Below are 72089 nucleotides of genomic sequence, written 5' to 3'. Positions count from 1 at the left end.
TGCTACAAGGTCATACAACAGGTACACAACAACATAGTAACCAATTTGCCAAATTAGCTTAAATAGTTAGTTGCAAAAGAGATAATAATTAGGCCAATGCAGACATCCACACAGAGGTCACTGGAGAAATCAGGGAAAGTGCTGTCATTTACCATCCATGATCTTAGGCTAGAGCATTGGCGGCACAGAAACCCAAAAACAATGAATGCACAGTTCCAAAAAGAGTGAGCAGGTAATGTTTTCACCTTGGTCTAGGGGAAACAAGTTACGGTTCTTGTGTCTTGTACCTGAGTGAGGAACAAGTGCCCTCACTCACCAATAGGTGACATGCTTCATCATCAGACTTTGCTCCTTATCAGACCAGCACTGCAATGTCTTACGGGCCCCCCTTTTGTAGAAAGATGCCGTGAAAGAATGCAGGAATGTGTGACTGGTGTGAGAACTGTTAAAATTGATTAGAATGACCATGAAGTGAAATGTTTAATGGGGATATGGCCCTCTGTCAAGGTTAAAAACTAAAAAAAGGGGGAAGAAAGAATAACGTAAGTCATACTCTATTCAGAAAATGGAGTCAAATATCAGAGAGCCCTAAATTTTGGGAATTAATTATGTGTAAGGCAGGGTTGGAGATCCCTACACTGCCTAAAGGGAAAAAGGTCAACAGGTTTCTCGCTTGAACAGTGTAAAGAGATCTAGGTGCAATTCATCAGGACCTAAGTTTAATCATATCTAATCCTCACAGCTGTAATCAGTACATGTTTGTGAAACAGGAACCTGAAAATAAAAGCAACAGTACAGCATGAATATCAAATTCCAGTATCATACAATGTTGAAAACAACAAGCCAGTGTGAACACTAGTGAAAATCCTTAGTGGTGCTCAGGTGAACCGGTGAATTATCACTTCAAAATCACAACAAGGCTGAGATCCTTACCCCACTACAATTACAGTAGGGACCCCTCCCCAGGCCGCCCTATTGTCTCAGGGATAGGATCTATATTGGAACCCTTATCCAAATTTTGAGATTTCTTTCTCCAACCTATTGTCCAACAAACTCCTACCTTTCTAAAAGACACTAAAGATACCTTGATACTGTTGGATCATATCAATAGCAGTGGAAGTACAGATATGTTGATGTGCCTTGATGTTGAGGCATTATACACTAACATACCACAATATGCCACTTTAGAAGTGGTTGAGAAAATTCTCACCACAAATACCTGGCCTTACAATACCCCCATTAGTCTTGTCTCAGAATGTGCCACATTAGCTCTGAAAGAGAACTTTTTCCAATTTGAGAATGATTTGTTCCATCGGATTCAAGGCAGTATATTGCTCCTAGCAACCCTTCTTTTCTTATATCTGTTTATGGTGTAGATACATTGATGATATCTTGATTGAATGGAAGGGGGACACAGATAAGGCTAGCAGATTTGTGAATTGAATCAGTAAATGAGACCAACACTTATGCTTTAGTGCCACCACTTCCGGCAAGGAGGTGGCTTTTCTGGACTTACGGATCATATTGAAAGATGGAATTCTACACTCCTCCGTCTTTCATAAACAGACTGATAAAAATAGCGCATTACTTTTTGACAGTCATCACCCACGATCCTTGAGGACCAGTTTACCTTTTGGTTAGTTTCTTAGAAGACGTAATGGTAGTGACACTAATGATTTCCATTCACACTCTGCCTTGCTCAGACAGAAATTGAAGGACTGACACTACCCTTCACAGGTTATCGTACAAACCAGGAAAAGAGCTTGGAATATTCAGAGAGATCTTTATTGACTGATTCCAAAAAAGTCAAACAGACAAGATTAAATTGTGTGACCACATTCACTTCCCTGAGCAATCAGGTGAAGAAGATTAGCAATCGTAAGTGGTCGATTTTGACTAGAAATGAGGAATCCTTGGATAACCCCATATTTGCCTTTAAGAGGACACAGAATATCACAGATTTCATCATTCATACTAGACCAAAATCCAAAAAGGCCTTGGATGTCAAGTTACCACAATCTTGGCTTACGGTTAAAGGGCACCATCCATGCGTGCATTGTAATGTCTAACCCTTGTCAATGAGAACCACTGATTTAGATCTAGGGAGACACATAAGTGGCAGTTGACTAGGAATTGTCATACCAAAATATGTGTTTATATGATTCTATGATCTTGTAATGTCCGATGTATAGTAATGACTACTAGAATGGCAAAAACACGAATAAATGAACCCCGGAGTACTATAAGATGCCAGCGTGCCTCCACAAAGCTGACTATACATTTCATTGAATCCAAACACACACTGGATGATATGAAATGGGTCATCCTAGAGAGTGTTGTAGACAATAGACAATGCATTAAGAAACTCTTTGAGAAGCAGCAACTTTAAGTACACAGACTGAGGACCCACATTAGGGGCTTCAATGATGATGCGCCCTGGTGCAAACTAATATAAATCAACCTTTTAAGTCGGTACTTGTTTGGTGAGGGTATGGGCAGCGGTCATTACTCTAATTATGAGTTGTAACTATAGACTTTCCTAGGCATATATACTCTTTACATCTGTCCTTCTCTGTTTAGGGTTGATAGATACATCACTTCATTATACCCTCCTGCCCCAGGGATAATCATCCACACTTCTTAATGTGGGCCATGTATTTACTTTTCTAGCAGCCACTCCACCGCAATTTGTGTTGATTATTAATACTGCCCTAAGTTCAACTTGGTTCCCCTTCTCTGGATAGGAATATCAAGTAGCATTTTATACCTACATAAGACACTTGTATTTTGATGGCTGCCTTTTTGTAGTGTTTTTTAAGCGTCTGCCTCCTTGGATCAGGGCTGCAACACTTGATTCCAAAAATGTTTTTTGTCTCACACCAATCTGTTCTTTATAATATATGTTTCTATCTCTTTATACACATTCAAAGATGGTGACTGCCGACTATCTCTGCCGGTTCCTTTCTTTATGTTAATGTTCATTGAGTAATGCTCACAAAGACCTTCCAAGATGGCAACCATGGTTTTTATTACCAGTTAATTTATTCTACCAGCCTTTAAATATCGGGCTCTCCGCACCGGATCTATTTCCGAATATGTGAAGCGGGGTAGGCACGGACGGCAGCCGCGATCTACACTCAAGTAAGTGCCCCCTTCTTGAATTTGTAGTATACATAATGGAGTCCTTATGTTATCTCTCATACTTTGAACTACACGTGGGGACCCCAAGGCGCTACTGTGATATCAGTGATTTGCATTTGCAACCCTCGAACTGTATGCATATAACCATGTGGGGCACTCATTTTTATGAGTGCATTGTTGATGTAAGTGTGCCTTCCAGGTACCGCATGTGATTACTGGATCCAACGGACCCCTTGTTATTATGATTGCCATTTGAGGGACTGTCAGTGTATAGAGTCATCAACTCAGATTATCATATCACTGTCAACTAGATGCATTACTTCTTGGTGGAAGCTGTTACTCACCCGCCATATAATGATGAAAGTGAATATCCATACAGACTAACGTCCCATTTTTACCAGATATACCCTCCCTGTCTTGTCATATACACAATTATGCAGATGAGGGCTAATCACCTACATCTTATATGATTACTTATGACCCATTTATTATTAATATGTTTTTTGGTTTGTTTCATGCATAGATTAATCTTTCTGAGGGTCCCTTTGATGCATAATGTTGATATGAATTAACGTTTGCTCTTCTTTGCACTCCAGATTTGCTTATGATTGTATTGGCGAGCTCAAGTAGGCTCTCAGCTGTTTCCATTGGGGCCCATCTTGTAATTTTAGGAGGGTAAGGACCTCAGCCTTGTTGTGATTTAGAAGTGATAATTCACTGGTCACCTGAGCACCACTAGGGATTTTCACTGGTGTTCACACTGGCTTGGTATTTTCAACACTGTATGATACTGGAATTTGGTATTCATGCTGTATTGTTGCTTTAATTTTCAGGTTCCTGTTTCACAAACATTTACTGATTACAGCTGTGAGGATTAAGTATGATTAAACTTAGGTCCTGATGAATATCTCTTAGATCTCGTTAGACTGTTTAAATGAGAAAGATGTTGACCTTTTGCCCTTTAGGCAGTGTAGGGATCTGCAACCCTGCCTTACACATAGTTAATCCCCAGAATTTAGGGCTCTCTGATATTTGACTGCATTTTCTGAATAGGGTAAGACTGACATTATTCATTATTCATTCTTCCTCCTTTTTGCTTTTAATCTTGACAGAGGCCCATATCCCCATTAAACATTTCACCACATGGTCCTTCTAGTCAATTTTTACAGTTCTCACACCAGTCCCACATTCCTGCATTCACTCACGGCATCTTTCTACAAAAGATCTGCGGTAAAGAGCCACCACAAGGGGCCCGTCAGACATTACAGTGCCGGTCTGATGAGGAGCAAAGACCGATGATGAAGCATGTCACCTATTGGTGAGTGAGGGCACTTGTTCCTGACTCAGGTCATTTACAGGAACCGTAACTTGTTTTCCCCTGGAGCAAGGTGAAAACATTACCTGCTCGCTCTTTTTGGAACTGTGCATTCATTCTTTTTTGGTGGATATGGGAGTACACGCACAGGACCAATTTTTCCTAAATCCCCTTCTATTCTGAGTCCTTCTATTTTGTTTTTGATGGCACAGAAACCCAAACAGGGATTATAGGCAAGCACTGGGAGACAGAGAAACCCACACAAACATCTGAAGGGGTCGTAAAGGAATGGGCATGCAGACAATTACAGTAAGTTCTCACTCTTTGGCTACATAGTACATGTGCAATATGCAACTAATCCTTCTGCCATTGAGCCCTGGAATGTGCTGTGCTGTGAAAACACACTCTTGGGGTGCATGTGCCCACTCCCACACACACACCAAACACCTTTGCCCCTGCACATTTTCTTTCGAAAAGCCTTGTACATATGTATTTGCCACTCGTGTGCCATAAAAACACATGATTTACACGCACCTATCCATCAAACACATAATTTTGACGTATGAATCCCCTGCACTCTTGCTTACTAGGGGCCAGACAAATGCATGTCTGCACCCCAGAGCCATGAAATAACTCTGTTGCCATGCATGTGTAACACTCACACTTCTGATACCTTACACACTACAATTATTTTCTTATGAGCCATGTGTATACACTTCTGCTGCTTTCCCGCCTTCTGTGGCTGTGATGTAAAGCAGGCAGATTAGTAGTGTGTGAAACTGTTGATTGAGATAGCGGTTCAGCACCTGAGAATGGGAAAAAAGAAAGAACTCTGATTTAACACATGCTTTATTCGATTGATCGATCATCAAAGCGAATGTACAGTAGTGATAGGAATAAAGATAAAACCAATAATAATAATAATAATAATAATAATAGTACATAGATATAAAATATAAAACGTAGATGCCTAAGAGCATGATTCAATTAAGATTCTCAGTACACATAATACACATAGTACGGCTGCGACCCCCCCTCCTGCAATTCTTATAAGAGTACAAATTTAGGGCTCTAAATTAAAACACAGTCCTAACAATAGAATTGCGTATTCGCCATGCTACTAATAAATATTTACTAACAGCATGTATTAAAACCGTAGAATGGTGACTTTTTAAAATCCTCAAAGCAGAGGCACAGTCTCTTATCCCCATTTCACGACAGATGTGACGATCCACTTAGACCTTGGAAGGGAATAAGCAGGGCAAAAAAACATAAAATGTTCAACTGTTTCAGATTTTGCACCACAAACTGGACATGTACTTGTATCTGTTTTTGTACCCCATCTACACACCAATGACTTCAGCGGCAATGACCCAAAACAGAATCTGGCATATAAGCTTTTACCGAGGATGTCAGGAATATTGTCTAGATATGGTTCAAATTGTGGATACCACTTAAAATCTGTAAAGTGATTTGTTAAGGTACCATAGGTTCTGTGGGTGATATAATCGTTGCGTACATAGGACCAGTATATGCGTTTCAGTACATTGGAGTGAGCCTTTTCTAGTTTATGGGGTTCCTCCCAAAAGTGGCTGAGGCCTAATTTGTTGAACCATCTGGATACATGTTTAACCCAGAGAATAGAGGTTGAGTTGGAACACTTTAGCAGGTCGTGGAGTGAGGTCTTATAAACGTCTAATTCAGGGACGGTCCATAGTCTTATCCAATATAATAGTGGTCTTAAGATAATTAGATTGGCTATGCGTCTCAGGCCCAGATCTAAGAACAGTGGTATCAATGGAGTACTAGGAGGACAGGCACACAAAGACCTCGCAAAACTGTTCTCACTGATAGTAAGCCTGTTACAGTCAGAAAAACCCCAGACCTCATCTCCGTATGCGGCGGCACCCTGTGCTCCGGCAATGTAGAACTTAATTGCCGGGGAGACAGTTTTTGCTGTCGTACCACTATAGAAACGCAGGATTGATGCTGCACCATGCTGCAGGCGACCCACACTTTTATTGACCTGTTCTACCCAGTTCAGATTATCAGTAAACCTTACACCCAAATAATCAATGGAAGAAACCTTATCCAGGAGGTTCCCTTCTAAATGGATAGTACATTTCTTCCGCACTCCTGTACGGAATGCCATTAACTTGTTTTTTTTTATGGTTCAGCTGTAGGCCGTAATCTCGACAAAAGGAGTTGAATCTATTGATAAGAGTTTGGAGGCCCATGGGAGATTTATAAATAAGAAGAGAGTTGTCAGCAAAAAGAAGGATTGGAATTTTTTGGGCGCATAGGGTGGGGCATCATTCTGGCACGTCATTAAAACCTGTACAACCTCATTGATAAAAATAGAGAATAAAAGTGGTACCAACACACAACCCTGGCGAACACCCCTATTTATGGGGATTTTGTCTGTTAGTTCGCCTAGGTTACCCCATCTCACCTGCGCATATGTGTCCTCATGCAACCGCTTCAAAAGTTGGATTAAGTTGGCCGGAGTCCCTATTTTTTGTAGCACCTCCCACAACTTTTCCCTCGGGACTAGATCAAATGCTGATCTCAAATCAACAAAAGCGATATATAATGGTTGTTTTGCCAGGGCTGTGTATTTCCAGTACAGAATGGCCAGTCTAAAGACCTGGTCTACTGTACTGATCTACTGAAGAACTCTGTATTTACTCCAAGATTAGGAACAATTGCAAAGAAGTAGCACGCTGCACTGTACAGAGAAGGATCATTTGAGGGGCACATGCTCCCTCACACTATGCTCCTTTTTGTGCGGTCTTTCTTAGAGCTGGCTAAGTGTATTTTCCCCTATCCATGAGGATGGCAGTGATGAATGCAAACACATATTTTAGTAACAAATACATCACCTGTTACAGGAGCATTAGTTTAAACTTAACCTTGATCTGTGTTCACTACTTGGGAAAAAGAGTGTCAGGCATTTTCTACAAGGAAAGCCTATAAATGTTAGTTTTCACCATTAACCAGGATTCAGGGAGAATAAGTTTGAAATTTAAATGTTAGCCTCATTAGGTTTCTGAGTAGATGTGAGTGATCTGTCACAACCTAGCTCAAAGGAGCTCATGTTGATTGAGTAACAAATCAGGATCACACACACCAGATTAGAGTATGCTCATAAATAAAACAGGGCCATGACAACAAGAATCCAAACAGTAGAACTGGAGATATGCAATTTTAAAACTTAAGTAACAATAGCTCAAAAAAGCACAAAGCGTTATCTGTGTCTACCTGGCCATGCCGGACCGAGAAAAAGTCACAATTTCAGGTCAATCATGATGGAGCGTGGGCTGGCTGAAGGGACCCAGTTAGTCTTGGTAAACAACAGTACCTTAAATCCTGGTTGCAGAGCGCTGCAAGTTCCCACATAAAGGATGCATCCCCCAGCAGTGGTGATGTTTTGGTTCCAAGGAGCTACAACGCTGCAATGCGAGGTCCTGTGTTATTATCGAGGATCCTGTCCACAAGGGCTTGCGATGTGAAGTTTAATGTAGAGATGCGTATCATAGCCAAGGCAGTGTGTTGCTTCCGAGAAGCAGCTAGGCTGTGATACGGAGTACTGTCTCATTGTCGAGAATCCTATCAATAAGGGCTTGCGATGTTAGGTCCGGTATTGAGGATGCATCATGCAGCTGAGGTGATACATTGATTCCGAGGATCTGTGAGGTTGTGATGAAAAGCCTTGGTGCTTGAAAAGTCCACACAGCCGGGGCGATGCATCGGTTCTGCAGAATCCACAAATGGGCTGACAGAGCACCTTCAGACCCACTTATAAGGACCCAGGACTGGGGTGGCACCACTTGGCACAGTAAAACTCACAGTTGCTGAGACTAGACCTTGGAGTTACTCTGGTGGTCCGAGGTACAGGTTGCAGGTCTAGTAAGTCCCACCCGGCAAGGGGGCAGCAGGCAGCAGGTCAGTAGAGGAGGCAAAAGTCCTTCATTGCATCAATCCAGCAAGTGGCAGTCTGTCAGCAGTGCAGTAGTCCTTCTTCCTGGTAGAGTCTTCCACAGGTTCAGAAGTGTGGTGAATAGTTGGTGTCTGAGGTCCTATATTTATACCTGGTGCCTCCATTGAAGTGGAAGAAGCTTCTAGATGTTTTCTTTTGAAGTGCACAGGTTCCCTGTCTGCCCTAGGTCCAGACTAACTACAGGGGGTATTAAATAATTTGTGTGAAGGCAGGACACAGCCTATTCAAGGTTAAGTAGGGCTGTACCAAGCTCTGCCCTTGCATCCTGCCAGGGATGGCCCATCTAGGCACACCTAAGCTCTCTACTGTATATGGCTGTCTGTGAGGAATACACAAATTTCAACTGCTAACTACACTGAGTCATGTGACCCACAGACAGACTGCAGGCACTAAATGGCTAAGGCAGGAAAATGGCAACTTTCTAAAAGTGGCATTTTCCAAATTGTAACCAAAATCTAACTTCACCATCAAAGAGGGTTTTTTATTACAGTTCCAAAGACACCAAACATGAACTCTTCACCTGTTCCCATTTACAAGTTACAGCTAGTTAATTGTAATAAGGTCACCCAATGTTATCCTGTGGGAGAAGTAGAATGTAAGGCTTTTTCACTACTGGGACAAGTAAAACTTAACATTACAAGTTCAACTTTTTAAATATATTGAACCATGCCCTGTGCTGTTGAAGGGACTGGACTATGAGACAGTTATATGTATTAAAAATGCAGGGCTTGAGCCTGGCAAAAGGGTTAATTTGCCAGGTCAAAATAGCAAGTTAAAACTGCACCCACAGGTTGCAATAGCAGGCCTGAAACAGGTTTTCTAAGTCTATTGCATAACACGTTCTGCAGGCCTACTTGCAGCATTTAATTTACAGGCCAATGGTACCTGTGCACCACTTTACGAGGGACGTATAAGTAAATCAAATATGTCAGTTGGGGAGAAACCAATGTTGTCATGGTTTAAGAAGGGAGCTCAAGCACTTTAGCACTGGTCAGTAGTGGTAAAGTCCCAGGGTCCTAGAGTCAACACAAATGTGATCAGAAAAATATGGGGGAGTAAGGTGAAATGTTTGGGGTAAGACCATACTATGGCTGGCAGGTCTAAAAGCCCTGCTATTGTTTATGTGGTCAATATTTGGTTAGCTTGCCAGCTAACTTGACCAAGGAGCACTTTGTGGTCTGAAATAACCCTTTACCCTTTATTTCTGTCTGTTTGCATTTATTTTAATGTGTCATACTGTGGTCTGACCCCCGCTCATTCCAACAGTTGATTTCCCATGACTGAGTAAAGAGCTGCTGCCCAGGAGTCTTCACCCCCCCTGCTGCCCCGGATAGCAATGTAGTCCCCATTACGTGACCTACAATACTAAATATAAGCTCAGAAGAAGCCTCACAATCTGCATTCAGAAAACACACATTTTAAGTTCTGAGATAAAGTCCTCTTTCTTTTTCTAGTATTGGCACACTGTATAATGACTGTTGTTAATTCTCGTTGTTTATGCATTGTTTTCTGTGTTTCAGAACGGTAAATATTACTGACTACTAACAAAGAAACTCAGTTTAGGCAGGAGGATTGCAATGTTCCATTTTCCAAAGAGTTCACTGCAGTCAGTTAATGATTGTGGTCAATTACATGCTTGCAAACACCACTTAACCTTACTAACATTTCCATAACTGCATTGCTGTTGTATTGTGTTTTTCGTTTTTGGGATTGTGCTAATATTCATGATCCCTTAGTCACTGCATATCAAGACGCACTAGTTTTACAACTACATCGTATTGCACTATCATTTTTAAAGCATGCTGTTTTCATTACATTATACTACTGGATACCAAATTGCACTGTAAATGTTTTGTATTATTTTAAGATATTTTTGAAGAGTTGTGTAGTCACACCTCTGACTGGATATTAAAACATTTAAAGGGAATGTGATCATTTTATTGAACTCTACTCAGGCTCACCCGGCACCACCTCTTCGAGCTGCGCCGGTCCCTGGCTGCTTGTCCACATGTACTCAAAGAGTCAAGGAAACGCAAAGTACTCGGTGTCTCGGTTAATAAGAAATACTAGAGTATGTCGGGTGAACCTAGTGCGTCAAGGAAACACCTAGTACCTGGTACCCTGGTTAACAGTGAACACTATGTAATGTTCACGTGAACCCAGTATGTCAAGGAAACACCAAGTGCATGGTGCCCCAGGTAACAGGGAACTCTAGCACCGCCACTTTTATTGTTATAAGGTTTGTTGGTCACTGCTACTGTACATGCTAGAGAGAAAGTCTGCTTTTGGTACGTGCAATACTTTGCTTTGTTCCCTTTTAAACAGCTCTTGCATTTTACAGTAAAAGAGGACGTCCTGCGATTTCCATTTCATAGACTGTCCTGCAGTCTACCGATCCTACCCAAGGAAGAAACAAGGCATACATTTTGTCATTCCCTCTGAAAGGCTGAAGCTTTTGAAGCCAGCCCTTAGTATATCATTTCAGACAATAAAATGTTCTTCTGGGTGATGAAGCACTCGCTCTACTTAATGATAGCAGAGTCAGAGCACACTTGAAATGGAAGCAGCGAACGTGGTTCGCACAAGATCAAATGGTGGGTCAGGTGTGCCCCGCAAACAGCACCTCACTGTTAGAGAAGGCTCTGCATTCTTTTCTTTTACTTATATTTTATTGAGATTTTAGCATAAAGGAAAAACACAATACATTTAAGCATTGAAGGCATCTCAAATTATGGTGCACATTAGATTATCTACAACACATGAAGTACGTAAACTGGAGTGGGGGGGTCCCTCCAGGGCCCCATTGTACATTTTCAGCCCATTACTTAATCACACACCCACCACAAATCTCGAGTCCAGTCAATAAACTGGAATATATCACCTGTCGTCGAGGAGCCTGTGTGGTATCTAGACTCTGCATTCTTAAACTGAAAAGGGAGGCACCCCTCACAAGGTTATATTAGAGTACGGAAGCGCCACCATCTGTGCACCACTTCACACTAGCAGACAGCTCCTGTGCCCTCAATGAACAGGGATATTAAGCATCTCTCACATACAGCATGAACTGATGGTTGCACCATCTGTGCATCACTCGGTACAATAAAGGATGGATAACACCCTCGATGAGTCCTGTTTACCAATCTGCTCACGTTGCCTCTGAAGTAGGCATTGTTCTGCCTCTATCATGCTATTCGCATGCAGGAATTACTTATATCGTTGCTGTCATAGCTAAAGGGTGCCTAATCCTTTGAGAAGTCTGCCAATAGTGATTGTTTTGAAGCTTTCCTTTTGCTATGAATGTCTGACTTGGGCGTATGCTTGGCCATTACAAATATTTCATGATCCAAACTTAGTAATAAATTGAGTGCTGGAGCTCACAACCCTGAAATCTCTACCAGTACAATTAAATGTCGGAACACAAAATACCAAGGTTGCATAGCCTCGCATCCCACACATCCCTCGTTAATCCATTTCCAACCACTCTCTGCCCCTTTATCTAACTCTTGACGTTAATGCTTTCGCCCTTACGACGGATTGTCCATCTTTCTCTTGTTCCGTCTTTCTGCTTTGTTTATGTTTTCGTCTCTTGCTCTTTCTTGGTTCATGTAAGAAGCAGAAAAGTGCTGGTTCCAAAAATAAGCGCTGGTGACCGCCACCGGAAACCCCTGGCTCAATTTAACCACTCGAAATGTCTTTAGATGTTCCGATTTTTTATTTCAAATGACAATTCCTAATCTTCCACGCCCATTTGTTTACCTTGTGATGCAAATCAGTGGGACTTCAGGAATTCTACTTGGCCAATCAGCGGTCCATTTCCTAATGCCCGTCGTCTTCTAGTCAGCTATCAGAATTCCATAGGATATGCAAGGGATTCACGATGCTAAGTATCTATTGGAATGCACTGCGATTTACTCGCAATGTAATGCTGACATTGGGAAAGCTGCTTCTGAATCATACACGTTTCATATGACAGGGTTCTGACAGACAGTGACTGAGGGCCTCCGTTGTTCGCTCGCCCCATTAATAACCTGCATCGTCGCGAATGTGCAATCTCCATACTCGTCCTTTCTTTCCTGCAACGCGTTTGAAGACATCCCAAGCAGAAATAGGCCAGAAATATAATTTACATAATATGTTCAACAAAGGATACATCTATGAAGTTTGGAGATAGAGCAGAAAACATACTTCCTCTCAATCGCAACATTTTTATGTTTTTTCCAATCCATGTAGAGTTTATATCAGGATCTGGGATATTCTAGCTACATTAGAGATAGATGGGTGATCCGTCTTTTCTCTGAACAGTCTGGAACCTGTACTTGCCTTGAGTGACTAGGACCATTCTGACAGAGAGAGAGATGAGAGATTGCAGGTGCAACTGATGAGTGGAGGAGCAGTGTGTGACTCCACCAAGATCCGGGCTTAGTAGGCATTTTGGGGGTAATTCTGACCCCGCCTGGAGGGAACCGCCGAATGACCGCACCGCGGTCAAATGACCGCGGTGGCCATTCTGGCTTTCCCGCTGGGCCGGCGGGCGACCGCCAGAAGGCCGCCCACCGGCCCAGCGGGAAACCCCCCTCAACAATGAAGCCGGCTCCGAATGGAGACGGCGGAGTTGTAGGGGTGCGACGGGTGCAGTGGCACCCGTCGTGATTTTCAGTGTCTGCAAAGCAGACACTGAAAATCTTTATGGGGCCCTGTTAGGGGGCCCCTGCACTGCCCATGCCAGTGGCATGGGCAGTGCAGGGGCCCCCAGGGGCCCCACGACACCTGTTCCCGCCATCCTGTTCCTGGCGGTAAAAACTGCCAGGAACAGGATGGCGGGAAGGGGGTCGGAATCCCCATGGCTGGAGGATTCCCTGGGCCAGGGGTAAACCGGCGGGAAACCGCCGGTTGCCCTTTTCTGACCGCGGCTTCAGAATGTCCCATGAAACACCGCCAGCCTGTTGGCGGTGCTTCCGCGGTCCCCGGCCCTGGCGGTCATGGACCGCCAGGGTCGGAATGACCCCCTTTATATCAGGGATGACCAACAGAGGTTCAGGATTGGAGGTAGAAAGGAAAATAGCAGCAGGAGGACAGCAGAAGGTACTGGCCCAGCCAATACGTGCCCCCATCCCAGGTCCTTGGTAGAGTACTATAATTAATATTGTTAGCTACCTTATCATGGAATAAATCTCAGCCTGAGTATGCTGGTTACAAGTTGTGGTCTTACGTTTCCCAATCCTTGTAACTAGAACACCTAATACACAGAAATTAGTTTGTAGGAAAGATGAAGGGACAAGTCCTGAGGAATTCCCCAGAACATGTTAGGCTTGATGACACCACAAAAACACGTCAATGCCTAGAAGAAATGATGAGTGCCAATAGGCCCTGCTTTTGTTTTAATCTTGTGCTGGGTAGTCATGCCAGAAGTATTTGACACTCACGTTTTGGGTTTAAACTCTTTTGGATTTCTCAGTATATAGCTCTTGTGATGTTGATTCAATTGTGCTGGCTGGTGATTACATTTCTCTGATTCCTACTACTTATGCAGGCATAGATAGAAAACCATTGCCTCGGCAAAGCTAAGTAGGGCATTGTACCTATTGTGAAAAAATTATTCTGCTTGTTGACAAGCAAATAGGAGTAGCTTTTTGTGAAAGGGAAACAATGCCTTAATATTTCCCATCTGGATTCCTATAAATGTGCATTGTTTCACAGGTAAGTGTGGACTGGTCTACCGGGATCCGCCAGCTTGCCAGGTGCCATGAAAGCAAAAGTGTTATAAAAGTAGCTGTGATGAAGCACTGGTCCCATCTGCACCCCATATATGTAAATGCACATGCAATGAGTCTGATAATACTGCACCATACTGCTAGACCTCAACCCAAGTAGAAATATGAAGAAAGACTATCACCACAGTCTCTTTGCTGACATACATAAGAGTGGCTGACAGAGCGCTGCTTGCTGCACATTAGTCAATCACAATGAAACTAACCGAATGGTGATTGGGCAATATGCTGCAGGCTGTTCCTATCTTGGTGACTAGACACCACTACAATATCAAGAGATAACCTGTTTTGGAGGCAGTGGAGTAAGTTGGCCTTCCATGACATTTTGGACCTTTTTTTACATTCCCCCTCCTTGGCATACTGTGGGCACTAGTATATGGTGGCCACTCAGCTTCTGATGAAATATCTGGCATAAGATTGGCATCTCACGCATTTAGTGACTACCACTGTATTGCGATGAGCATTTCTGATATGTGCATGTGATATATAGACCTGTGAGACAGAGTCTGACATGGTGTCTGAGCCTGCTAGCGATCTGCAACCTGAGTGGTAGCTGTAGTTTCGGAGAATGAGAGAACAGTCACACCTATGGAATAGCTCCACTATTAACCAACGGACAGGGATTATGAGAACTACATTACATGTGATTTCTCATCCTGTGCTGGAAAATAGAAGTGAAGAAAGATGCTATAAAAATCTTTAGAAAATGGTAGCAAATTGCGTACACTTATTAAATGTCAAATTGAAAACAGATATGAATTAAATTGGCTGTAACATGTATGGAGTTTTAGCCTATTTCAGACAAATTCGAATTAAAATGTATTGTCGCGTTCTCTTTTTTATCAGGTTTTGGGGATTTAACCCAATACTCTTGGAAAGGATCGAACTTCCCTGTGGAAAGGAGCACCAGAAAGTTGTTTAGTACTGTCTATTTTTGCTAGATTATTCTCCAGAACCATGTGTTGCAATAAGAATATTTACTCCACCGTTTTAAAAAGCGAATTTCCTGGGTGGGAATCTACAGAACGATCGGGAGGAGGTTGGAGATCAATGCAATTCGGGCCACATGTATGTGCCCCACCATTTTAAAACTTCACTAGCCATCACTGATGTTTTAAGGGGCAGGAGTCAACACTGCCATAATCAATAGGTTGATAGTGCACCATGACATTATTTAATCAGTGTCCCTTCAGAATAGTTTGTTAAAATATATTGCCTTGTAAACAGTAATTGGAAAACCGTACTGTAATATGCACCATTGGAACCCGCCTTCTCCAAAAACTTGTTTAGTGGACAACCTCCAGCAGTTAAATGCAGTGTCCTAGTCAGTGGGTTTCATGCTATTTTTGCTCGCTCACTGCAAGCTGGCGTTGGTATTAAACCACTTTCAAGAGCTTAGCTGTATTCTCAGTCCATTCCTGTCCATACCCAAGACGGGTGCAGCCAGTGTTATTGGTAGTAGGGGATTTCAACACAGGCTGTGCATGGAAACTAACTGACACACAGCAGGGCTGGTGATCTTTTTCCACCTGGCATTTCTCTGGTTAGCTGAAGCATTTGGGGGCTGTTTTTTAGGACTGGAGGTACACACGTCAGTATCATGCCCATTGTAGGATTGGAATCCTGGACTGAATGCAAGAGATTGATAATCAAGGGCTACATCTGGAGCCACAGCTGAGATACTGAGGTTATCACTGCATTACTACATGACAAATGTGCTTGTCTCGTTGGTCTGAGTGGTTCAATGTAGTGAGTCCTTCTGCCCTACTTGTGTTTGGGCTAGTCTTTGGTGACTTATGCTCGCCATTGTGCCTTACAGTTCTCCTGTGCATGTTTTGCTTTCTCCCTATAACTGGCCAAGCCATGTGATTCGAACCACACAAGCATCACTCCTTCTGAAGCAGAGAGGAGAGTGAGGTCATGGACGTCACTTATGGGCTGCGACTGGTAGCAGCTGTTACCCCTGGCTTAACCTTTGTGACTGTTGGAAGTGATTGTGTGAATCTTTACTTTATAGGTTTCAAAAGTAGTCCCACAAACAAAGTAAAATCTCCTGATGAGCAATGTGTACATTCTGCAGCTCTCACTGAAACTTTACACTTTCAGTTCTGTAAAATATGCTCAGATGTGCAATGCACACTCTTTATAACACATCGTAAAATTAAACATGTTTAAAAATGCACATTTTTAGTCTCTGCCTAGACAGCACTTGTGCTGTCAGGATGATCTGTTGTATGTACTTTGTGGGCTTTGACTCCTCCCATCACTTTGGATTTGTCTTGTTGGTTGTCTGTAAAAATTCTTGCTTGCTAGTGGGTAATTTGGCTTTCTGACACCTCCTTTTTCCCAAGTTGTTCACTCCCCTGGAGCATCACCGCAAGACTTGGATGCATTCACTTTTTTCTATGTTACTTTCTGTTCAGGGACTTTTTTTAAAATTTGAATGAGCATTTCACTGGCTCAGTTTGGCGCCTGCTTATCTGTTATGGTATTTGCAGGATGTGGCGGCATCCTGCTGGCAGAAGCATTAGAGTCAGATACAAAATGCCATGAGATAATTCATTCTCTAGAATGTATTTCGTAAATTACCCTTTTAGAATTTATTACGTACAAAGCAATACTTAAATTTGTAATCCTGAACGTGAAAAAATATATTGTCTGACTTGAAAATGGCACCCTCTTTCGATAAATGGCCGACCATACTGATGACAAGCTTACTGCACCTGAAAACAAGATGCTAGTCAATCCTCTTTCATGGCAATTGGTCCGGTGCCATTGTCTACCTTTTAAGTTTATGGTGTGTGGGTGGGTTTGTCTGGTCACTGGTGACGGCTCTTGTAGTGCCTCTTGTTTCAGCCCTTCAAGTGGTGTCTGAAGTGGGTTTGTCGAGCGGGGGGGGTAGACAAGTCCCTACCTGCTGGAAATCCCGGCTGGAGAGTGCAACAGGTGCTAGGCAGAGCTCCTTTTACCTGCTGCTTCATGTGACCCCTTGAGAAGAAGTTACAGAGCCAGCAGCTGCTGCTCCTGCTCAGACACCGAGCCTATGTACCACTGCCTGGTGCTCTCTGGTCACGGCTGTTATTATAAGGTGAAGCTGCAGACATGCAAATCCTTGCCATGGCCCCCTTGTGCTAGGGAGGAGCTGATCCAGGTCCGAGTCCGAGCCTGCGGTCTTAACTTCGCTGATCTGATAGGCCTCCAAGGACTGCATGACCATCTGCCAAGCCCCCCCATCACCATAGGCATGGAGGTCAGGGGCACCGTGGAGCTGCTGGGGAGGGGTGAGCGACAGACAGGTGTGTGCCCCAGGTACTCTTCTAGCACATGGCTTTCAAGGGAGTATGTCTTTAATGTATGCTTGTTTTAGACAACTTTCCTTTGGTATCTGCTGAAGGTGTTTGTTGTTTGGAAGTGTGCAGGGGGTAGGCTTTTGACTTACAGGGACCGTGTAAACTGTAATATGTTTGTCACTTGCCAAGATCCCAGAGGGAGTCATCATTAATAATCGATTTCGGTATGTGATGCTGTGGATTATTGAGTCAGGCCATGTCTGTAATGAGTGTGCAGGAATAAACAGTTACATATCTTTGTTGTGTGAGTAGATGCAGGGATACTGCTCTAATGTACATCTTGCAGGTGTTTAGAAATTGGCAGAGCATACCTGTGCTGTGTGCCTGCCAAATGAGGCATCTCTCCAGTTGAGTTCAGTACTCCATCTCTGAAGTTAGATGTTACATGTTAAATTACATGGTCATTAGAAATCACTGCATCTAATGTGCCACACTTCTTATGGCAGCTCTCTTTCTAGTATCTAAGCCTTTGTTTAGTGGATGGAGGGAGCAAGTAAATGAGTATAATGCCTGACTTAATACCAGCCACTGGTAATTAGTTTTGAACTCCTTCCAGTCCATCAGTTTTTGCTCACTGTGCTGGAACAGGCTGGGCCTAACCACATGCAAATGAGCCTTACTGCAGGGCTGCCAATATACTCGGCACCACTGTACTTTATGCCACTTAACTCTAACCCACACTAGTCCAATCTACTCCACTACACTATACAACACTACACTCCACAATGCTAAACTCTATAAAACTATACTCCAGTAAATTAAGTTCCACTAAGATTCTAATTCACTATGCACCACTACACTCTACAGCACTATACTCCACCATCTGCCATTCTACGACACTAGTCCATTCTACTCCACAATAAAATGCTATACGCATCTCCCTCTATACACTACATGCTAATTTACTCCACTAAATTCTATAACATTATACTCCACTAGACTACATAATGACGGCTATGATAAGGTGAAGCTGCAGACATGCAAATGCTTGCCCAGGTCCCTGCATGACAGGGAGGTGCTGATCCGGGTCCGAGCCTGTGGTCTTCACTTCACTAACCTGATGGCCCGCCAAAGACTGTATGACTGTGTGCCAAGCCAACCCACCACACTGGGCACCGTGGAGAAGCTGGGGAGGGGGTGACTCACAGAAAAGTGAGCGCCCCAGGTACTCTTCTAGCACATGGCTTTCAAGGGAGTATATCTTCAAAGTATGCTTGTTTTAGGCGAAGTTCCTAGAGTATGCGTTCAAGGCATTTTTTGTTTGAAAGTGTGCAGTGGGTAGACTTTTGACTCACAGGGACCATGCAAACTATAATATGCTTGCACTTGCCAAGATCCCACAGGGAGTGGTCATTAATACATGATTTCTCTATGTGATGTTGTGGATTATCGAGTCAAGTCATGTCTGTAATGAGTGTGCAGGAATAAACTGTTAAACACCTTTGTCATGTTAGTGCATGCAGGGATACTGCTTTAATGTACACCTTGAAGTGTTTTTAGAAAATGGAAGAATACATCATGTATGGTGTGTCTGCCATATCAGGCACCTCTCCAGATGAGTACAGTACTCCATCTCTTAAGTTGCATGTTACATGTTGAATTACATGGCCATTAGAAATCACTGCATCTATTGTGCCACACGTCTTATGGCGGCTCTCTTTCTTGTATCTAACCCTTGATTTAGGGGGTGGAGGGAGCAAGTAAATGAGTGCAATACTTGACTTAATACCAGCCACTGGTTATTAGTTTTGAATGCCTGACAGTTTTTTTTTCAAAGTGCTGAAACAGGCTGGGTCTAACTACATGCAAATTAGCCTTACTGCAGGGCCGCCAATATGCTCTGCACCACTGTACCTGATGCAACTTAACTCTATCCCACACTACGTCACTCTATTCCACTACACTATACAACACTCCACGCCACAATACTAAACTCTGTAATGCTATACTTCATTAAACTAAGCTTCACTGACACTCAAATTCACTATATACCATTACACTCTACAGCACTATACTCCACTCTCTGCCATTCTACAACACTAGTCCACTCTACTCCAAAATAAAATGCTCTACACAACTCCCTCTATACACTACATGCCAATTTATTCCACTAACTTCTATAGCACTATTCTCCACTACACTAAATAACAATTTACTCTGCTCTACACCAATCTACTCAACAACATGATACGCAACACCCTCTACGCTTCTCCACTGTATTCTACACCACTACACAACATGCTATTCCACTGCACTCTATGACACTATACTCAGTTCTCACACTATACTCCACTCTACAACATTCAACTCCCTTCACAACACTTTAAGCTGCTACTCTAACACTACTCCTCATTCCTATCCACGCCACTAAACTCCACTAAACGGCGAGACCTATTGGCATTGCCAATGCTTGTTAAACCTGTTGATATGTTTTGATAATGAATAGACATGAAAAATATATTTTTAAACAAAACCTTCATCTCTGCACTTTGCATGTGTGATAGCTCCTTAACACTGATGATAGAACAAAAGTTCTATGATCAATGATAAGGAGTAAACCAAGACAATGACAAAATTAATATTCAATACATTGTCCATATAAATTAGTACTGGTAGAAATTGTTCTTTTTTATTCATCTCCCTGTGATTTATCAATAGTTTTTTCCGTTAGGTGTACCCTGAACTTTGGGGGTGATGTCAGTTATTGTTATTTCTATGGGGCAGTCAAGTGGACCTCCCGTAATGCTCCGTGACTGAACCCTACCGAGAGGAGCAGATGGCCACTGCTAGTGCAGAGAGGAGATTGTTGTATAGGTGTTACTGTTGTTTTAGTTCAGCTGTCACAGCATGAGCTCTGCTCGTGCTGTGACGTCTGCTGCATGCTTACATCATTAGGTTCTCTGCAGCAGCACGTTCTGTTTATTTTCAATAGCGTGTGTTGTCTCTGATGAGAATCTCGTGTGTTTCAGTTTGTTTCCTGGTTGTTGAAGCTGATGGCTCGTGTGCAGGCAACATGTTGTATTTTGAATGGCACAACCGGTTTTGAAAATGTAAGTGTGACATCGGTTGGCCAGTTTTCTCCTTGTTACCTGTGCTCATGTCATGCTGGTTGTGAGCTCCTATTTTGAGGCAAATTAAAGAACTTTTTCACAGGAATCCTGCTTGGCCAGCCTCAATTTATTTCTATTTCAAGGCGCTTGCAACATTTGGCGACGAGTTTTCTTAATTTTTTCGGTTTGCCTTAAGTTTATTGGAGCTCACAACTGCATCGTTCCTTGTTCTAAGTAATTAATGAACGGAATCGTTTTTTTTGGGAGGACACATCTTGTTTGCTGAGTTGCAGTTGGTTTTGTTCCTGCTGTTGACTTTCAGAACAGCCTGTCGTGTGAAATCCGGGAGTTCTCTGCAACAAACTGAAGTCTGTTTACCTTTCAACCTTTCTTGGATGGTTCCTGGTGTTTCCTACTGGATTGCTCTGTTTGCTGTTTTCTCGTGGCTGTGAAGTGACACCTGAATGTAACATTTTCTTATCAGCCCTTGAACCTTTCTGAGTTGTCCATGCAGTGTTAATTCTTTCACTGACAAGCATCCTTGTAGCACAACTCATTTCTAGTCTGTTGGAACTTCTGGAAAGGACTCTTTATTCCAGTGTTAATTACAGCTTCAAGATTCAACACAGTGATGAGCACAGCATCCTGTTGGTAACTGTTTATGTGCTTGCACCACGGTGACAGGCACACCTTTAGCAACTTCAAGTTTTAAAAGACTTCTATATCAGTAGTGTTATATTCAGTGCCATGAAATTTGGTTTGTGTTTAATTTAGACATTTTAGTTTTACAATGTTTGCAATTTAAAATTATTACAGAGTGGCTATTGGTTGGGTCTTAAAGGGAACGAAAAATAGAATTTCTAGCTAGAATGTCGTATGAATCTGCTTCTAACTTGGCTACTATTGCTCCATTCCTACAATGTCCTGGTAAACCTCATGTTAAATGGCCTATTTGGTTACGTTCATTTGAGAACTATCTAGTTGCTGTAGGTGCTGATGGTTTTCCACCTAAGCGTAAAGCTGCCATTTTATTTAGTCACCTGGGGCAAGAAGGCCAACAAGTGTTTGATAATTTACCCAAAGTTATTCCATCTGAAGAAGCGGGTGGTGATTGGAATGAATTTGCAGAAGCTATTGTACGTCTCCAACGTAAATTTTGCGAAGAACCAAGTGTCTTGTTAGAAAGGTTTAATTTAAAAAAAAAAAAACAGGCAGCAGATGAGTCTGTGGAGGATTTTATTTCAGTGTTGAGATCTTTAGCTGTCACATGCAATTTTGGGTCTGCATTAGATACGTATTTGCGTGATCAATTTGTTTACAGTTGCTATTCCAAGAAGATTCAAGAGAGATTATTAAGTTGCAGGGATCCTTCATTAAGTGAGGTGCTGATGTTAGCTAAAAGTATTGAACGCTCTATTGTTTCAACTCAGGTAATAACTCAAGAATATACCAAATCATCTTCAGTGCTGGTAAATTCAGTTAATGAAGGAGAGCATGTGGATTATGTTGGTCTCAAGGGAAGGAATGTTAAGCCTTTTGTTAAAAAAACGAATCAATATTGTTTTAGGTGTGGTTCTAAATCACATTTGAGCAATTTTGCGCAATGTCCTGCTATAGGTAAACGCTGCACTAACTGCAAAAAGGTAGGACATTTTTACAGTGTTTGTAAAAGCAGTAAAAATGTAAAAGTACATAGCATTGAAGTAACAGAAGACGAGGATTTATTGAGTTTATCTAATATGGTACTGAACTTAGATACTGGCACTTGTAAAAGTGAAGTAATCAAAGACCCTGTTTGCCAAGTTCTTTTAGGCAATATGATTTCTATCAATATGACATGTGATTCAGGGGCACCCATCACAATAATTTCAGACACTTTGTTTAACTTTCATTGGAAAGGTAAAGTGATATTAAGTAAACCAGATGTACACCCTAAAGCTTATGGGGATCAAGATATTGATCTGTTGGGATATTTTGAAGAACAAATCACTTGTTTGGGAAAGAGTATTTGTACTAAAGTGTATGTGGCTATTAAAGGAAGGAATATTGTAGGTTGGCGGGATTTAGCCAAGTTAGGCCTCATGCTTGTGCCTGGAGCAGATTTGCCTGTGAGGATATGTAACATTCCTGTATCCATGGTCCAAGTTCAGGAGAAAAGTTCAGTAAAAGAGATTTGTGACGCTTACCCTGAGCTCTTTAGTCACTCTATTGGTTGTTTTAAAAATTACACACACACTATTAGGTTAAAAAAGAATGCAATTCCAGTAATTCATAAAGTTCGCCCTGTACCCTTTACCATCAGAGCAGAATTAAAAAGGTTATTGGACCAAATGGTAAATGAGGGTATCATTAAACAGGCAGAGTCTTCTGAGTGGGTCAGTCCCATTGTGATCGTTCGGAAAAAGGATGGGGACATAAGACTCTGTGCTGACCTTCGCACATTAAATAAAAACATTGTTGTTGAATGTCACCCATTGCCCAAGGTGCAAGACTTGTTAGCTAACATTGGTCATGCACGTTTTTTCTCACTATTAGATCTTAAATCAGCGTATCATCAAATTCCGCTCGATCAGGTGTCACAAAATCTCACCACTTTTATAACACCATTTGGTGCTTTCAAGTTTACAAGGCTACCTTTTGGCCTGGCTTCAGCTGCCAGTGTCTTCCAAAGGTTGATGGACACAGTATTGGAGGGTATAGAAGGAGTTCAAGCTTTTCAAGATGACGTACTCATCTTTGCAGAAACTTTGAATGAGCACAATAGAATTTTAACCAGGGTTTTTGATAAATTTAGGGAATTTGGAGTTACTCTTCGGTCTGATAAATGCAAATTAAATGTGCAAAATTTTGACTATTTGGGTCACATGGTTACCCCAAATGGTATTTCTCCCAAATATTCATTAATTAAAGCTATTCAGGATGCAAAGCCTCCCAGGGATAAGGATACCTTGAGATCTTTCATAGGCTTAAGTGAGTATTATTCACGCTTTGTGAAGGGATATGCATATATTGTGCAGCCATTAAGGAACTTGTTAAAAAAGGCGCCAAATATATTTGGTCTGATGAGGTTGAGGAAGCATTTCAGAATGTCAAGAGATTGATAATATCAGCTCCAGCATTATCATCTTTTGTTTCTGGAAAGAAATGTATAATTACTGTGGATGCCAGTCAAGTTGGTCTGGGAGCTGTACTATCGCAACGGATTGAAGGCAAGGAAAACACTATTGCTTTTGCTTCACGTGCACTGAATTTGGCAGAGTCACATTATAGTACAATTGAACGTGAAGCACTAGCATGTTCATGGGCAGTGGAAAGATTTAAAAACTACATCTGGGGCACACAATTTGACATGTTTACGGATCACAAGCCGTTAATTCATCTCTTGAATGGAAATGGAACGGGGAAAGCGTCGTCACGTTTAGTGAGATTGATTTCAAGGTTGCATGAATTTGATTTTGTTTTGAAATATATCCCTGGAGGTAAGAACGTTAGAGCAGATTGTTTGTCAAGGTTACCAGTTTCGGATGAAATTGTACTAAATTCGGAAGAAGAATGCGTGGTGGCATCTATAGAGGACATTTTACATAATACTGGGTCACTTTCGCATGAAAAATGGATAGAGGCTTCTAACAATGATCCTATTTTTTCTAAGGTCACAACTTATATGAAGGACGGATGGCCTCGTGAGAGAAATGTGGAGATGTCATTACGTCCCTATATTCAAGTGTCTGAAGAACTATCATTGGTGTCTGGTGTATTAATGCGTCCTGACTTGTGTGTCCCTCCAAGTTCTTTAAGGGAACTACTAATTGAAGAAGCACATAAAGGGCATTTGGGCATAAGTAGCACCTGTAAAGCTCTCAAACAATTTTATTGGTGGCCAGCAATGGAATCCCAAGTGGCCACTTATATTGGTGCCTGTGCTACTTGTCTGGTCTCAGATAAACATTGGAAGTTGCAGGAGACACCTCTACACAACACTCCTTATCCGGATATGGCATGGCAAAAAGTGGCAATAGACATTGCAGGCCCTTTTGAGTTGCTTCCATCTAGTCAAAGGTATATGATGGTTTTAATTGATTATTTTTCTAAATGGGTGTATATTGATTTTGCTACAAATCCAAATACGGACACTGTAATCACATTTTTGCAGAAGATATTCAATATTGAAGGTGCACCAAATGAAATAGTAACAGATAATGGTACACATTTCACTTCACACAAAATGTATGAGTTTTTATCTCAGCATCACATGAAGCATAATAAAGTGGCTCTTTATTCCCCTTCATCAAACGGTTTAGTGGAGCGTATGAACAAATTCTTAAAGGAAGGTGTTCAAACCGCTTTAGCGATGGGTAAGGATGTTAAAATGTTTTTAAAAGAGAAAATTTGGTCACATTTAACCACTCCTCACAGTACTACTGGCGTTTGTCCTTTTGTGTTATTACGCAAAAGGTTGCCCAGATTTAATATGTTACCTGATTGGATTAGAAATTTGAACAAAGACAAATTTGAGGATTTATCTAAAGTGGAAAGTTCAGTGATTAAAAAACAAAATCGAACAAAAGAACTGTTTGACAAGAAATTTAGAGTTAAATTAGTGGATGTTCAGGTTGGAGATTGGGTTTTAGTGAGAGTACCGTCTAGGGTTAAAAAGGAAAGTTCTAAATTTTCCTTACCTTCCCAGGTTGAGAACATTTCTAAAGGTTCTGTGTTTTTGTGGAACAAAGGTTGGTGGAGCAAGAGAGACATTGTTAAAATTTCTAAAGAGCAAGCAAAGAAAATATTGTTCGTCAGATCAAGAACAACAAATCAAGAATATAATTTTGTGGGTGATCAACAACTTATGAATTTCTCTCAAGTTGATGTGAGTAGGCCAACCTTAGAAACACAATTGACGGAAGGTTCAGAAGTTTTGGGTCCGTGTGATGAGGAGAGTGCCTCTTCTAGGCAATCATTACATCAACCTTCTTCAACAGTGAAAAGTAGAAATTCTCGCAATGCGTCTATGCCTGTCAAATTTCAGGACTATTATGTCTCTTAGCTTTAATGCTTTAAGTTATAAGTTCTGCACTGGCTTCTTAGTAATTGGGTAAATGTAATGACAATATGTATATATGTTTATATTTATGTAGTCATTGATTTATTTTATTTTAATGTTTTTTCTTTTGTATTAAAAGGGGGGGGGTGTTGTATAGGTGTTACTGTTGTTTTAGTTCAGCTGTCACAGCATGAGCTCTGCTCGTGCTGTGACGTCTGCTGCATGCTTACATCATTAGGTTCTCTGCAGCAGCACGTTCTGTTTATTTTCAATAGCGTGTGTTGTCTCTGATGAGAATCTCGTGAGTTTCAGTTTGTTTCCTGGTTGTTGAAGCTGATGGCTCGTGTGCAGGCAACATGTTGTATTTTGAATGGCACAACCGGTTTTGAAAATGTAAGTGTGACATCGGTTGGCCAGTTTTCTCCTTGTTACCTGTGCTCATGTCATGCTGGTTGTGAGCTCCTATTTTGAGGCAAATTAAAGAACTTTTTCACAGGAATCCTGCTTGGCCAGCCTCAATTTATTTCTATTTCAAGGCGCTTGCAACAGAGATGCTGCACCAAGTGATTTTGAGCAGAACGGCAGAGCTGTTGCAGAGATGCAGTGATGATTACGTCTCTTTACCTCTCCCTACTATATGACTGCTAAATTTTTCAAGGCACCCTGCCCAGCGAGACCAATACGTTTGGGGGAGTTCCGAGATTGAGGAGACAAGCGAGACGGAAGAGAGGGGCAGGACGTCCCCAGGACCCGAAAGACCCAAAGGAGCTGCAAATAGCCGTATTTAGTAATTATTTTGGGGGCACCTCTGGGAGTACAAAGGGGGAGCTCCCCCGTCTACGGCCTACAATACTGTGTCAGCCCAGCTCTCAAGACCACACTGTTGTGGCAGAGAGGGGAGAGCTCTACAGAAATACGGCAGTCGAGGCGGGGGACTTGCAGGAGAGGCAGCACGTCACGTATTAGGAATGGTGAGGACACTATAAGACTCTTTAAGGGCCTATAAGGAGTGCGCTGACGGGCCTGGACTCATCGCTAATACCTCGCATTAAAATCAAGTTGACTTCAGTTAGTGGGGATTATATGGCCCCTCCTTCTACACCATATTACACCTTTCCAGACACCCAGTGGAGTACATTGGAGGGGGGGTTGAGGGCTGGAGTGAGAACACCTGACTTTCTTTGACTCCATAGGTAGTTTAGGCCTGCTGTTAGACCATTATTGCCAAGGGCTATTGTTTTTTTTTCTTTGTAATTATTTTATTATCAATAATGGGGAATGATACAGAACAGAGAAGGGGAGCGGGGTCCCTGTATCATTTTGGAGATCATACAAACTGTAACTTATGGATAACGGGATGGGCTAAACACAGTCATTCATAGATCTAAGCATTATGAAAGGACAATGACGACTAATGAATAGAATAGTGGGGAAGGGATAGAAGCGGAAAAGAGGAGGACAAAGAGAGGGGGGAGAGTGAGAGCTGAGTTACGGGTTGGTGATTTGTGACATATGATGGTGAGTAGTGTGATAGAGTAGTGTTGCAACTGTACGGCAGTACTCGGGGGTGGGTACTCAAGAATTTTGCAGCTAAGTAGCAGATCGTCCCTTCATGAAGGGAGAAAGATGATAGAGAGGGATAGATATGGGAGAGGAAAGGTGGGGTTGTAGAGGGTAGGAGCAGGTGTCTAGGAAACAGAGACACGTTTGCGCTAAGTTGGAGGAAGGGGAGAGGAGAGGTAGAAGGAGGATGGGACAAGGGAAAGATGTGGGTGATATGGGGTGGTAGGAAGCAGATATGTGAAAGGTACATGGTAGCGGAGGGGTCACCAGGATATCACTATGGTGTATCTAGAATGAGAACAGTGGAGGGTCTTCAAGGAAGGGAGACCACACCTGATGAAACAGGGCAGCCTGATCCTGTAGGTAATAGATGGCTGTCTCATGTGCATCTATGCGAGTCATTATGACTATCCATTCTTCCGGGGTGGGAGGGTCCACCAAATTCCCAATGACGGAGGATACAGATTTTTGCAGTGGCCTGTGCCGTGTGCTTCAGTCTTTGGTGTGGTTGTGACAGGGTCGGGAGGACATCCATATTGTAAATTATGACAAGAGAGGGGGGCAGTGGTGTTGGAAGTAGCACTGAAGTATCCAAAGTGAGTCCCACAGCTTCCTACAAGATTTGGACCGATGGGCATCCTATGAGGATGTGGAGCAAATCGCCTTGTGTCTCTGAGCTGTGCCAGCATTGTGCGTGTGGGAGAAGCCCTGCCCTGTGTAATTTCATCAGAGTCCAGTACCAGTCATGGATGATCTTGAAGAGACAGAATTTTAAGCAAGCCTCACGGGTACCCCTATCGAGAGCATCCAGTATGTCGGTCCATTCTTCTGCATCAAAGGTCCCCCGTAATCGAGCTTGCAATTGCTGGGCGTAGTTTTTCCAGTAGAGGTAGCGAGTATTGGTGACGTGAGATGACCTCGTAGAGGCCTGCCATAACGCCCTTGCGCTTCCCCCATGTCTGGAGATAGGACACCACGGGCAAAGTCTGAAGCCCCCAACGGATGATGTCCGTGTAGACAGTGTTTGAATTGCAGGTAGCACCATTCCTGTTGGGGTGAAGATTGAAGTCCTCTCGCAGCGTGGCAAAGGGTTTGATCACTCCATCCTTTAGGATCTGGGCCAGATGGACAATGCCAACTCCACTCCAGTGCGCCCAATTAAAAACCTTTCCCCCTATTCGCAAGCTATTGTTGTTCCATAGTGGGGCTTGGGTGTGTAAGAAAGGATGAACTCCAAGTAGATGGTGAGCCCTCCGCCACGCCGCGCATGCCACCTTTAAGATTGAATTTATTGTGCTAGGGGGTGAGGAGGTAGCGCAGTAGAGCCCGCCGTGGCCTCCTCCATGGGAAATCAGCGATCTCTCCACTGATACCCACTGCGGCGACTCCGTTGGTCCATGCAGTAAATTTGGCAATTGTGACAGTTGAAGAGCCAGGGCGTATTGCTCCACTGAGGGGAGTCCCATTCCTTTGTGGGAGTGGCGTGCCATTAGTTTAGTTGGTGCAAGTCGTGGGCATGTAGAGCCACACACAAAAGTTCTGATGCTATGTCAATTGATCGTAGAATTGAAAGAGGCACTTGTAGGGGTAGGAGACCTAAAACGTAGGTGAAGTGTGGCACCGTGACCATTCTCACCGCCTGTACCTTGGCCCACATGGGTCCATTTGTCAAAGCCCAGGCTCATTTGCATAATGAGGGGGGTAAGGTTGTCCGCCACCATGCGGTCCAGGCCTCAGATGACCAGTACTCTCAGGTATTTGAGGTGTTTCGGAGTCCATCGAAAAGGGAAACCGAGGAGAGCAGCATTCATTGTCACCTGTGAAAGGGGAAGGGCTTCACTTTTGTCCCAGTTTACTCGGTAGCCAGACAGGGGTGCAAAGCTGTCAATGATCTCCAGAAGGGCTGGTAGGGAATGCTCCAGGTCAGTTACGTTGATAAGGATGTAGTCGGCGCATAAATAGATTGTGGAGGTCCCGCCCAGTAGGGGTAGACCCACTATTGAGGGAGAGTCACAGATAGCGGCTCCAAGTGGCTCCATCGCCAGTAAGAACAAAAGGGGCATATAGGGCATCCCTGTCGGGTCCCTCTATGGATGGGGAAGGGATCCGAGAGGAACCCCCCGCAATTAACTTGCGGCGTGGAGTGGTCATAGGGCAGGTGAACCTTAGAGATCAACTGGTCTCCCAGGCCGAATTTCGCCAGGGTAGCAAATAAATGTGGCCATTCTATGCGGTCAAACGCTTTCTCAGCGTCTAGGGATAGGGCCAGTGCAGCCTCCGGTATGTTTCTAGACTCCCATAGAGTGTGGCATAGGGTACGAAGGTGATTTCTGGAGGTGCGACCCAGCACAAAGCCATCTTGAGTATGGTGTATAAGGGAGGGTAGGACTTTGCGCAGTCGGTTCGCTAGGACACTGCCCAGGTAGGGGGTCTTGACCTGGCTTGGTATGACCGCTATTGTGGCAGTGTTATAGATTGCTCCCAGAAAGTCCGTCCGGCAGGCCTCATCCAGTGCTCCATGTAGGACATCAATCATTTCCTCCCCGCCCATTTATAAAATTCCACAGTGAATCCATCCTCTCCGGGCGATTTGTTGTAGGGGAGGTCAGTGATGACCTGTGCTATTTCCAGACGGTTAATGTCCCCTTCCAGACGGTTGCGGCCTTCGTCAGAGAGAGAGAGGGTAAATTTACACTGGCTAGGAAAGACTCAATCAATCTGTTCGGTGTAGATGTCGATTCAGGGGTATATATCTGTTGATAGTAAGATGCAAATTCATTGACTATTTCCTGAGGTCATGTGAGTGTTTCTCCTGTGCAGGCGTTAAGGGCCGGTATGGCTAGGGCTGCCGTTCTCTGACGGAGTTGTGCTGCCAGCCTTCTCCCCTTGCTCGTAATGTCATCCTTGTATGCGTTGTTACGCATATTCGACCTGGGAGGTATTTAGCTTGTTTAAGGCCATGCGGGCGCGTTCCAAGTGTCTGCACATGGGGAGGGATGGGTGGTCAGTGTATTGCTGCATTAATTGCCTTATATCAGTTTCCAGTGTCACTTATTGTGCTCTCCGTTCTCTGTTTGCCAAAGTTGCTTCTCTCATCATTTGCCCACGTAAGGTTGCCTTGGCCGCTGCCTACATGATCCGCTTGGAGTCTGTGGAGCCTAGGTTATTCTGGACGTAGGTGGACGTGTGGGCTCGTAATTGCGTTTTACCTTGTGGGGAGCGGTAGCGGTGAACCGCAAATCGGCATGGTTTACGACCCGGGGATACAAAGCCTACTTGGACAGCTAGTTGCGTTGGGGAATGGTCCGAAAGTCCGCTTTCCAATATATGAGCACCTGGAGCGTGTGCTACTAATCTATGGGAGATGAGAAAGTAGTTCAATCAGGACAGGGTGCCATGCACCCGTGATAGAAAGGTATATTCTCTGTCAATCAGATGTGTTAACCTCCAGTGGTCACCCAGCCGTTGTCCTGCTTAACATCAGACTGGAGGGCTCTGTCACCATTATTGGCAACATCCAGGGGGCCAGTCCTATCCAGTACCACGTCTCTAGCCAGGTTCCAGTCTCCCCCTATTACGTAGCAGGTAGCCCCTGTTTCCGACAAGAGACGGTTGAGTTGTTTTGATCCAATTGGAGCATAGATGGAGCCCACACATATTGAGAGTTACCCAGCTTTAGTTTGGTAAACACGTAGCGTCCCTCTGGATCTACCCATGGTTTAGTGACAATGTGAGGTATGCTCTTCCGCAGTATTATCGCAACCCCACACTTCCGTGGGACGTCGCCATCTGCTTCTTGTGAAGTGGGGCTGCAGCTAAGTAACGCTGTTCCCACCCAATCACGGTGCAGTTTAGCAGATTCTGCCCTGTCAAGGTATGTCTTTTGTAACAGGGCTATATCCGCCCATTGCAAGTGGAGGTATGAGAGTATCTTCTTGCGTTTTATGAAGTGAGTCAGGCCGTTGACGTTCCACGAGAAGATCCGTAACGGGGTAGTCTGGGCTGTGGGAGGGCCAACCATGGCGGGGTCGAGAAGTGGGGGTGAAAGTGGGCAGTGGTGGGGGACGGTGTGTGTGTGCAAGAGAAGGCAAGGGTCTGTGTGGGAGCACCCAATGGGGTTTGGGTAGAGTGGGTGTATAACAGGGAGGGGGAGTGGAAAGGGATAATAAGAGAGTACTAGTAACTGGTAGGAGGGGCTGAACCGGGCAGGTAGTGGGACAGAAGGGCTGGTAAAGGGAGGAGGTGGGGGGAGGAGATGGGCAGGAAGGGAAGAGGGAAGGAAGAAGCAGGGAGACACCAGGAAAAAGAAAGGTAAGAAGGTGGGGAGAGAGAGAGGAAGAAGAAGAGAAAAGAGGGGAGGAGAAGGGCAGAGACTCTAGGGGCGAACTCAGAAAACAGTAGGATGACAATACAGACCTCAAACCGAAGGGGAAAAAGAAAAAAAGGGGGGGGGCAGAGCACAAACTGTGGGCTGCTGGTCTAAACTTAAATCTGCTTAAGCCAATAACCTCAGCCAGCTGGCCCTTAGGGAGGGAACGCGGAGGATGCTCCGAATCGATCGTCACCCAGTCTGTTCGGTGGTGCAGCAGTAATGCCTGGGCGTTGGGCTTGCAGTAGAGGCCAATGCAGTGCAACACCCTGCCGTGAGGGGGTGTGGGGGTCAGCACAACAGAGAAAGCCACGTGGCTAGAGTACAGTTGCTGCATGTGTAATGGGTGACAGCTGGCCAGTGCTGCAGTGATAGAGACGAGCCATGTAAATGAAGCATGTGGATATAGCAGCAGTGGAACATCAGGGTGGGGGAGCTGATGGGAGAGGCGTGTCTGGTGACCCAACTGTTGGGGTTCTTGCTCTTGGCGGCCCAGTGGATTCCAAAGGACAGGCAGAGGTCCCAATATCCTTCAGTGGATGCTAGTCTTAAGTGGAAGATGCTGCAGCCGCACGGGGACCAGACTGGCAGCGTAGTGGATTTAAGGAGGCACAGACGGGGCCGCCGAGACGTACAGTACAGTCCATCGGGGGGGAGACTGGAGAGAACAAGGAAAATAAAGGTAGTACTCAACCATTTGAACAGTATAACATTGGTGCTTGAAAGCATCAAACAAACAACAACATTCTGAGTGTGGTCAAACTGTAAGAATTCAAAAATCAGTATGTATACGAGGCATAAGGCTCAAATATTCTGGACGGTTCCTGACAGCAGGGAGTTTCACTCGTCCTCCCCTGTAAACCTGTGGGAGTACATTGCAACCATAAAAAACATTGACAGCATGCAGGTATGGACGTTACTCATCTGTTCGCTGGTGCAGTAGAGAGCCCATTATACCAAGCGCAGGGTATCGGAGGTGCCAGCGGTACTGGCCTGGTGGTGCGCCAGATGTCTCTGTCCTCAAGTGGGGGCCGTGGTGGGTTTTAGGGGTGGAGTGAGATTTGTCTCCGTATGTTACTTGCGTGTGCATCACCACCGTATGCAGCACCTGCCCCCTGTCATCATGATTCTTTGTGAGTCTCTCTAGTTCTCTCCCCCTTGGAAGAAAGTCTGCTGCATGCCAGCCCGGCCTCCCTGGGGCAGGGCCCTGGGGCGGCGGGTCCAGAGTCACCACAGGAAAGCTCTAGGGTGGGGTCGGTGTGGCAGTGTCCATGGGGTGGGTCTGGGGGCTGTCTAGAAAAAAGTGCAGGTCCTCTGGATCAAAGAAGTCTTTGGACACACCGTTTTTAGTGATCCACATCCTCGTTGGTTCGATTAGTCCATATTTCACCTCTAACTGGTGCAGATGGGGCTGGAGGGCCAAGAATGCTTTCCTACGCTCACTGGTTTCTTTTGAGAAGTCAACAGTCATCCAGATCTCCTGATCATTCATCCGGAATGGTCCATGCATGCGAGCCATCTGCAGGAGTTGACGGGCCTGCGTGTATCGCAAGAAGCAGGCTCGGATTGGACGGGGGCAGTTGGTTTTGTCTTGGCGCTTGGGGCCAAGCCTATGCGCTCTTTGAAGCTCCAGGGGGGGGGTCGAAAGATAGGCCAGTGAGCTTGTGCATGATCTCTTTCAGGTAGGAATCGATGTCTGTTCCTTCTATGTTTTCCGGGAATCCGAGAAAACTGATACAGTGTCTGCAGCTCCTATCCTCAAAGTTGATTAGCTTGCTGCAGAGATACAGAAGTTCCTGGTCTCTTGCCTGTGAGGAGGTGGCATGGGCTTCCACCGTCATCACGCGTTGCTCTAGGCTCATCACCCATGACTGGAGGCCTGCAATGTCTAGATGCATTGACTTCGTTTCCTCCATCAGAGAGGCTATTATGCTGTCCATCCCTTCCAGACTGTGGCCCACCGCCGAGATCTCTTGGAGGATGCGGTCCATGGTTGTTTCCTGTGCCTGGTCCGCCACAGTGTGGGGCTGTACAGGCGGGTGCACTTCTGGTGTCTAGGGCTTCAGAGAAGAGTAATTGTCTTGCCGGCTTGCCTGAGTGCTTGCCCGATGATCTGCCCCCTGGCATCGCAGATTTTGAGGTGCAGATAGGGCGACTGAGGATCCAGGCAAGGTTTGGTCCCATTTCTGAAACTTGGCAGGTCTAGTGAGTCACGCTTCCCCCTCAATGGTATGTCCGGTAGGGAAGGAGGGGTAGGGAGAATGGAGGGGTCTCTACACCCTCGAGTTCCAGTGGTCGTGCTATGTCGCCACAGGCCGCTGAAATTGTGACACGGGGGTTGCCTCAGTGTGGAACTCCGCACCCCCCGGAATGCAGGTGCACAGCACCGCCATCTATCACGGTGCGCGGCCGCGCTGGTCGAACTGGGTCTCTGGCATTCTCGGCTCACTCTTTGTCCTCCAGAAGGGTGAGGGGGTGGGGGTGTGAAGGTGCGAAGGTAGACAGGGGGGCCACGAGTGCTGGAGGTGGGTTTCCGGAGCTCCTACGGTGGGGCGCGCCCCTCTTCTGGGGCCACCCGGGATGCCGCTATCCCTCTTTTTGATTTGGGACACGGCACACTACTGTAGTGAATCCTAGTTTGTTTTAATGGGATAAAAGGGGTTAACTTAGCCTTTGGCTTGCAGACCTGTGCCCCCGTCACCTTGTGACTTTTAACCTACTCAGCCGCTCTGTCTTAGACCATTTATTTAATTAATTCTGCTAAGATGGCTGCCTTATTTATAGTTAGGCCCCTTTTGTTTAGAGTTATGTTATCAGTGTCACCACGCTAGGGCGTCAACTCATGCAACAAAGACAAACAAACTGTAGGTGCTCACATTAGAAATTACTGTCCAAGCATGCGGTCTTATCTATTGTTTTGGAACAACCTACGTCAGGGGTCCAAGTAGATCTGTATAAATACATCACACTTTAGACAGATAATCAGAGGGATTCTGACCAGATACCATCACTGCTATCGATGCTGCACATCGCCTTGACGCTGACCCAGACTTCCTGTTCTTCTGAAGTCTGAGCTTGAGACCTCATTTCAAGGTAACCAGGGTTGGGGGCTCCTTCCAGGGACATGGCATTGACAGATTAGGTTTAACATATTAAGCTCTCCTTTATGTAGGTGGTAAGACCTATCACAATAGGGTATTGGGACATATTATACACTTTGGCCCTCATTACAACCCTGGCGGTAAATCCCGCTTACTGCTGTGCTGAAGGCCGGCAACATACTGTGGCCTCAGCAGAAATCTGCTACAGGTATTACAACCCACATCTCGTAATCCACCACAATACAGACACCCACACAAGTCCGCCACACCAAAGGTCAGTGATAAACTGGCAATAGCAAAACCCACAGTGTCACGCCAACAGGAATACGCCCACACTATCACGACCCACGAATCAATGCAGCGGTCTTTCAACCGCGTTAATCCATTGGCGGTACACACTGCCGCGCTCAAAATACACACACATTTACAAAACACAACTACATTGGACAATTCTAAATACACACACCTGATACACCTACACACACCACACCCATACCACTATAAAACACACACCCACATTACCCACAACCCCTTACAATAAAATTTTTGTTAATAAGCACAGAGCGAGAATAGGCAACACTACACCAGAATCCACAAGCACACCACACCATCACTCATACAACATCCATGCACCTCAAAGAACACACACCAACACAACATTTCACACAGCACAACAAACATCACCTCACACACCCAGCAAGGCCTCCTCCAAGCCAAAAGGGGACAGTGCCAAGGAACCAGCAGCGACATCCAAGGTGGGGAAGGGACACAAGGCTAAGGGGAAGTCAGGACAGGACACGGAGCCTCCGGCTGAGGGACTAGAGTCACCCCTTCTGACAACCAGAACAGCAACCTGTACGGCAGTACACTGCCACCTGCACTGCCACCTGCACGTCTGCTGCCTCAGCAACAGTCCCCAGGATCATCCCCAGTGGGCAGCCGTCCGAGGCTGCAGGAGACGTCCTGCTGACTCCCTCCACAGGTGCTAACACATTAACCACCGGCAGCATCTCCGCCACAAACAAAGCCGCAACCACCGCCACCAGCCCTGCGGTGTGCTCAGACAGTGCCACCACAGCCGACATAGCTAACATTACCAGTGGACAGTCGTCCGAGGCTGCAGGAGACATCCTGGACCCTGCACAGCGTACATGAGGCAAGACACCCAGCACTGTTTGTACCAGCAGGTGTCAGGCAAAGTCGCTGCAGGGTGGAGTGTGTCTCTGCCTCCAAGGAGTATCATGCTACCTGTTCCCAGGCAATCTCGTGGCACACACACCCAGGTGAGGGAATGGGACCTGCCACACTTCATGTGAAGCACTCTGGGCACCAAACCCCCTCCAGAACCAGTGGAGAAAAGCATCCACAACCCCTGTCCTTGGCAGGATGAAGCACTCTGGGTACCAAGCCCCCTTCAGAACGAGTGGAACATGTCAACAACTTGAGAGACTGTGGCTTTGCACTCCCCAGGATAAAGCAGTGGGCAACCCACCCACTTGAGAGACTTGAGAGACTGTGGCTTTGCATTCCCCATTATAAAGCAGTGGGCAACCCATCCACTTGAGAGACTGTGGCTTTGCACTCCCCAGGACCAAACTGTGGCATGGATCCCCCTCGTGGAGCAGTGGCGTCATCTGTTCATCTGGCTGAGGTGCCCCTCATCCCCCTCCCCTTGAGGTGCCTGTTTATTTTCGATCTGATGCCCCAGCAGTGTTCTCTCTGTTTCGAGTCAAGTATCATGTGTGGGCTTCGCCCATGCATTTTGGGACCACTGGTCCACAGAAAATTATTGGAACCCTATCCCAACTTCTGTAGTTGCTGTACGTATTTGTATATACTGATGATTTAAAGTTATCTTGGCCTTTCAGATTTTTCGATGATTACACTTGTTACAATCATTTCATTTTGTCCTTGCGTTCTTCCAGGGAGTGACGGGGTGTAAATGTCATGTTGCTGCATGTATTTGTGTGTACGTTGTTGTGGGTGAGGGTGGGGGTGGGGGTGGGGGTGTTGCGTGTTGCGTGTGTGTGTGTCACTCTCTCTTTCCTCCCCCCTCCCTTGTGTGCTAGGTGCAGTACTCACCGTGGTCATCGCTGGCGTCTTTGCTGCTCCTGGTAGAAGAGAAGGTAAATCAACATGGGCAGGACCTGTAACTTCGGCTCCATGGCGTCCTGGTTCCTCGTTGGGTGTCGAGAGGTGAGTGATTTGCGTTCCAAGTCCTGTTTCCGCTGTGCTTTTGATGGCATTGGTACCATCCCGGAAAAGGTGGCTGATAGGCCTGTTGTAATACAGTGGTCGGTACATTGTGTTCCGCATGTCTGTTGGTGGTTACCGCTGTGGTGTTTGTTTCTACCGCCGTGGCAGTCGGAGTGTTAAAGTGGCTGTCTAAGTTGGCGGTTTCCGCCATGGTCGTGATTCCATTTTTTTAACCGCCGGCCTATTTGTGGTATTACCGCCGTTTTAACACCGACCGCTAGACTGAGGTAGTGGATGCCTTTCTCCACTGGTTCTGGTGGGGGCTTTGTGACTAGAGTGCTTCATCCTGCCAAGGACTGAGGTAGTGGATGCCTTTCTGCACTGGTTCTGGAGGGGGCTTAGTGCCCAGAGTGCTTCATACTGCCAAGGACTGAGGTAATGGATGCCTTTCTCCACTGGTTCTGTAGCGGGCTTTGTGCCCAGAGTGCTTTATCCTGCCAAGGACTGAGGTAGTGGATGCCTTTCTCCACTGGTTCTGGAGGGGGCTTTGTGCCCAGAGTGCTTCATCCTGCCAAGGACTGAGGTAGTGGATGCCTTTCTCCACTGGTTCTGGAGGGGGCTTTGTGCCCAGAGTGCTTCATCCTGCCAAGGACTGAGGTAGTGGATTTGATACTCCATTGATGGTGGTGCAACATGCAAGCTGCCCAGGCTCCTGGAACTGACCACCAACCTCGTACGACTGACCATTGGGGATGGTAGCCATGTCTGCGGTGGTGCCACTGGCTCAGGATGTCGCGGGGTGGCTGGCGGTGCTGGTGGCGGTGTCAGTGGCATCGGTGCTTGCGGCGGACTCTGTGGCCACAGTGCTGGCGGCGAGCTCTGTGGCATCGGTGCAGGTGGCGGGCTCTGTGGCATCGGTGCTGGCGGCGGACTCTGTGGCGGCAGTGCTGGTGGCGGTCTTTGTGGCGGCGGTGCTGATGGCGGGCTCAGTGACTGCGGTGCTGGTGGCGGGCTCAGTGACTGTGGTGCTGGTGACGGGCTCAGTGACTGCGGTGCTGGTGGCGGTGCAGGTGGCGGTGCTGGTGGCGGTCTTGTCCACCGTGCAGGTTGACGTCAACGTGGACCTGCCCTTGATTTTCTGGTCCTTCCTCACCTTGGATGGTGGTGCAGCTGTCTTGCCACTATCCACTTTTGTTTTGCCTGAGCCCTTGGTGGCTGGTGTTTTCGCCTTCTCCCTCCAGGATGTGGGCAACTTTTTTACTTTTGGAGGTGGCGGAAAGTCCTTGCCCTCGCTCCGTGGAACACTGGCAGCCCTGTTGCTTGGCGCACTCCAAAAGCCTGCAGTTGCTGGCACCACTGTGCCTTGTGATGTGGTGACTGAGGTGCTGGGTTGGGACCTGGAAAGGCGGGCCCTAGGGGATGGACGGGGAGGGAGGTGTAGGGAAGAGGTCAATATTAGACAGGAAAAGCTTTTTAGACACACTGGGACGGGTAGATGGAGGGGGTTTGGGAGTGGAGGAAGAGGTAGTGGTTGTAGGAGGTGTACGTTTGCTGAATTTGGGTGAAGGTGCATGGGCTGGAGGCTGTTGTGAGGTGGATGGCTGTTGGGTGGGTGGGTGGCTGCGTTTGTGTAGTTTGGGAGGAAGAGGACACAGGGGATGTGTGAATGGTAGTGGGGGTGGTGAGTGCACGTGAGCGGTGTGTGGTGATGGGCGTGCTCGTGATGGAGGTAGTGGCTGAAGATGTAGTGCATGCAGGTGTGAATGGAGACGAGACAGGGAGGGAGGAGGGAGACATGGGGGAGGGGGACACAGTGGAGGCAGTGGATGTTGGTTTGTGTGCATGGGTGTGATGCTTTTGTGAGTGCCTGTGGGATGTGTGGTGCTTATGTTTGCCACAGCCACCCTTGTGTTTTGAGGTGAGTGCATGCTGGTCTGATGGTGTGCTTGGGAAAGGCTGAGGTACAGGAGATTGGGTCTGGGTGGAGGAAGTTGGAGGGGGGAGGCTGGACACAGGGACAATCGCTGCCATCAGTGCTGAGGCAAGAGCCTGAAATGCTCACTGTTGGGCTGCCTGGCCAGAATGAATGCCATCCAGGTATGCATTTGTTTGTTGCAACTGCCGCTCTACACCCTGGATGGCATTAAGAATGGTAGACTGCCCGACAGTGAGGGATCTCAAGAGGTCAATAGCCTCCTCACCGAGGGCAGCAGGGCTGACTGTGGCAGGGCCTGAGGTGCCTGGGGCGAAGGAGATGCCCACCCTCCTGGGTGAGAGGCCAAGGGACACATGCTGAGGGGATGCTGGGAGGGCGGTGCTGGTAGAGGGGGTGGTGGCTGTACCTGTTGATGCGGGGGGCACAGAGGGGCCCGCCACCGCAAGGGAGCTCCCATCAGAGGAAGAGTCGCTGTCGCTGATGTCACCTCCTGTCCCCGCCGTGGAGCTCCCCTCACCCTCCGTCCCGCTGGTGGCTTCAGACTCTGTTGTCTCGCCTTCCAGGGCCATGTGGGATGCAGCTCCCTCCTGCTCCGGTGCCACTGCTCCTCCGCCTGATGATGCTAATGCACAGAAGAACAGGGAGACCACAAAAAGGAGGGGGGAAGACAGAAGAAAGACATGTTCAGTGCATGCAATACCACTACAGTTGGCGGACACTACAGACACAGCAGCCCTCTGCACTACGCCATGCACTTAGAGTTCCCTAATTAATCACAGGGACATGGGGTACAAGGCCTATGCCCGATTGCTGCACACATGGAAGTCACAGGAGACTGAGTAGGTGTAGTTGGCTCTTGCCACTGGTGGGGTTGGGGTGCCACATAGCCTGCCTCACGAAGGAACCTTGCCTACAAAACTCGCCCTGGCCTAGGGAAACCCACTGCCCACCTCCCCACCCAGACACCTCGTAATGCACGCAGAGTCAGATGGATGTGAATGTACTCACCCCCTTGTGGCTGCTGTGATGCCCTCAAGCGCCCATCCAACTCCAGATAGGCCACAGCCAGGATCCGGAACATCAGGGGCGTCATGGTGCAATGGGCACCCCTCCCACGTTGGGAGGCCATCCCCAGCTGTGCCTCCGCCATCTTCTTGCTCCAGCGGCGAATGTCCTCCCATCTTTCACAGCAGTGGGTGCTCCGTCTGTGGTGGACCCCCCAGGGTCTGGACGTCCTTGGCGATGGCACGCCAAATATCCTTCTTCTGGTGGGCACTGACCTAGAGGAATAGTACAGGGGAAAAGGAAAATTTACCCACGTTCCCACAGTTACAGTCATTGACCCACGTTCCCACCCTTGCCCTGACGCACATACCCTCATTGTCCACTCATGCAGGCCTCAGTCCCCCTCCCTGTATCTTCCACCCACACCACTCCAAACAGCCATTGCACATTCAGCATGCTCACATTGTACTCACCTGTTTGTCTGCAGGATCGTAGAGTAGCGTGTACTGAGGGAGGATCCCATCCACTAACTTCTCCAACTCCTCCGAAGTGAAGGCAGGGGCCCTTTCCCCAGACACATGGGCCATCGTCGCTTCCAGACTGAGGTCACAGCAGCACTTGCAGTGTAGGTCGTCTCCTGTCGAAGGTCAGGTATCAAGTGAATGAACAGACAGAAAATTTCGGTCACGTCTGCGGCGGTGCGTACCATCACCGCCGACGTACATCGTCATTGGCTCCTGAGACCCATAGGGTCCAATGTTAACCAATGCACGATTGTGCTGCGGTCTTCGACCGCCTACCGCGACGGTGTACAACGCCAGCGCAGTTACCGCATATCCCCGTGTCCCACCTTACAGGTCAGGCAGCCGCCTTTTCAGGGGGCCACAAGGCATTAATTTAAAATGCGTCACACCTATCTAGGCCTTGCATACACACAGTGACAGGCACATTGCGGATTGACAAATGTGTGCAATCATCATTTTTTTAATACCTCAGTGTTGGCTGACTCTCTGCTCACTGTTCTCGTCCATAGGGCATGTCCGCTGGGGCAGGTGAGGAGATGGCGGCATCCTACGGTGTACAGACCGGTGGTGGACCTGTCGACAATGGAAGTGAGACACGTAATAGTCACCTACAGACTTGATCGTGCAACAATCCATGAACTGTGTTCCCAGTTGGAGCCAGACCTGATGTCAGCTATCCGCCATCCCAAAGGAATCCCCCCTCTTGTGCAGGTCCTGTCATTACTCCATTTTCTGGCAAGTGGGTCTTTTCAAACTACAGTGGCCATTGCATCAGGGATGTCCCAACCTATGTTCTCTAATGTGTTGTCCAGAGTGTTGTCTGCCCTGCTGAAACACATGCACAGCTACATCGTGTTCCCTCAGGTGGAGGATTTGCCCACAGTGAAAGGTGACTTCTATGCCCTGGGACATATCCCCAACATCAAAGTTTCCATTGATGGGACACATGTGGCCTTGGGACCCTCCTGCAGGAGTGAAAAGGTGTACAGAAACCGGAAGAGCTACAATTCAATGAATGTGCAGATGGTGTGTTTGGCCGACCAGTACATCTCCCATGTGAATGCCAAGTTTCCAGGCTCAGTGCATGACGCTTACATTTTGGGAATATCATCCCTTATGTGACGGGGCAACTCCAGAGGCACTGAGTGTGGCTAATAGGTGAGGACAAGGACCCTATACTGTGTGAATAGTTGTCTGGGTCCGGGGTTGTCCCTAAGGGTTAGTGTGTGTCTAACAGTTGTCCCTTGACATTTGCAGGTGACTCTGGGTACCCCAACCTGTCATGGATACTGACCCCAGTGAGAAATCCCAGGACACACAACTCATACAATTGTTAGACCCATCATATATCTGTCACTTTCACCCAGTGTATGGACGCTGACTTGTTACTTTGCCTTTCCATTTCACAGATGTGGGTCCCACTGTGTGACCTCTGCTATATTACCTCATGGACTAAAGCTGTGTGACATAGGTATGTTGACAATACAATCAACATTGCTATTTTCCTTAGTTATTGCAAATACACATTTGTGAAAGCACAGACTGACTCCTGATTGTTTTGTGATTCAAGGGTGTTTATTTCAGTGCAAATTAGTGGAGGGGGTAGTAAAATGGGCAGGGGGGATGGTGGAGGATTGTCCATGGCAGAGTCCAGTCTATTTGTTTCACAGGTGCATTGTCCAAAGGGGCATAGGAAGTGGAGCTAGGGCAGTTGATGGATGGACAGGGTGACGAAGTAGGACAGAAGGATGACATTCAGGATGGTCTCATTTCCTGTCGGGGTCATGGCATTGTTCTCTGTTTTGTCCTGGATCTCAGGGACCTTTTGCGGAGTGGTTCTCCAACTGCAGGGGGTGGGGTGCTGGTGTCGTGGTCCTGTGGCGGTGCCTCCTGTCCACTGGTGCCGGCGGAGGTGGTGGGCTGTTCATCATTCAGGCTAGTGTCAGGGACCCCTTGTTGTGCCACAGTGTCCCTCCTGGTGTTCACAAGGTCCTTCAGCACACCTACAATGGTGACCAGGGTGGTGTTGATGGACTTAAGTTTCTCTCTGATCCCCCGATACTGTTCCTCCTGCAGCCGCTGGGTCTCCTGAAACTTGGCCAGTACCGTTGCCATTGTCTCCTGGGAATGATGGTACGCTCCCATGATGTTGGAGAGGGCCTTGTGGAGAGTGGGTTCCCTGGGCCTGTCCTCCCCCTGTCGCACAGCAGTCCTACCAGTTCCCCTGTTTTCCTGTTCCTCTGCCCCCTGAACCGTGTGCCCACTTCCACTGCCCCCAGGTCCCTGATTTTCTTGGGTTGGTGGGTTTGCCTGGGTTCCCTGTAGTGGTGGACACACTGCTGCTTGACGTGTCCTGGGGACAGAGGGATGGGCCCGCTGGGTGGGTGCTGTGCGGGTGTTTCCTGAGGGGGGAGACTCTGTGGTGGCATGTGCCTGTGTGAGGGGAACCGACTGTCCCGAGGTCCCAGATGGGCGGGGCTGGTCATCTTGATCCAGTTGGACAGCGCTGCTGTCATCACTGTGGGCCTCTTCTGTGTGGGGAGTGGACATGTCTGGAACCTCCTGTCCGGTGACGTTGGGTAGGGGTCCTGCAGGGGTGTAAAGGCATGATTATTGCATCTGTGTGTGCCATCGTGTGCAATGGGTGGGTGACCCTGTACTCCTGTGCTTGCATTCTTGTGTAGGACCTTGTGTGATAGTTGGTTTGGGGATCTGTGTGGGTATCTGTAGTGGACATGCTTTGGTGATGGGTGTCCATGCTTTGTTGTTGCATGCAGGGCTTGGTATTGGGATGTGTGGGTTGTGATAGTGGGGCATATGTGAGGTGTTGGAGTGATGGGGGTGAGGGTGAGGGTGGGGTATGTGATAGCATGCAGGTAAGGTGGGGGATGTAATAGTTAAGATTTGACTTACTAGAGTCCATTCCTCCTGCTACTCCTGCGAGGCCCTCAGATGCAGTATAGCCAAGACCTGCTCCTCCCATGTTGTTAGTTGTGGGGGAGGAGATGGGGGTCCGCTGCCAGCCCTCTGAACTGCAATCTGGTGTCTTGAGACCATGGAACACACCTTCCCTGTAGGTCGTTCCACCTCTTCCTGATGTCATCCCGTGTTCTTGGATGCTGTCCCACTGCGTTGAACCTGTCCACGATTCTGTGCCATAGCTCCATCTTCCCAGCTATGGAGGTGTGCTGCACCTGTGATCCGAATAGCTTTGGCTCTACCCGGACGATTTCCTCCACAATGACCCTGAGCTCCTCCTCAGAGAACCTGGGGTGACTTTGCGGTGCCATGGTGTGGTGTGGGTGATGTGTGGGGTGGTGTGTGTCATGATGTGCGAGGGGATGTGTTTGTGTGTGTTGTCTGAGGTGCGTGGATGTTGTGTGAGTGATGGTGTTGTGTGCCTTTGGATGCTAGTATTGTTGATGGTGGTGTCTCTCTGTGTGCTTCTTTCTCAATGTTTGTCGTAGGGGTTTGTGGGTGATGTGGGTGTGTGTTTTATATTCTATTGAGTGTGTGGGAGTGGTGTATGTATGGGTATCTGGTGTGTGTATTTTGAATTGTCCAATGTGGTTGTGTTTTGTATATGTGTGTGTATTTTGAGCGCAACAGTGTGTACCGCCAATGGAATACCGCGGTTGAAAGACCGCCACATGGATTCGTGGGTCGTGATATTGTGGGCGTATTCCTGTTGGTGTGACGGTGTCGGTTTTGTTATCGCCAGTTTATCACTGACCTTTGGTGTGGCGGACTTGTGTGGGTTTCTGGATTTTGGCGGATTCCGGCCTGTGGGTCGTAATAGCTGTAGCGGAATTCCACCACCGCAGCAGTGTATTGGCAGTCTTCTGCACGGCGGTAAGCGGGATTTACCGCCAAAGTTGTAATGAGGGCCTTTATGTCTTTCCATGCTAACGCAAGATGGTGGGGGTCTTCGTAATCATGACTCTCGTCTTTACAGTTCTATTTCTTGCATTGTTCATTATCCTCATCATTGCATCCCATGCGATTTACTGCATTGTATTGAATAAAAACTATTGAAAGATTACTGCATCTTCGTTATTGCCTGTGTTTGGTTGAGACATGATATATCTGTGAGAAATGGGTAATCTCCGTTTAACCACAACACTCCCTGAGATGTCATACTTCTGAGTCCATGCGTAACGACTGCCACAAATCACCTTTGACTGTTTGGGTTATTGGTGAGGTACTGCTAGTGAGCCAGAAGGGTTGGGACTACAGTTGCGACTTGTTGTAGAATAGGCATAGTCTTCTACAAACATAACTACTGTCATCCTTGAACCAGCAGTTTAACCCAGAGCAAGAGTCCAAACTACGACACCACCGGGGGGGGCACAGATCTGAGCCACGCTGCAGGCCGCAGCGGTGTGCACTGCGTGCGCAATAAACTATGTGTGCAGCTACTGTCTTGCGAGGGGCCACTCCAGGCACAGGCATCCAGCGGCGATGTCCTTTGCGCCGTGCTTTGGCCCCAACCCCAGAAGTCCAAGGCACCCTCGTCCCCCAGAGGGGGTCTGCCGGGGTGGGGGGAGGGAAGGGATGTTGAGAGGACAGAGGGAGAGGGGGGAGGGGCTCACAGGCATTGGGGGCGGCCTATCGACAGGGCTCCCTCGCCTAGCGTATCTCTGATGGTATCTTGTCTGTCCGCCCCTTCCTCACTGTTGTTCCAGGCTGGGATTGTACGAAAGGCCACAGCTTGGCATTATACCACAGGCCTCAACAAGCGTGTTGTGTGAGCGGAGGGCTACAGGTGATCTCCCTGTCTGCTGAGCAGCCCCCTGTGTCAGCAGCCCACAGTGCATTTCAAATGGTGAAATGAGGAGACACATTGCCTCCGGAGCACCTCCCCTCCCAAGGCCCGCCGCCATACAGAGCTTTTTTGTTAGGTGGCCATCCTCGATTGTGGCCAGACCACGCCCCGCCAACGGCTATTATTATACCCTCATAGCTTTCCAGCCTCCCGGACCAGGAACCCCCTGCATGCCTGCAACCCTGTAAGCTGACTGGGAGCATCAGGACTTGAGTCCCACGGCTTCTGCAGTGGTTATCATCTATTGCCACACATCAGGGAGACTGAGGCTCACCAGGGAAAAGCGGCAATAGCTGCGGAGGCCGATGAGGAGGCCAGCAACTGGAAATAAGGATATTTGTGGGGACGAAGTAGAGCTGACTCGCATTCATTTTTTTTTTTTTCAACAAGAAACTGCCAACACAGGTGTGTGGAAGTAGCTCAAAATTGGAGCCGGGCAGAAGCGACTCAGAAGGGACTCAGACGGTGTGGAAGTACAGAGGGAGACATTTTGGTGGATTGTGGATCTGGGGGGTTGTTTAAAGATCGAGACTGTGACCAATATTCCTGGGCTCTCACTGGCAAGATTGATACGAAATAAAAGTACTAAAAGTGCGAAAAGAAAAATGGCTATTATGAGACGAAATATCAGTGATACCTCTCTCAGGCCACGCCAGACCAACAAGGCTGCTACAACTAAAAGCACTGAAACTCCCCCTAAGAGAAGAAAGTCGGCTCTTCAGGGGAATTTATTGAGACAATCTGATGGAGAAGGAGGTGGGCAACTAGGGACAGGAGGAGTGGGCCAGGATCTTCAGCAATCGTCCTTGGGCCTTATTCAATTTACCGATCAAGGCTCTCACCCTCTGACTTGAATTGTACCTCTGAGTCTGAGTCTACCCCGATGGCGGTCGAGACCTTAAATGGGATCTTCCCTCTTTGTCAAACTAATGGGCAAGCTGCGCGATCACAGTCAGGGAGCAGAGACAATCATAGTACCATTGCTATTTATAATCTTAGTCCATACCTCCCCTCACCAAAATCGCCGGGCACTACTAACCTTTCTGTTAATATGGAAACTTCAGATCTCTCTAGAGAGAAACTATATCCTCTTTTTATACAGGGTAGCAGAAAAGGGGACAATCAAGTCAGCAGGAATAATGCCTCCCAGGACTCAGCCTATTCAGACTACCCCACTAACGATCCTCTAGTTGATACTGTATGAAACTGAACTGTAGGTTAAAGGTCTACCCCGAATCTGACTCTAACATCAGGTCTGGAGTTGAAGTAAATCCCTTTATTATGGAGCAAAATCCAGGGGTAGTGTCGGTGGAATTGCACGATACTCCTGGCCATCCTGGCCCTCCATCTTCAATTGAAATAAAATTAATTCAGATACTCAGTAAGATTAGAGTATTGGAGATTTCACAAGATGAAGCTAACAAGAAAATTAATGACCAGATGGAACAGATTAACTCTAGTATACCCCATTTTACACAGAGGGTTTCAGAGGCTGAACAAAAGGTCTCAGACCTTCAGGATATGCAGACCCGGCAAGAGTCAGTGATGGTGTAATCACAGCTGGAATTAGAGGAGCTTCGGCTTAAACTTGATGATATAGAAAATAGATCACAATATTCTAATCTGAGATTTATTGGGATTCCCGAAGAACTTGAGACAACATCCTCAATAACAGAAGTAGTATCTCATATCATTTATAAATATATACTTCCAGAAAATGCAGACTCCAGGGCCAACTTGTCCATCATTCAGGCTCATAGAGTCCCCTTTACTAAACCTTCATCTTTTAAATATCCACATACTATTATAGTAAATTTTGGGGACACTAGGATTAAGGAGCAGTTCCTAACTCAAGTGATAAGAGCAAAAGCTTTTAAAACCACTGAAAACTGTGATTTCAAAGTGTTCTCTGATATGTCTGGTGTGGCTGCTCGCCTGCGCCGTGAACTTGTTGGCCTCATAGACCATTTAAAGAAAGCGGGAGCTCTTCATTGGGCATTGTTCAACTCGCAAATTTAAAAGTGTTGCACAAGGGTCAGGCCCATATTTTCCAAAACGTTCAAAAGGCCAGAGACTTCCTAGACCAACTTAGTAAATAGTTTCATGAGGGTGACCTTTATCCAGGATAAATGGGAACAGGGATAGAAAAACATCTTTGTTCCACGGGGGCACAAGCTTGTATTGTTTTTTGGGCTTTTTTTGTTTTTTTTCAAATGTTATTACCCTTCTGGTGTTTTTCTTGCTTTGCCTGGGGGATTTCTCAGCATGGCCCAGTATGGTCCAATTTGGTTTAATATGGTCAATCTTGCTTGCTGTTGGGATTGGGTTCTTGAGTGCCACACCTATGCACTCAAATAGAGGTGGGGTTGGAGGTGGGGGTGGGTGTAGGGTAGGGAGTGCACTGAGAGCCCCTAGGTTAAGGGCCTCGAGTTCAGATCACTCAGAGAGGAAGGGGGATGATGGGGGTAGGTTCAGGGGTGGAGCAAGGGAATGCACAAGGGGGGATTAAAAGTTTGAGAAAATTCAGGTTTTATCATGAAGTAGCACACACTGGATACGGCTGGATAAGGTTTACTAATGAGCTAACTAACAAGTATGGTGAAGCTTAAGACCATTTCCTGCAATGGAATGGCATCTCAAATAGGCAGAAATGTAAGGCGATGTTACAATGGTTGATGTCATTCAACCCCAATGTCATTTATTTCCAAGAAACCCATCTAAAGATTAATAGCCCCAAAATATATATTACAAAGCAGTACTCAGTAGCTCTCTTCACCTCATCTGGGTTGGTCGGAGGGGTGGCAATATATCTCAGTAATAGAGTCGACTGGATTATATAAGAGGTCATTAGAGACCCCAAGGGGAGGTGGATCTGGCTCAAAGCCTTATAATCTGGAGCTCAAGATAATCTGGTTAAGTATTATGGGCCAGTTATGGATGACGTAGAGTCACTAGTTCTTTTAAAGTATCGCAGACTCTACAGCAAGAGCTTCAAATTAAAAAACTTCGAATGGCAATAGACAAGGCGACAAATTTTTGTATGAAAGCAGGAGGCCAGGAAATGGCAAGGCATAATATTAATCAAACCAAGGCTAAGCTAAAAGCTTTTTTTATTCTTGAAGAAGTAACTAGCTTGAGGGCATATCAGCAGCAGGTTTATGAAGAAAGTCAACAGATAGGTAAACACTTGGCTTGGACCACTCTCACAAACCACAAAAAACAGACAATACATCATATACAGGATCCCGAAACTAGCTCAGTTGTTACTGAGGACAAGGATATTGCTCGAATATTTATGTCACATTAATCTAGGATTTATGAGATTGATTATGCAGTTTCATTCGCACAGTTAGATCAGTATGACAAATATATCACATTACCTAAAATCCGGGTAAAAATTCTAAATGATATAACACAGAAGATTAAGTTATCTGACATTAAGGGAGCTATCCAGAGAATGCCAAGTGCTAAAGCTTGCTGTGGTGATGGCTTTCTTGTAGAATTCTATAAAACCTTCTGTGAAGAGCTTGCACCGTTCCTAACGGTCTTAGGTAATACAATACTCGAGGGAGCAGAAATACCTCCAACATTCAAAGAATCAACCATAGTCAGTTTAACAAAAAATAAAAAATCCACTGACACCTGATGCGTACCATCCAATCAGTCTGCTGAATGCAGATTATAAAATTCTATGAAAGATCTGGGCTATCAGGATCACACCAGTTGCGCAACAATCAATACATAAAGACCAGAACGGTTTTGACCTCAATAGAATCCAAGCCAGAAGGCTACAAGAAGGTGCAGGGGAACATGGCGGCAGGCTGAGGAGCGCTGCTGCGAGCTCTCCTGGTCTCTGGACAGTGGGTAGCGGTTATTAAGAATATGCCTGGTTTCATTTAAATATATTCTTCAGATGAACAAGCACTAACGTTGACATTGATGTGGATAATTTTCTGGAGCGTATGAATCCAAAGTCCGAGAGTGGAGCCGGTTTGGGACTTGCCAGAAAGACGGAGGGAAGCCAGCAGAAAGCTACGCATCAGGAGCCAGCGTGTGGATGGAGGCTTCTTGGCGCCAGTGTTGTCTGCCCTGATTAAACACATGTGCAGCTACATCGTTTTCCCTCAGGTGGAGGATTTGGCCACAGCGAAAGCTGATTTCTATGCTATGGGATATACCCCCAACATTATTGGGGCAATTGATGGTACACATATTGCATTTGTCCCCCCCCCCGGAGAAATAAACAGGTGTTCAGAAATCGAAAGAGCTTTCACTCCATGAATGTGCAGATAGTGTGCCTGGTGGACCAGTACATCTCCCATATCAATGCAAAGTATCCTGGGTGTGTGCATGATGCCTTTTTTTCTGAGGAATAGCAGCATCCCATATGTGATGGCTCAACTCCAGAGGCACTGGGTGTGGCTAATAGGTGAGCCCTGGTTCCCACTCATGGTTTGTTGGTGTATGGGTATGGTGTGGGCCCTAAGGGTTAGTGTGTGTCTAACAGCTGTCCCTCGATATTTGCAGGTAACTCTGGTTACCCCAACCTCTCATGGCTACTGACCCCTGTGAGGAATCCCAGGACAAGGGCAGAAGAACGTAAAAATGAGGCACATGGGCGAACAAGAAGAATAATAGAAAGGACATTTGGCCTCCAGAAGGCCAGGTCTCATTGCCTCCATCTAACAGGTGGATCCCTACTCACCCAAGAAGGTGTGCCAGATCATCATGGCATGCTGTATGTTGCACAACCTTGTCTTACATCGCCAGGTGCCTTTTCTGCAGGAGGATGAGGACGGAGATGGGCGTCTGGTAGCAGTGGACCCTGTGGACAGTGAAGATGAGGAGGCAGAGGATGAGGATGAGGACAACAGAAGTGCTATTATAAGACAGTACTTCCAATGACACACAGGTAAGACACTGTAATTACACTTTACATTGACAGTTTTGTATTTGACATTGTCACTGACAGGCTGATTTTCCCACTTTTATGGCCACATACTGTACCCTTTGGCATCTCTATTTTCAGACATTTGTGTCCCACTATCACTCCTGGTGTGTTGACTGCAGCCAACTACAGGTCATTCCTATGTATACAATACTGTACAGTTATATTGCAGTGTTTAAAGCTTTTTAAACAAATACATGGTTAAATGATTTGACAGACTCCATACTAGCATTTATTCAAATGATGTTTATTTAAGTATTAATAATTAGAGGGGGATGTGCAATGGGCTGGGGTAATGATGGAGGAAAGTCCAGGATAGAGTCCAGTCTATTTGATTCACAGGTGCATTGTCCAAGGGGGCATAAGAAGGGGAACAATGGCAGTTCAAGGTGGACAGGGTGTTAGAGTGGGACACAAGGGTGACATTCAGGAGAGACTTATTTCCTGGCAGGGGTCTTGGCAATATTCTGTAGCTTCTGCCTGGATCGCAGGGACAGTTTGCGGGGTGGTTCTCTTTCTGCAGGGGGTGGGGTGCTGGTGGCCTGTTGTACCTGTGGCGGGGCCTCCTGTCCACTAGCGACAGCGGAGGTGGAAGGCTGTCCATCAGTTTGGCTAGTGTCAAGGGCATGGTGGTGTGGCACTGCCTCCCTCATGGTGTTTGCCATGTCTGCCAGCTCCCCTGCAAGGGTGACCAGGGTGATGTTAAAGTTCTTCAAGTCCTCCCTGATCCTCAGGTACTGTCCCTCCTGCAGCTGCTGGGTCTCCTGCAACTTGTCCAGTATCTGGCCCATCGTCTCCTGGGAATGGTGGTATGCTCCCAGGATGTTGGTGAGTGCCTCCTGGAGAGTGGGTTCCCTGGGCCTGTCCTCCCCCTGTCGCACAGCAGTCCTCCCAGCTTCCCTGTTGTCCTGTGCCTCTGTCCCCTGAACTGTGTGCCCACTGCCACTGACCCCAGGTCCCTGATTGTCCTGTGTTTGTGGGCTTGCCTGGGGTCCCTGTGGTGGTGGACACACTGCTGATTGACGTGTCCTGGGGACAGAGGTATGGGCCCGCTAGGTGGGTACTGTGGTGATGTTTCCTGAGGGGGGAGGCTCTGTGGTGGTATGGGACTGTGCCTGGGTTACCGACTGTCCGGAGAGAGATCCCTGATGGGCCAGGTTGGTCATCCAGATCCAGGCATCCAGAGCTGCTGTCATCACTGTGGGCCTCTTCTGAGGGGTGGGGTGGGGTGGAGAAGATGCTGGCACCTCCTCTCCGGTGACGTTGGGTGGGGGACCTCTGGGGATGTAAATGCAGTGTTATTGTTTCTCCGTGTGTCATCTTGTGCATGGGTGTGTTGCCCTGTATGCTTGTTATTGCCCTGGCAGCTTTGTCTTGTGTGAGTAGTGATTTTGTGGGCTAGGTGATTCTCTCTAATGTGCATGCTTTAGTTATGGGTATCCATGCAGGTCTGTGAGGGGCTTCCATGCATTGGTGTTGCATGCAGGGCTTGGTATTGGGGTGAGTGGGTTGTGATGGTGGGTGTGTGTGTGAGGTAGTGGAGTGATGGGAGTGAGGGTAAGGGTGGGGGGTTGTGATTGCATGTAGGTAGGGGGAGTAATAGTAATAGAGATTTGATTTACCAGAGTCAAGTCCTCCTCCTACTCCTGCCAGGCCCTCAGGATGCAGGATTGCCAAGATTTGTTCCTCCCATGTTGTTAGTTGTGGGGGAGGAGTAGTGGTACACCGCCAGTCCTCTGTACAGCTATTTGGTGTCTTGCTGCTGTGGAACGTACCTTCCCCTGTAGGTCATTCCACCTCTTCTTGATGTCATCCCTTGTTCTGGGGTGCTGTCCCACAGCATTGACCCTGTCTACGATTATCCACCATAGCTCCATCTTCCTTGCATTGGACGTCTGCTGCACCTGTGATCCGAATAGCTCTGGCTCTATCGGATGATTTCCTCCACCATGACCCTTAGCTCCTCCTCAGAGAACCTGGGGTGTCTTTGCGGTGCCATGGGTGTATTGTGAGTGGTGCGGGTATGTGGGGTGCTGTGTTGGGGTGTGTGATTTTGCTGTGCTGTGTTGGGGTGTGTGATTTTGTTGTGCGTGGATGGTGTATAGGTGATGGTGGTGTGTGTATGTGGTCTTGTCTGTGGTTTTGTTATCTCTCTTGTCGCACTTGTTTGTAATGGTAAAGGTTTGTGGGTAATGTGTGTGTGTGTTTTATAGTGGTGTTTGGGTGTGGTGTGTGTATGGGTGTCCGGTGTGTGCAGTTTAAATTGTCCAATGTGGCGTTGTTTTGTATGTTTGTGTGTATTTTGAGTGCAGCGCTTTGTACCGTCAAAGGTTTAGCGCCACTGAATGTCCGATGTGGTGATTCGTGGGCCATAATGTTAAGGGCGTAGTTCTGTTGGCGTAACGGTGTGGGTTTTGGTACCACCAGTTTACCACTGACCTTTGGACTGGCGGACTTGTGTATGTGGTTGTATAGTAACAGATTGCTATGTGTGGGTCGTAATATGGGTGGCGGTAATCCGCTGCGGCGGCGGTATGTTGGCGGCAGTCAGCATGGCGGTAAGTGGGATTTACTGCCAATGTCATAATGAGGGCTATAGTGCCTATCACAATGCCTACCCAGCATTTTTGTAATTTTGCTAGCTTGAAGGGGGTTATCAAGTGTGTCTCTCGAACACATGAGAAGTGTATGTCACTTTCTTCAGATATAAGAGTAGCCTATAATATTTTGGGGGACTAGCCATGTCCCAGACATTCCAAGTGAGGGCTTTGTGCTGAGAAGCATTGCATCTAGGAAGTATGTCGAGGTAGCCCTCCTAAACCTCCATCTGCTGATCCCAACCCCAGCAGCCTGATAAAAGTACATTATGCAGTAGCTAGGCCTGGCTCAGAATTTAAAAATAAACAATTACCAACTCCTCATCCTAGGCAGTATCTGCTAAACTTGCCTCACCACAATCTGTACACAAAACAGTTGTAGAGGAACTCAGTCTTTCTCAGATACTGTGGGAGGGTGTCCATGTCTGTTGTCTTTCTTTATGTGTTACCCCGCTGAACATCAGCATTAACTGGTTCCACATGTCATGTCTGATGGTAATGTAGTCCAGTGGTATCTCACTGCTGTGGCTTCACACCCAACCTGAGCCATTTGTGGCGCCTCTTTTTATGGACTGTGTTGCATTTCCAGTGATGTGACCACTTTGTCATGCTCTTTGACCTCCTGCTTAGTGGCTGGTCTGCTGCTGGATCTCCTGGAGGAAAGTCAGCATGTTAAGCCATTTGACAGTTTGAGTGCATGCTCTCTTTGATGTTCGATCTCATCACACCCTTCAACTCCTGCCAGGTCCAAGCCTCCATTGGGGTAGTAAAATGTATGGTAATCCCGCCATCTAATATGCATAATTCAGCAGGAAACATCTGCTCTAACTACTGCTTAACGTCCGGAAAAGATCCTCTTTGCTGTTGGATCTCTGTTGTGTAATCAGGGAAAATGTGCACAGCACACTTTTCAGCCATCAATGGCCCTTTTCTGCATGAGGATTGCAGTATGTGATCCCTGTCTTGGTAGTTTAAGAGTCGTGCCACTAATGGCCGGGGCGGGCTCCTGGAGGTGCCAGTCTGGCCAGTCTGGCCAGTCTCCTGTGTGCCCTTTTGATAGGGAAAAAAGATGATTGCTTACCCGACAGGACCGTGTGCACTAGCCATTCTTCAAGGTAGAGGTCCATGCTGGGTCCCTCTACTTGATGAAGCAGACCCACTATACACATGTTATTCTGCCGTGAGTGTCCTGCTTCATCATATGCTTTGATTTGGAGATACACTACTTTCTAATGGCAACATCTTGAGCTGAGCCTGCATATCTTGTACTGTGGGATGAACAGTGGCAAGCGTGGGCTTATTTTCCAGCACTCCGTCTGCCAGAAGCACACTTCCACCACATCTACGATGTGTTCTAGGGTGGCTTTAATAACTAAAGACTGCTTTTAGTATGTCCTCGGACTTGGCAGTGTGCTCCTTCAAAGTAGTAGTCCCTGTGCTATTGAGGTCTAGCCTACTGTTGTACTCTTCTGTGATAGGATCACTATCCTCATGTCGCACCCCCACTTTATGTCCATTAGGGTTGGTCACATTGCCAGGCGTTCCCAATGCCAAGAACAATTCTTAGGGCTTCTTAGAATGTAGGAGGGAGTCAGCTACTCATCTCACTGTTGCCTGGTGTATTGAAGATGTGGCCTGGGGACAAATGTGGGTTGCGCCACAGCGAGTGTGGTGGGGGAAGCTGTTGAGGATCCACCTGGAGAGTGGGGCCCAGTTCATGTACTCATCTCCCAGGTAGAAGCGGTGTCACCGGCATGTCTTATTCACAGACAGTGTTTGTGGAAAATCCCGGGTTTCAGTCTTACCCTCATCACAGTGTTGCCCCAGTCGGAGGTCAGAAGTGAGACACGCAGTACCTGAGATGCCATCTACAGCAATCACAGTTGTTTGTGAAGTGCTGTAGAGTGTAAAGTGCATTGCCCCCGGCACTGAAAATGGTGATCTTACAGGGCATTCATGCATGGTTCCCATAGCAGGCATGTTCCTCTTGTTTGTGCCCCATCCTACTTGGCAGGGCACTCATTCAGAGGATGACTGGAGCAGGTTCAGTCCCCTTCCTTCATCTTCAGAGTCTGGAGCCACCCGTGCCCCTAACTTCACCCTCAAATGTGTCATTGTGACTCCACTGGTCAGGGTGTTGGAGTGGGTGCGGTCCTTCGGCTCGATTGTCTGCCCTTGCTCAGTAGGCCCAGGACACCCAATAGTTACTAATGGGGCTCACCACAGTGTCCCTTTAATTACCAGGCCGCCGCCATCCATTCATTCGGGTGTGACTAGGCTCTGTCTCATTTCAAAATTGACACCCTGGATTGGACTGACTGCAGGTCTTGCTTGTTCACAGTGGCCTGAGTCTGAAATGCTACTTTTACAACCAGCCCTCGGCAAGGCCATGGGTCTCTTGGTGTTGCACACTTTCCCTAAGGGTGGCTACAGAGGGGAATGTTGATGCAGGATAGTGGTGGTAGGATCATTCCAGTGGACTCCTTAATGTGCGACTTGCCTCAACCTTAACTTTCACCTGTATGACTGCACAGATCCAAACTTTATGGCCCATCTACAAAACCTCAGAAACCTTGGCCTCATCAAGCATGTTACTGAACCCACCCACACCTCCAGCCATCTTTAGGCCCGGTTTTGTCCTTAATCATTAACTTTACAGTCCACAAACCAGCAAATGTGACCTGGTACAGACCATGCCCTACTCAGATCCAGCATACCCATCCAGAACCACCACAGACTTACCACCACAAGACTCACCTCGTTGATGGAAATGCATGACAAAAGAGGACTGGGATTTCACCCTCTCTATGTGCCAGACAAAGCACACCAGCAATTCGCCAAAAACCTTCAAGAACCTCAACAGCTGGATCACTGCATGCTATGTTTTCCCTGGCTCCTGTCAAGTGCAATCGGATGGCAAAGGTCCAACTTCAGGCCAGCTGATACACTCAGGAACTCAGGCTGATGAAACATAATTTCAAGCAACTGGAGGGTAAAAGGAAACCAAGTCAAGACACCATGGATAAAAACATCTTCAAATCCACCCTCACACTCTACCACCAGCAGATATGGAAGACCAAGCACACAGCTCTCTCAGACCACATTTACTCCTGCATAAACATCAGCAAGAAAATCTTTGCCATCGTCAAAAAATTATTTGCGCTTCCTGCTGGCTCCAGCAACATCACCTTCTTTCAAAACCTCTGAAACAAGCTCTCTGAAATCTTCTGCAACAAAATCACCTCCATGTATAGCAAATTCAACCCTTAACAGGACCCCATCATCATCGCCACTCAAATTCCTTCTTTTTTTTTAAATTTCTTTACTGGCATTTTGTCTACAATCATACTTCAACTTACACATAGAAGCCATGTAAAGGCACAGTACATCATCAAGGGTTTTTGCATGCAGGCGAATACGTACATATCCATATTATTGCAGGATAAGCCAATAAGACTTAACTCAGAATAAAAGATTATTACATAACATCAACATTATTATGACATAAAACTTAAGAAACCATCTGGGCAGCACAATATATAATTCGCCTAATAAATGTAGTAGGATATAGAGCGAGAAAAACAAAGTGAGAGAGAGAAGTGATTCTATATGCTTAGGTGGGAACCTCAGGGTTAGGGGAGTATTCCTGGCAAGAGATTTACTTCTATCAGGGCGATGTGCATACCTATGTTAATGGTCATTCTGCGAACCCTCTTCGAGGGGAACATACATAATCATCAAGATGTTAGCAGTGTCAATTGTGTCTGAATGTCAAAATGTCAAGCTTCTTCTGGTGGGTGCGATTTATTATGTAGACGGATCATATAGAGATCCCACGTCGTGAAGGCGGCATCACCACCAGGTTGTCAGCAGCCATGGCCTTGGCTTCAGCCAAAATCCATTTGTGATTAACTCGCAGCTAGTAATATATTTTGGGAGGCTGGGGTGCCTTCCAGTGCATGGCTGTGAGGTGTTTGTAAAGCACCGTCGCAATATTAGTGAATTTCAAGTACTGTTTGTTGGGTTTTGTGAGAGGTAGTATTCCAAGAAGACAAACAAGTAGGGGCAACGATGACATGTCTCTGGAAAAACAAATTTGAGCTGGTGGAGTATGAGGTATGTCTGGTGAACATATTTAAAATTTGTGTACTTCAGACATGCGTTTTTGGATACCTTCTTAACCTGCTTGAGGGCCATATCCCATTGTGCAGTGGTGAGCTCCGTATTTAGAGCATCTTCCCAGCGTACCTTGCTCTGGGATGATGGACAACCTTTCCCATGATAACGTGCCCTATATAGGGCCGATACAGCTCTACGGTTTAAACGATCTCTGAGGTTGAGATACTCCATGGACCATGTGTTAACAAACCGTGCCCTAACGGCTGAGTAAGCAAGAAAGAGGCCCGTACCCACACCATATTGCTCATGCAGGTCGAGGAAGGAGAGTAAGGCCCTTCTTGATACAGAGCGCCTAAGTGTGTTAGCCCAGCCTCCTGCCATGAGATGGAGTTATGCATGCCCAATAGATCCTGCATAACCTGCAAGTTCCACAAAGGCAGCTTAGGTGCATAAAGAAATGGTGCCCGTTGGGCGTTAATGTAGCGCGTCCAAGTGTGTTTGGCCATGCGCAGCAGCATCCCAGGCTTGTAGTCCCGCACATTCAGGGAGAACAGGAGGCTGTCCTCTCACAGACCAGTGCATAGCAAACACGTCTCCCTCGCTACGGTGTCTGCTAGCCAGCGCATGGCCATTGTAACTGCGCTGCAGCAAAGTAAAGTTCAAAATCGGATACTCTCAGAGCGCCTTCTGAACAAGGTTGCTGTAGGTTCATCTGAGAGGTTCTCTTACAGGCCGGTCCCCATACCAGGGCTATCTCCTAACCCCGTAAGGTCTGGAAGAAGGACCTGGGCGGAATCACTGGAAGAGCAGCAAAAAGATATAACAGTCACGGGAACACCAGCATCTTAATTATCAATGCTCTAACCATGGGGGACAGAGGTAAACGTGTCCAGAAGTACATGGACTGTCGTAAGGATGACAGTGTCCGCTCATGATTACCCCCACCAAGTCCTTGGGGGAATGAAAAACATTGATTCCTAAATAACGGAAGGTGTCAAAGGCCCAGGGGAGGTGTCATCTCTGTAATTGATCACAGTGATCTATTGCCACACTCTGCAGTGGGAATATACATGATTTTCCCCAATTTATCTTTGGGCAAGCAACCTCCCCAAAATGTGTGAGTAAGTCATATAAATGAGGCAGTGTGAGAATGTGTTCCCGTAAGTACATAAGTACATAGTCAGCATACAGTGAGACAGTGTGCGAATGGGCCTAATGCAATGCCCCAGTCTGGGCCTCGAGAGCGTAATGCTATAGCCAGTGGTTCCATGGCCACTGCAAACAGGACCGGAGATAGAGTGCAGCCTTGCTGGGTGCCCCCCTATGGGAAAGGAATGCGAAATGTAATGGCCAGGGCGAACCTGCGCTCTGGGATCTGTATACAGAAGCTTCACCCAATTAATAAAATTGGGTCCTATACCGAAGACTCAGAGGGTTTGTAGCAGATATTTCCAACCTAGCATGTTGAATGCTTTCTTGAAATTTAATGATGCCACCACTGGTAAACCATCTTCTTCAGATAGGGCTTCCACAATATGACACAGCCATCTGATGTTGGAATGCGTGGCCCTTCCCGGGACAAAACCACTCTGGTCAACGTGAATAAGTGTAGTCATTGTAGGGAGAACTCTATTCGTATGGATTTTGCTTGAAATCTTATAATCCAGATTTAACATTGACAATGGCCTTAAGGAGCTCACCTACAAGGGGTCCTTACCAGGCTTTGGCAGGACAACAATCAAGGCTTTCCTGAGTGATTCAGGCAGAATACTGCCCTTATGTGCCTCATTATAGACTTCAAGGAGATGAGGGACTAAAGAGGACCCAAAGGTCACATAGTATTCGACAGGAAACCCATCTGTGCCTGGTGTTTTAACTCTCCCCATTTGCTGAATTGCCAAAGTGACTTCCTCCCATTGGAGGGGTCGCTCCAGCTCCTGATGTTGATCTGGAGACAGGGTGGGAACCACCCCGTGCAAAGCTAATCAGCCAATGCAGGACGAGTGGGAGCCTCTGGGGCAGTCAATAATTGTTTGTAGTATTTAGTGAATAAATTATTAATGGCTGCTTGAGTATTTTGGATAGTCCCCGTGTGGTCACGTATGGCTCCTGTCATGGGTCTAGCCATCTTCGTTCTCAGCAGCCTAGTTAGTATACACCCTGGCTTGTCACTGTCTGCGTGCTGATAGGCCACATAGGATTTATAATCTAGGTTGTCTAGTCTGTTGAGCTCCTCCCAGTAGTGGCGGCGTTGGGCCACCAGTTTCGGATACGCATTCGGTCTAGTGACTACCTCCATCTCTAAGGAACGCAAAATTTGCTCTGATTCTAGTACTATGCGCATAAGTGTGAAGCGAGCCCCCCATGTTGTAGAGATACAATGTCCCCACATAACCACTTTCAGGGCCTCCCATTCCACTCCCCTGGATGTCCCTGTTCCCGAGTTTTCCTGAAAGTAAGCAGACATGGCTGTGGCTAATGTGGTGCGGTATACTGTGTCCTGTAAAGCCTCGACTTGCAGGTGCCATGCGGGGATTCCTGGACTTGGACTTCCCAACTGATACGTGACCGTAAGTGGATTATGATCCGATAATGTTCTGCCTAGGTATTCAGAACTATGTATCAATGACCAGCTCTCAGAATTACATAGGATGTAGTCGAGATGAGTGTATATCTGGTGGCCTGGAGCATAGTAGGAGTATTCTCTTTCATCGGGGTGTTCTAGTCTCCAAAAATCATGTAGGTCCAGACTCTCGGTCCATTGTTGGAAGTGTTTAGTTATTGAGAGTCCCGCTGTGCCAGGCATTGGGGGCAACGATCAGTCCCACTCTGTATCATGTATACAATTAAAATCCCCCCCCATAGCTGGTACCTTTGTACTTGTTAGCCATTGCGGGAGTTAGGGTGTTCAGGAAGGTGGCTGGGCGGTGATAGGGGCATATAAGGAGACCAAATATATAGGACGGCGTCCAGTGTACCTTCCACTATTATATATCTACCTTCAGGGTCCGACAATAGCCTATTGGTTATAAATCGAACCTCCGGTGCCACCCAAATTAAAACACCACAGGCATAAGATGAATAGCCCGTTCTGTAGGTTTGCCCCCCCACCACTCACAAACCTTGGCCAATACACTTTTGGTGAGGTGAGTTTCATGAATACAAGCAAAATGGATATGACGGTGGCTGAGATGCGCATACATTTTATGTCTATGGTGTGGTGTTGCTATACCCCTGACATTCCACATTCAGTATTTTTGACCCCCCTCTTAACAGTTCTCCCAATTCTAGTGTGCCAGCATCTCGTGCGCCAGACGGTAATATAAACCATTATGATGCAAACATCACAAACAACTTCCATTCCCCAGGCCTGAGTGCTTAACGACACCAAGCCACCCTTGATAAAGAGAAACAACTACTATCAATAGAGTGCCTTATGACAAACAGGTCCTTACGGAACAGTTCTTTGGGGGTAAGGCCACGAAAAGGACCGAAGATGCGCAGTGTGGGCCCTTGTTAAAGTACAAAAGACCGCTGCTGGTTCCTTGACTGTATATATTATTAATGGTTGTGAGGTTGAGCCAATTTTGAGTCTTCAGGCGTGGGTATCGTATACTGGAAGAAAAGTCTCATAGATCGTCCACTGATCTCGAAGTGAACCGTGGTCCATCGTGAGTCGAAGTACTAGGCAACGGAGAGCTACTTGTGTCAGAGCCAGACTCAGTCCCCCACTCAGTGCGCAGGTCCGCATAAGGGTTCATGTTGAGGAGAGAGGCCTAAGAGACCGCTCGCTCTGCAGCCTCCTGGTCTCTAGTTGGTTTGGCTCTGGGTGACCTTCTCTTTTGAGTCCTAGGTGTGGGCGTCAGCCAGTTTCCAGGTTCCTGAGTCTCACATAATGTGCTCACTATTTTTTTGGCATGTAGCCACGTCCAAATGTGTTCCGGGGAATGGAAGACGTGGCTTACTTTGCCATATGCCACTTGAAGCTTAGCTGGAAACAAGAGGGCATATTTAAAGTTTTAATTTCTTAAGCGTTGTTTCACTTTGATGTAAGAATTCCTTTGCAATGCCATAGTGAAATCCGGAAATATGCTGTAGCCAGAGCATTGTCATAATGTCAGGGTCCTTTGGTTCGGAATTGCTGCAGGATCAAGTCTATGTAATTAAGTAGCCGTGAGATTATTGGTTGCGTGGTGCTCCAGGAGGGTTACCTGGTACACAGTGCGCTCTTTCAATGGAAAAGAATTTCAATGGCTTGCCCTCTAAGACCATCTTTGTGAGCAAGGTTTCAAGGAAACGTTCTATGCTGCGACCCTTAGCAAGCTCCGGGAAACCCAACAGGCGTATGTTATTGCACCTAGAGCGCCCTTCCACGTCCTTAGCTCTTTGCTGTAATGTAATCATGTCATCTTCCATTCACTGCAGCCAGGAGTGGACATCCTGTACCGTGGGTCGCACCGTGGCGAGGGTGGATTTTGCTTCCTCCACGCGGTCTACTAATTTAAGGTGATCTGCATGAAGTAGATTCACTTCTGTAGATTTGCGTCTATCCGAGACTCAAGAGATGTTTTAGTATCTAGGATAGCTTGCAGTACTTTGTCAAATTGCACAGAGTGGGACTGCAATGTAGTTTCAAGATGGCGGAGTGTCTCCAATGTGGAGTCTAGTAAGTTAGTAGAGTGCGGACCTGTTAGACCTGACAGCCTTAGGGTGGTCACCCCTAACTTTTTGCCTGCCTCCCTCCACTTTTTGGACACCGTTTTTGATGGCTTTTAGACTCTGCGCACTTTACCACTGCTAACCAGTGCTAAAGTGCATATGCTCTCTCCCTTAAAACATGGTAACCTTGAATCATACCTGATTAGACTATTTAATTTACTTATAAGTCCCTAGTAATGTGCACTCTATGTGCCTAGGGCCTGTAGATTAAATGCTACTAGTGGGCCTGCAGCACTGGTTGTGCCAACCACTTAAGTAGCCCATTTTCCTTGTCTCAGGTCTGCCACTGACCTCTAATGTGTGCTTAGGTAACCCCTAGAGCAGGGTGCTGTGTGGGTGAAAGAAAGGACATGTGCCTGTGTAGTTTACATGTCCTGGTAGTGTAAAACTCCTAAATTCGTTTTTGCACTACTGTGAGGCCTGCTCCCTTCATAGGCTAACATTGGGGCTGCCCTCATACAGTATTGAAGTGGTAGCTGCTGATCTGAAAGGAGTAGGAAGGTCATATTTAGTATGGCCAGAATGGTAATATAAAATCCTGCTGACTGGTGAAGTTAGATTTAATATTACTATTCTAGAAATGCCACTTTTAGAAAGTAAGCATTTCTTTGCACTTAAATCTTTCTGTGCCTTACAATCCATGTCTGGCTGGGCTTAGTTGACAGCTCCTTGTGCATTCACTCAGACACACCCCAAACACAGGGTACTCAGCCTCACTTGCATACATCTGCATTTTGAATGGGTCTTCCTGGGCCGGGAGGGTGGAGGTCCTGCTCTCACACAAAGGACTGCCACACCCCCTACTGGGACCCTGGCAGAGAGGATTGAACTGAAAAGGGACCTGGTGCACTTCTTAGCCACTCTTTGAAGTCTCCCCCACTTCAAAGGCACATTTGGGTATAAAACAGGGCCTCTGCCCTACCTCATAAGACACTTTCTGGAGAAGAAACCTGAACCAGAACCTGCATCCTGCCAAGAAGAACTGCCTGGCTGCCTAAAGGACTCACCTGACTGCTTTCTACAAAGGAATGCTGCCTTGCTGTTGCCCTGCTGCCTTGCTGAACTCTTATCTGGCTGTGAAAGTGCTCTCCAAGGGCTTGGATAGAGCTTGCCTCCTGTTCACTGATGTCTTAGGACCAAAAAGACTTCTCTTTTTCACTTGGACGCTCCGTGTGCTGAAATTTTCGGCGCACAGCTTGTTCTGCGGCGAGAAAAATGCCGCACACCGACGCTGATCGACGCGACGCCTTCGGGACGACCGGAACTTCGACGCACGGCCTCGCAGGGACAACGCCGCCCGACCTCCAGAGGAGAAATCGACGCAACACCTGCTGTGAGAGCGAAACTTCGACGCGCAGCCCCACAGAACGACGCGCAGCTGGAAAACAAGCAGGAGAATCCACGCACAGACCCGGGACATCTGATCATCCCCGCGATCCACAGAAAGAGACTGTCCGCGCGCCGGAAAACGATGCACGATTTCCCCGCGTGAAAAATAACGACGCAAGTCCGTGTGTGCTGGGGAGAAAGTGACGCACACACCATTTTTGCACGTATCTCTTCTTCTGGGGCCCTCTGAGGAGATTTTCCACTCCAAACCAGGTACTTTGTGCTTGAAAGAGACTTTGGGGGTCATTCCGACCCCGGCGGGCGGCGGGTGCCGCCCGCCGGGCGGAGACCGCCAGAAGACCACACCGCGGTCATTCTGACTTTCCCGCCCGCCCGCCCAGCGGGAAAGCCCCAGCAACGATGAAGCCGGCTCCGAATGGAGCCGGCGGAGTTGCTGGTGTGCGACGGGTGCAGTGGCACCCGTCTCGATTTTCAGTGTCTGCTAGGCAGACACTGAAAATCATTATGGGGCCCTGTTAGGGGGCCCCTGCACTGCCCATGCCTGTGGCATGGGCAGTGCAGGGGCCCCCAGGGGCCCCACGACACCCGTTCCCGCCATCCTGTTCCTGGCGGTTTTTACCACCAGGACCAGGATGGCGGGAAGGGGGTCGGAATCCCCATGGCGGTGCTGCGAGCAGCGCCGCCATGGAGGATTCTTTGGGGCAGGGGTAAACCGGCGGGAAACCGCAGGTTGCCCTTTTCCGCCTTTGTTTGCTTTTTAAAGACTTAAGACACTTTATATCACTTTTCCGTGATATCTCTACAAATTCACATTGCAACTTTATTCGTTTTGACCTACAATTATCCTGATAAATATTATATATTTTTCTAAACACTGTGTGGTGTATTTTTGTGGTGCTATATGGCGGTATTGTATGATTTATTGCACAAATATTTTACACATTGCCTTCTAAGTTAAGCCTGACTGCTCGTGCCAAGCTACCAGAGGGTGGGCACAGGATAATCTTGGATTGTGTGTGACTTACCCTGACTAGAGTGAGGGCTTTTGCTTGGACAGGGGGTAACCTGACTGCCAACCAAAAACCCCATTTCTAACAGGACCCTTATCTGGTCCCACCGCTGATGGTTTGATTGGCTTAGATTTCCCCATCGTGGTAGAAATGTATCCGGAGCAAGGCAGGGTGACGAAGTACTGTTGCAATGTCATTCACAGGGCGTTACCATCCGCAATAAGGTAAGCAGGGATGGGCCCAAGGTGTGGCACACACACTGGTGGTAATTAACTGATTCTGAATCACTTCTCCATCCCATTACACAAGGGAGAGCGGATGGGAGCAAGGGGAAAAAACCAACCGCACTCGGCTCCCACAAGAACACAATCACAAAAAAGGGGAGTGCGGGGTTGTATATAAAGTGTGGGGGTCAGTAGTGTACTAATTGTAACGCTAGACCACTCGTAGTCCTCAACTAGAGGTGAAAATTGGGTGGGCTGTGTAGTGATGTTCGGTCCCGGGGGAAGGAGAGGAGCTGGGGAAAAAAACAAGGAAAGGAAAGTTTCCTTTACGGACTAGGTGGTCTCACACACTATATAGGCCCTCATTCTGACCTTGGCGGGCGGCGGAGGCCGCCCGCCAAAGTCCCGCCGTCAGATTACCGTTCCGCGGTCGAAAGACCGCGGCGGTAATTCTGACTTTCCCGCTGGGCTGGCGGGCGGTCGCCTTCAGACCGCCCGCCAGCCCAGCGGGAAAGAGGCTTCCACGATGAAGCCGGCTCGGAATCGAGCCGGCGGAGTGGAAGCTGTGCGACGGGTGCAGTTGCACCCGTCGCGTATTTCACTGTCTGCGCAGCAGACAGTGAAATACATGTAGGGGCCCTCTTACGGGGGCCCCTGCAATGCCCATGCCAGTGGCATGGGCACTGCAGGGGCCCCCAGGGGCCCCGCGACCCCCCCTACCGCCATCCGGATCTCGGCGGTCCGACCGCCGGGATCTGGATGGCGGTAGGGGGGGTCGGAATCCCCGCGGCGGTGCAGCAAGCTGCGCCGCCGCAGAGGATTCAATGGGGCCGCGGTACACTGGCGGGACCCCGCCAGTGGTGCCGGTCCGACCGCGGCTTTACCGCCGCGGTCGGAATCCCCATTGGAGCACCGCCGGCCTGTCGGCGGTGCTCCCGCGGTCCTCCGCCCTGGCGGTCAAAGACCGCCAGGGTCAGAATGACCCCCATAGTGTCATGCTTCATCATATGACCACCTAGCCCCACCCAGGTAGGACAGTGCCACCTGGGCGGACTCAACCTCACTGTTAAAAGAACAGGAGGGAGTGCGTAAATTAATCTTATTCCTGGAAAGAGGGATCCAGCTATACTAGGGAAATAAAAACACCTACTCAGGTACCCGGGTAACTTTAATGAGGGTCCTGTGTGGTGTGGTTAAAAAGGATGGGGAACCAGCGTGAGAGCAATGACTCACAAGGTCACCTGTCTAAAATGGGGTAGCCGACATGTTTCTGCCCTTATGGTGGAGCTATGGAGAGTCTCAGGGCATTCATCAGGGCATTGGATCCCTGTAGTGATTCCTACTTAAACACTGCGAAAATAATCACAAATGGAAGGGAGGGCCTACCTTAACCAAGAAAATATCTGGGGAGGACCTAAAGAAAAAGGGATGAAAACAGACCAAAACAAAGTGAATAATAAAACACAGCACACCAATCCACACGTGTCAAAATTCATGCACGCCGCAGAAGTGCTGGTTGCAAAATTTTTAAATCGCAATAGCATCGAGGTAGGTGATGCACGGTACGTATTAGGATGGGAAGACAATTTCTTACCCTCACAGTTAAGGCTACTAGCCTCTGGTATCCTGGAGAGGGAGCGTCCCCTTATAGTAAGACTCTAAGGTTCCAGGGGAAAAGGGGAGAAGGAACAGGAGAGAAAACCGATAATCATAAAGGGAATTAAAGGAATGAAGGGGAGGGGAAGAGAAGAGGAGAATGAGGAGAAAGGAAAACAAGGGAAAAAAAGGGGGGGGAAGGAGTAAAAAGAGAGGGGATCCAAGGACAGAGGGAAAGAGGGAAAAAAGGAAATTAGAGGCAAAGATTATAGATCAAGATGGAGAGGAGGAGATAGAAAGGAAAAAGAAAAAGAAGAAAAAAGAAGAAAGAAGAAAAAAGAAAGAAGAACGAAGAAAAAGAAGAAAAGGAAAAAAGGAAGATAGGAAAAAGGCGGAGAGGAAGAAGGGAAGGGAAAGGGAAGTGGGAAGATCAGATAAGAAAAGTAAAATTTAAAAAATTATAATAGAAAAATAAAATAAATACAGGGGAACAGAGATGTCTTATCTGTGTCTCCCACGCTGTCTGACTCACTGCATCAAAGGTGGGCGCTCGCTGTGCGCCTATACCGACCTCTCATTCAGGACCGCTTGGATACAATGGTCTGGTGGAGAGGAGTAGATATAGTGGCCTTAATTAGGACAAGAGGCAGCTGATGTGAATCACCGTCGCGGCCCAAGGGGCGGGGCCGGAAGTCCGGAGTTATCTCTCCAAATATGGTCAAGCCCGAAGTGGCCTTTAATGGCTATTAGAGTTCCGGGGGCCGGAACCCATGAAAATCCCCTCGGACGGGCGCCGGGGGGAAAAAGGAAGCCTTGTCTCCGTAAGAGGAAAGGCCGGGATAAGGGCGCGTCAGCCCGAAATCCGCCGTCGGCGGCGACGCTCGCCCCGCGAGTGCTGTAGGGAAATGTAGTTTCCCAACAGCACACGCGGAATGCCAGCTGAGCAGGCCGCCGGAAAACGGAGCCCCGGGCGGCCTAGTGCGCTCAGAGAGCGCAAACTGAAAACGGGGGGGGGGAGAAAAAAGGGAAAAAAAGGGGGGAGGGGGAAAAGAAGGGGGGAAGGGAAAAAAAGGGGAAAAAAGACAGAAATGAAAGAAAGGGGAAGTGGAAGGGAGGAAGGGGAGGGGGAATGAGGAGAGACCAAGGGCAGGGGGGGAAAAAAGAGGATGGAGCTGAAAAAAGGGAAAGGGGGAGATTAAAGATGGAAATAAAAATAAAAATAAAAATAAAAATAAAAATAAAAATAAAAATAAAAATAAAAATAAAAATAAAAATAAAAATAAAAATAAAAATAAAGGGATAAAAGGCAAATATATATATAAAAAAAAATTTCTATACATATAATAAAATAACATAAAGATGTGAATGAAAATAAGGAGGGGAGGGGGGTGGGGAACAGAAGAAGAAAGGATGGGGGAGGGAGCAGAAAAAGGGGAGGAGAAAGGAACAACCAAGAGATGAGAAAGATAAAGAGAGAAAGAAGAGAGAAGAGAAGAGAGAGTCCGTGGGCAGAAAATTCTGGGCAGAAAAAGTTCTTCAAGTGGGTTCTAGGGTTGCAGAGAGAACCACGGTATCTCATCATTTAATCCAACCGTGTCTGTGTGCAACCTCCAGATCCAACGTTGCTCAGCCCTAAAAAGTTTTTCAGACATGTTGGTGGTCGAGGGGGAAAATTGTTCCAGGACTGTCCATGACATGTCGTCTGGGGAATGATTTTTTTGTAAGAAATGGCTGGTAAGTTTAGTAGCATCTCGTTTGCACCTGATCGTGCTCCTGTGCTCACAGATTCTGATGCTAACTTTTCTTGTGGTCATCCCCACGTACTGAAGTGGGCAAGGGCATTTGATTAAGTAGATTACGTTTTTACTGTTACAATTGGTAAATGATTTTTGCACCCAAGGGGTTCTAAGGTTGAGGTTGATGGTGGTGGATTTTTGGGTAAAGGGGCAAACACTGCAGTTGCCGCATGGGTAGTGACCTGCAGGGGGGGCCAATTGCCAGAGTGTGGTCTGTGCGGGTCGCCGTTTCTCCTTTGGTCTGGTATGGACCACCATATCACGTATATTACTTGCTCTCTTCTACGCGTGTAGTGGTGGATCATAGGGTAAGCCACCTGAAGTCAGGATTTTCCAATTGTCTTTTATGATCTTTTGAATTTCATTAGATAAAGGATTAAATGTGGTCACACAAACGATCTTGTCCAAATTTGACTTCGGTGCGTGGGGCTGTAGCAGCTGGTCTCTATTGTTATTGCGCGCTCTTTTTAAAGCCCTGCTCACTAGGTGTGGGGGATAGTCTTTGGTGTGTAACTTCACAGTTAATTTGTCTGCATGTTTGCGATAGTCAATCACTGAAGAGCAGTTTCGTCTTAACCGTAGGAACTGCCCAACCGGAAGGTTATCTCTTAGAGCTCGAGGGTGGAAGCTCTGATATTGTAACAGATTATTACAGTCCGTTGGTTTGTAGTATACCTCAGTGGCTAACCCTCCACCATTCTCATAGATAAGTAAATCCAGGAAAGGTAACTTGTTGTCGCCTATGTTCATTGTGAATGTGAGGAAAGGGTTTGCTCCGTTAAGCCAAACTGCAAACGCCTGGGCTTCTGCCCTACTTCCCGTCCATATTAGCAGTACATCGTCGATGTATCGCTTCCTGAGTTTTATCTGGTCACGGTAGGGGTTCTTCTCATTCAAAACAATTTGTCTTTCAAAATGGTCAACGTATAGACATGCTAGGCTGGGGGCGAATGTGCTGCCCATTGATGTACCCTGTGTCTGTAAAAAGAAACTATCCTCAAATTTAAAGTAGTTTCTGGTGAGAGCGAGATGTGCTAAGTCCAGGATAAAACCCGGGGGGGTTTGGGATTCATTCATGTGAGTTTCCAGCAGGTCATTTATCACTTCCAAGGTAGCCTCTTGCGGAATATTGGTGTATAGTGACTCCACGTCAAGGGTAATCAGGAGCTCCTTGGTTTTGTCAAAGGTTATAGAATCCAGTAAAAGGAGGACATGGGTGGTGTCCTTCAAATAGGTCGGGATTCTTTTAACTAGTGGTTGTAGGAAGAAATCCACAAATTTTGACAAAGGCTCTAGTGCTGAGCCTAGACCGGAAACTATGGGTCGTCCGGGGGGGGGAAACTTTTCTTTGTGTACTTTGGGTAAAATATAAAAGTACGGGATTTTCGGATTGGTCTGTATCAGGAAAGATGCCTCATGATCTGTAATCCAGTTGTTTTCTTTCCCTTTAGATACTAGGAAAGTGATTTCTTCTTGAACATCGGTAGTAGGATCGCGTGTCAACCGTTTATAGTGTCTGGTGTTCCCTAGTAGTCGCTCACACTCGTCTCTGTACATTTGTTGTGGGAGGATCACTGTAGCCCCACCCTTATCTGCTGGTTTTATAATGATGGTGGGGTCAGCTGTGAGGCTCTTCAGTGACTCTATTTCGATTTGGCTCATATTGTGGAATATTTTGTTGGGTGCTTTTGTGAGACCATTGATTCTTAGGGATACTGATTTTTCGAAGGCCAGTACCTCCGGGGGCATTTGCCCTGCCGGGGGACAGAAAGTAGATTTGGGACGTAGTCCCGTGTTCTGTGTGGGAGTGTCATATTCCTTCCCAAGGAAGAAGGTCTTTAGGCGGATCTTACGGAACAGGCCCGCTAGTTCTGTTCTAGTTCTGAATAAATCAACCTTCGGGGTAGGTACAAAGTTCAAACCTTTGTTTAATGCTAGAATTTCGGTTTGGCTCAAACTCCGGTTGCTTAGATTGATGATGTTGTTTGTCTTTTCGGGGGCCAGTTTCACTTTGTCTTGCTGGTCCCTGGGACGGGATCCCTGTGTAGTGGATTTTCCAAGGCATCCTCTTTTGGGCGCCACTGTACCTCTTTTCTCCTCCCCCTGTCCCTCCCGTGACCTCTGTCTAAAAAAGGCGGCGGGGGTTCGGGAAAGGACCATTGGGCTGGGTGTTGTAGGTAGGGTGCTTGATATTGTTGAGGAGGGCCATATTGATTTGGCCAACCCCATTGTTGGTTAAAGTAAGGCGGGTAAACGGGAGGAGCCGGTGGAAAATTCCATCCTCCTCGACGTTGCCCACGCCGCCCACGGCGATATCGTATGTTTCCTGAAGAGTTACTGTCACTGTCTGAGCTGATATTGCCCCCGGATGAGGTGTCAGAAGTGTTGGTGGAATTCTTTGCTACATAATCAGGTTTAGTGTAGGGATATATCCTTTCCAGGGAAAAACGATTCAGATCTTTTTGGAATTTGGCTATTTTTTGCTGAGTTAGGTATTCTTTATATTCATTCATGTTTTTGTTTACCTCCTCCAGTTTCTTTTTGAAGGAGAGAATACTCACACCTGACTTCAGGTTGTTCTCACTGGTTTTTATCTGGACCAGTAGGGTTTCAGAAAGCCTAGTGGCTGTTTTTATAATTAGTATCAGCCAATCTCGAGTGCATTTCCATGCTATAAGTGACCAATCTTTACGAAACTCAAAGTCGTCAAGGAATATGCGGGGCTCATTAGTAACGAGTAGTCCGTTTGGTGCAGAGTTACTACGGAGGTATTCCGTGAGAACGGCTCCATGTAGTATAGTCTTAACTTGGGAGCGTTTTAATTCCACTAGGGTGTCCCAGTCCCCCAGTTGGGACAAACTCTTTGACAGAGCCGTGTCCCCAAGAAGTGAAGGGGCTGCGAGGATAGCTGATACTTCCTCTTCATTGAAGGAGAGACCATCTGCCATAGTGTGGGTGGGGGGAAAACAGAAAAGGAGGAGGGAAAAAAGGGGATCTGAATGTAGAAGACAGACGCGGGAACCGAAGTTTCTAAGGGACGCAGACGAGGTAGGGGTGCTCACTGAGAGACAGCAAACTATGACTCTCACAATCGAGAGATAAAGAAGCTCTCGCAGCCGGGCGGCTGCTCTACTATCACATTACACAAGGGAGAGCGGATGGGAGCAAGGGGAAAAAACCAACCGCACTCGGCTCCCACAAGAACACAATCACAAAAAAGGGGAGTGCGGGGTTGTATATAAAGTGTGGGGGTCAGTAGTGTACTAATTGTAACGCTAGACCACTCGTAGTCCTCAACTAGAGGTGAAAATTGGGTGGGCTGTGTAGTGATGTTCGGTCTGGGGGGAAGGAGAGGAGCTGGGGAAAAAAACAAGGAAAGGAAAGTTTCCTTTACGGACTAGGTGGTCTCACACACTATATAGTGTCATGCTTCATCATATGACCACCTAGCCCCACCCAGGTAGGACAGTGCCACCTGGGCGGACTCAACCTCACTGTTAAAAGAACAGGAGGGAGTGCGTAAATTAATCTTATTCCTGGAAAGAGGGATCCAGCTATACTAGGGAAATAAAAACACCTACTCAGGTACCCGGGTAACTTTAATGAGGGTCCTGTGTGGTGTGGTTAAAAAGGATGGGGAACCAGCGTGAGAGCAATGACTCACAAGGTCACCTGTCTAAAATGGGGTAGCCGACATGTTTCTGCCCTTATGGTGGAGCTATGGAGAGTCTCAGGGCATTCATCAGGGCATTGGATCCCTGTAGTGATTCCTACTTAAACACTGCGAAAATAATCACAAATGGAAGGGAGGGCCTACCTTAACCAAGAAAATATCTGGGGAGGACCTAAAGAAAAAGGGATGAAAACAGACCAAAACAAAGTGAATAATAAAACACAGCACACCAATCCACACGTGTCAAAATTCATGCACGCCGCAGAAGTGCTGGTTGCAAAATTTTTAAATCGCAATAGCATCGAGGTAGGTGATGCACGGTACGTATTAGGATGGGAAGACAATTTCTTACCCTCACAGTTAAGGCTACTAGCCTCTGGTATCCTGGAGAGGGAGCGTCCCCTTATAGTAAGACTCTAAGGTTCCAGGGGAAAAGGGGAGAAGGAACAGGAGAGAAAACCGATAATCATAAAGGGAATTAAAGGAATGAAGGGGAGGGGAAGAGAAGAGGAGAATGAGGAGAAAGGAAAACAAGGGAAAAAAAGGGGGGGGAAGGAGTAAAAAGAGAGGGGATCCAAGGACAGAGGGAAAGAGGGAAAAAAGGAAATTAGAGGCAAAGATTATAGATCAAGATGGAGAGGAGGAGATAGAAAGGAAAAAGAAAAAGAAGAAAAAAGAAGAAAGAAGAAAAAAGAAAGAAGAACGAAGAAAAAGAAGAAAAGGAAAAAAGGAAGATAGGAAAAAGGCGGAGAGGAAGAAGGGAAGGGAAAGGGAAGTGGGAAGATCAGATAAGAAAAGTAAAATTTAAAAAATTATAATAGAAAAATAAAATAAATACAGGGGAACAGAGATGTCTTATCTGTGTCTCCCACG

Source organism: Pleurodeles waltl, chromosome 7 (assembly GCF_031143425.1).
Source record: "Pleurodeles waltl isolate 20211129_DDA chromosome 7, aPleWal1.hap1.20221129, whole genome shotgun sequence".
In the NCBI taxonomy this organism is placed as follows: Eukaryota; Metazoa; Chordata; class Amphibia; order Caudata; family Salamandridae; genus Pleurodeles; species Pleurodeles waltl.
This window is presented reverse-complemented; position numbering follows the sequence as displayed.